The 72,089-nt window shown below is 42.0% G+C and overlaps 1 protein-coding gene across 1 annotated transcript; it reads left to right on the forward strand.

Annotated features, from left to right (window-relative positions):
• Window positions 1–9,662: 9,662 nt before the first annotated feature.
• Window positions 9,663–56,538, forward strand: HSPA4 (heat shock protein family A (Hsp70) member 4). Its single transcript, XM_058540350.1, has 19 exons — window positions 9,663–9,994; window positions 21,257–21,314; window positions 23,424–23,564; window positions 25,730–25,852; window positions 29,449–29,548; window positions 30,564–30,697; window positions 32,918–33,162; window positions 42,334–42,410; window positions 43,617–43,768; window positions 44,281–44,387; window positions 44,834–44,967; window positions 45,980–46,161; window positions 47,154–47,243; window positions 49,310–49,462; window positions 50,375–50,500; window positions 51,548–51,655; window positions 52,743–52,862; window positions 53,925–54,086; window positions 54,305–56,538. Exons 1-19 carry the CDS (start codon window positions 9,888–9,890, stop codon window positions 54,506–54,508), a joined length of 2,523 nt encoding a protein of 840 aa, XP_058396333.1. The 5' UTR covers window positions 9,663–9,887; the 3' UTR covers window positions 54,509–56,538.
• Window positions 56,539–72,089: the final 15,551 nt, after the last annotated feature.

The raw sequence follows: 72,089 nt of genomic DNA on the forward strand, positions 1-72,089 counted from the left end.
GGAAGACTGAACCGGGTCATAATTTCCCTTACACCTTTGCCAGTAATGGGCATTGTAATTTGCTATATTTTTTCCAATATGGTATGAAGAAATGGAATTTCATTATTGTCTTAATTAGCATTTTTAAAAATTCCAAATGAGGTTGCACATTACCTATTCACCATTTGTATTTATTCTTTAGTGAACTTTGTCTTCTAATCCTTAGTCCATTCTTTTTCTGATTGACTAATGACAACTATGTATATATCAAGAATATTATCTCTTTGATGTTATATATATTAAGAATATTTTTCCCAAGTTGTCAAAGAATAATTTTTTTTATTGTGGTAAAATATACGTAACATAAAACTTATCATTTTAAGCATTTTTAAGTGTACAATTGAATGGCATTAAGTATATTCACAGTGTTGTACAACCATCACCACTCTCCATTTCCAGAGCTTTTTCATAATCCCAAATAGAAACTCTGTACCCATTGAAAAATAACTCCAGATTCACCCCTCCCCATAGCTCCTGGTAACTTCTATTCTATGTTTTATGAATTTGTTTATTCTAGGTACCTAACATATGTGGAATCATATAGTATTTGTCCTTTTGTGTCTGCCTTATTTCACTTAGCATAATGTTTTCAAGGTTTATTTCATATGGTAGCATGTGTCAAAATTTCATGCCTTTTTTATGGCTGAATAATATTCCATTATATGTATATACCATATTTTGTTATCCATTCATCTGTTGATGGACACTTGGCTTGTTTCCACATTTTGGCTCTAGTGAATATGCTGCTATAACATTGATATACAAGTATCTATTTGAATCTTTGCTTTCAATTCCTTTATGTGTGTACCTAGGAGTGGAATTGCTGGATCATATGGTAATTCTGTATTTAACTTTTACAGGACAAAGTATAATTTTTTAAAAGTTAAAAACTTACAGGGGCTGGCCCGGTGGCATAGTGGTTAAATGCGCGTGCTCTGCTCTGGTGGCCTGGGGTTTGCAGGTTCAGATCTCGGGGGCGCACTGACGCACTGCTTGTCAAGCCGTGCTGTGGCGGCACCCCATATAAAGTAGAGGAAGATGGGCACGGATGTTAGCCCAGGGCCAATCTTCCTCAGCAAAAAGAGGAGGATTGGCATTGGATGTTAGCTCAGGGCTAATCTTCCTTACACACACACACACACACACACACACACACACACAAAGTTAAAAACATACAAATATATATAATGAGGAGATGTTAGTGACTTATTTAACTCATTAATGAGGGGACCAGCAGGATAGTAAAGCTTATTCAATGGAGAACTCAAGAGACTGAAGTGAAAGAAATTATGCTGAAATTAGATTGCTAAATTAAATACAAAACTTGTTATTGTTCTACAGAGTGATAAAAGCATAATCTTTAGGAATATGTTTTCTACCAGACAGAAATTATTTTCATCTCTCCTATACAAAAACCATCTGCAACTTGTCAATCTTCTATAAGTTAACATCTAATTTTACAGAATCTAGGCCCTAATCAATAGAAAATGGCAAGTCAAACAAAGTTACATTTTCCTAAAGAATCATAATGGCCCTTAGGTGGGCTTGTTAGACTATGTTTTAGTATGACATTGAAAGAGTAAGCAGTAACCTTTTTGTCTTATCTCCAAATTTTGGGTAATTTTTCTTAACTTTGTATTTATTGCCCTTCATTTTGGTTATGATCCTTTTTGCATTCATTTTTCTATCTTTGCTTTTACAATCTTTGTCCTTTGGTGTTATGTTTACAAAGTTCACTATGTGTGTGTGTTTGTATAAATAAATATGTATATGTATAGATTCACCTTTATTTTCTGGTAATTATATGGTTTTATTTTTGTAATTTTGTAAAAGGTTTATTTGTAAACTTTTAAATATTTGATTTATCAGGAATAGATTCTAGGGGACGGCCCGTGGCTTAGCGGTTCAGGGCGTGTGCTCCGCTGCTGGTGGCCCGGGTTCAGATTCCAGGCGTGCACTGATGCACCGCTTCTCCGGCCATGCTGAGGCCACGTCCCGCATGCGGCGACTGGAGGGATGTGCAGCTATGACATACAACTATCTAGTGGGGCTTTGGGAAAAAATAAATAAATAAATAAAATTATATATTAAAAAAAAAGGAATATATTCTTGCACGTGGTTTGAGGTAGGGATTTTAAATTTTTTCCCATGGGCCGGCCCTGTGGCATAGTGGTTAAGTTTGCGCGCTCTGCTTTGGCGGCCCAGGGCTCGTAGATTCAGATCCCAGGCGTGGACATACGCATTGCTTATCAAGCCATGCTGTGGCGGCATCCCACATACAAAATAGAGGAAAATGGGGCCGGCCCCGTGGCTTGGCGGTTAAGTGCGCGTGCTCCGCTGCTGGCGGCCGGGGTTTGGATCCCGGGCGCCCACCGACGCACTGCTTCTCCAGCCATGCTGAGGCCGCGTCCCACATGCAGCAACTAGAAGGATGTGTAGCTATGCCATACAACTATCTACTGGGGCTTTGGGGGAAAAATAAATAAATAAAATTATAAAAAAAAATAGAGGAAGATGGGCACAGATGTTAGCTCAGGGCCAATCTTCCCCACCAAAAATAAATAAATAAATAAAATAAAATTTCTTTTTCCCCAAATGGTTAGCTTATGTCCCAACATCACCTCCTCCCCCACTAGTTTGAAATGTCTGGTATCATATACTAAATTCTCATAATTGGGTTTGTTTCTGGACTTTTATTTCTATTTGTCTTTGTCTTTTCTGGTACCAGTATCACAGTTGTAATTATTACTGCTTCATTACACTGTGTTTCCTCTTGCAGTTCTGACAGGATGGCTCTGCTACTAGCAGCCACACTTTTAGTTAAGAGAGCTGCTCCTCACATAGGAGGGGCAAGTGGCTAGCTTTGCTTCACAAGTAGAAGCAACTCTCAAATGTTGCAGTGAAAATGTGTTGTATGCTTTAGGATATTCCATTGAAAATCCTAGAGAAAGACACTCACCTAAGGAACCTGAAAGTAAATGTGGTGTGTGTGAGGGGGTGGGGGTGGGGCTCATTTATGAACTTCTCAATCATGTGATTATACTTTTTTTTTTTTTATTTTTTGCTGAGGAAGACCGGCTCTGAGCTAACATCTATTGCCAATCCTCCTCTTTTCCCCCAAAGCCCCCAAAGCCCCAGTAGATAGTTGTGTGTCATAATTGCACATCCTTCTAGTTGCTGCATGTGGGACGCGGCCTCATCATGGCAGGAGAAGCGGTGCCTCGGTGCGAGCCCGGGATCTGAAGCCGGGCCGCCAGCAGCGGAGTGCGCGCACTTAACTGCTAAGCCACGGGGCCAGCCCTGATTATACTTTCTGCTCATTTACATGGAGATGCCAGATGGTATCTGTGTTCCCCTCACTTTGGAAGGGGGTTTTACTTTTTAGAGAAGCCCTAAGAAAGAACATGAGAGAGAAGTTCTAATGGAGACATTTTAGGCACTCTGCTGGCATTCTTTTTTTTTTCTGCATTTTATTTTTTATGTTTTTATTTTTTGTGAGGAGGACTAGCCCTGAGCTAACATCCGATGCCAATCCTCCCCTTTTTTCTTGAGGAAGAATGGCCCTGAGCTAACATCCATGCCCATCTTCCTCTACTATATATATGGGACATCCATGCCCATCTTCCTCTACTGTATATGGGACGCCACCACAGCATGGTTTACCAAGCGGTGCTTCAGTGCACACCAGGGATCCGAACCTGTGAACTCCAGTCCTCCGAAGCAGAGCGTGTGCACTTAACCGCTTGCGCCACCTGGCCCTCTGCTGGCATTCTAAAGGACTGGTAGAGATCCTTTAGTGCAGGTAGGGCCTTCTTGGGCCCCTGGATCTTATCTCATTTAGGGGTAAGATAGACATGCCAAAGATGAATGTGTGACTCCTTCCTGACTACTCACAATATGTGCTAATACTGTTGGAATAAAAAAAGACACCCCAGTCTCTGCTTACTGGTGTTGGCTGCTAAACCAGTGAGGATATTCAGCTAGAATCTAGGGTCACTTCTCTTTCTTCAAAAATAAACTTTTGCCTTTAGTGGAAATGGCACAAAATATATCCATATCTAATAGACTACATAGTATTCTTAAAGGGCCAGTCATCCAGTCTTGAAAAATGACCTATTAACCACATTTCTACTCTCTGCTAAGTATTTCATTCTTTTAAGGCATTTCAAGAGTATAAAGTTCTTGTCATGCTTTTTGTTTCGTAATATCTCCATAGTGGAAGCTTCTTTTGGTCACCATTTACAGGCTTGTCTTTGTCTTGTCTGGAAGAGAAACACTGATGCTTCCTGTAAGCTCAAATCTCTTGTTTCAGCCTGCTGTTGCTGCTGCTGCCGCCTTTGGCCATAGGGATGGATTCCTGTGCTATTGCCAGGAAAATATGTTAGTCACTCTCCTCTGAGTTAGGGCTTGCACTGTTGGCATTCAAGTGTCAAACTGTAATCGTCTGTGATATATTTAGATTTTGAACTCACATTGCACTTGAACATTAACTACAAGTCAGCAAGAAAATAAATGGTCCTCCTTTGGTTGTGAAGTGATGTATGGGCAGAATGCCACATAAACTTGTTCATAGTAACACTGTTCCTAGTAACACTGATTCTTTATCAAATTACAAATATTCACACTCCAGATTCCTCTTTAATCAGGAAACCTGAAAAGTGAATTATTATCAGAGGCTACAGGGCCTTTTAAAGTCACTCTTTTTGAGTCATAGAGCATAGAGCAAAGAGCATTCTGTCCTGAGACAAATGAGCTGTATTCAACTGAAGGGAAACTCAGCACAGAATAGAATGAATCCTGATGAATTTGATAGTTAAAACAAAAGATGGTAAAGAAAATTTTGTAATTTGTAGAAACGCGACAGCAGCTGCTACGGCAGCAGGATAGCTCCCCGGGGGGGGGGGGTCCCTCTATACTCAGGAACAGGACAAGCTAGAGCAGAGCTGGGCTGAGCAGGTCAGAGCCACATTTCTGATCTCAGCAGACCAGACCAACAGGCAGGACTTCGGGGTGGAGTTGGAATGCCAGCTGCTAGAGGTGGAAGAAGGCTGAGCCTGGGGCTGGTTGAGGAGAGGGTGGAGCCGATGGATAAGGCGGTTGTGAGTCAGGCCAGGAAAATTATTGGTGATCAAGGGACCTAGATGAAGGGGTTAAATTTTCAGGATCATGTCCGCTTGTGTGGCCTGGATAAATCTGTGCAAAGTTCACGCAGCATTTTAAGACTATAAAGAGAGAAAAGGCTGGGACTGATAACGATACTGCAAACCATATGTATAAGTGCAATCAGCCCGAATAAGGGCAAAAAAGTGGGGCTTTGGGGAAGGACCTCAGAATGAGATCATAGTGCTACTATGTAAGCAGTTTGATAGAATGAGGAAGGACTCTAGGATTTCAGCCAATTTTGAGTTAGAAGTGAACTGTAATGGTAGTTTTTATATCAGAAAAGCATTATGATTAGAAAAATGCTTGAGGGAAAAAAGCAGGAGACTAAATTGTGCTCTACTACTCCTTAACCAATACTTTTTTTTTTTTCGTGAGGAAGATTAGCCCTGAGCTAACATCTGTTGCCAATGCTCCTCTTTTTGCTGAGGAAGACTGGCGCTGGACTAACATCTGTGCCCATCTTCCTCCACTTTATGTGGGACGCCGCCACAGCATGGCTTGACAAGTGGTGCGTTGGTGCATGCCCGGGATCAGAACCCCGGGGCCGCCACAGTGGAGCACGCGCACTTAACCGCCACGCTACCGGGCTGGCCCCTAACCGGTCCTGCTCATATTTATACTTGTATTTATGATTGAACAAAGTTAAACAAATTTTCTATAGGACTACTCAGAGCCTTTAAAATGGCAATACTAACCTATTAATATCTCACGGCACAGTGTCCTGTTGAATACAGTTTGGGAAACGCTGGTTTGACCCAATGTTAAAAAAGGCACAACCAAATTCAACCCAACAGATATAAGAGAAATATTGAAAGGAAGGAAAGTGTTCCAAAATGTCAACAGTGAATGACTCTAGGTGAATTATTTCTCTTACTCTTTTGTGTTTCCCATATTTTCTTTAATGAGCCTTCCTAAGGAACATGAGCTTAAAGAAACTAGTGGTATAGCTGTAGATGAGTGCTGTAGTTGGAGTTGTAAAAGCTGTGTGAGGGCTGGCCCCGTGGCTTAGCGGTTAAGTGCGTGCGCTCGGCTACTGGCGGCCCAGGTTCGGATCCCGGGAGAGCACCGATGCACCGCTTCTCCGGCCATGCTGAGGCCGCGTCCCACATACAGCAACTAGAAGGATGTGCAGCTATGACATACAACTATCTACTGGGGCTTTGGGGGGAAAATAAAAAAAAAAAAAGCTGTGTGATCTTGAACAATTTCCTTAACCTCATCAGGTCCCAGTTTTCTCATCTATAAACGTGGAAAATAACACCTACCTAATGAGTGTGCTATGAAGATTAAATGGATTATGATATCCAAATCACTCAGCACAACATCTGGCACATACTGTAGGAGTCAGTCATGAGGTAACTACCATTGTTATTGAGTTATTAGAGTTTTTGAGTTTAAGAGTGCAGGTTTGACTAAGGGCACTGGTCCACTCACTGAGATATCAGGGAGGCCAGAAAACACATTATCTGATCTTGTATCTTCCGCGTGAAGCAAAGAATTGCAGATGATGCTCCAGAGTACAGCACAGGATTCCACGGGATACCTGGCAGGGAAGACTACGAATTCCCAACAGACTGAGAACATTTTGTCTTGTGGTGGGTAGTCTTTGAACACTGTATAGTTAAAACAAACACACAAAAACTTTCCTGATTGCTTAGAACTAAATTTAATCATTGTACCAGAGAAAGGCATTCAACAACTTCCTTCTAAAATACTCAAGATGCTCTGCTGAATGAAAAGAATTTGTACTCAAACCACAGTGCCTCCAATATTAAATATTCTGGCAACTTTATTGCTTCACAATTATGATTCTTGGAAACTTGTCACTCTAGATTCTTCGGAATTCTTAAATAACTTTTTCTGACTTCATTTATTTAAATATCCCGAATAGCCTCTTGAGCTATAAGTTTGATGATCCAGGAAACTATTTATAGCAGCATGAGTACTCTCTGTGACTGATGTTAGTTATGCTTTATTTTGAGAAGGACAAATCGTTAAAAAGATTGATATGGTCGATGGTATTTTAAACAGCAGTGCCAAAGCAAATAAGGCAGGTGGGTATGAAGCTGGAATGTGAAAAGATATGGATGTGCTTTTTGTCAGTTTAGCTAAAGGCTGAGGAGGCCTCTCACAAGAAGGAAGGCAGAGACAGACTCTGTAACCCAGACATAGTGATCTTTTAGGTAGATTAAACACTTCAGCCTAGGGCTGCCCTAGGCTGTTTAAACAGCCTCTGTTTGCACACTGCTTAAGAACCCAGAGCAGACAGATGGAGGCAGGACTCTGTCATAATTAAGGCCAACACTGTCCTTGGTATTAGTGATATCCCCCTAGGTAGGAGAAAAATAGGAGACAGAGGAAGGTCAAGGTCAAGATAACTATTTTTTTTAACTTTTCTTACTGTGGAAAATATACATAACATAAAATTTATCATTTTAACCATTTTTAAGTGTACAAATCAGTGGCATTAAGAACATTCACATTGTTATGCAACCATCACCACTATCCATCTTCAGAACTTTTTCATCATCCCAAACTAAAACTTTGTACCCATTAAACAGTAACTCTCCATTCCTCCCTACCCGAAAGCCCTTGGTAACCACTATTCTACTTTCTGGCTCTATGAATGTACCTATTCCAGGTGCCTCACATAAATGGAATCATACAAAATTTGTCCTTTAGTGTCCGGCTTCTTTCACTTAACGTTTTCAAGATTCATCCACGTCGTAGCATGTGTTGGAATTTTGTTCCTTTTTAAGGCTGCATAACATTCCATTGCATGTATATATCACATACTAAAAATCCATTCATGCACCAAGGGACATTTGGGTTGTTTCCACCATTTGGCTGTGGTGAATATGCTGGGATGAACGTGGGTGCACAAGTATCTGTTCTTCCCCGCTCTATTTTCTCAAAGGCTTTTTCTTGCTGCCTCCATCCCCCACCCCCCACTTGTTTTTGAAGACAAAAACAGCTTTGATCTAGCCAGTGTGAGAACTGTGAGGTAATTTGCAAGTTTAAAGGAAAATAATCTGGGCTTTAGGTATTGTTCCTGGAGACTGAGGTGCCTCCTTAGGCAGCAGAAAATGCAGAGATTTGGGAAAACGTATTCTTCTTTGCTCACTCACTGTATAAAATGGTCCAATTTAATTCTTCTGGCTCTGAGATTGAGATCTGCAACTCAGTCTACACTACAGCAATATAGAACTTCTTGTAGTTCTCCTCAACCCAAACTAGCTCTCTATTGCTGTTTTTTCCAACTTGAAAGCAGCCTCTCGCTTTTCTAGGAAGTCCGCCCAGTCTCCACAATTCTGTTCCTATAACACTACCCAGCCTGTACTAGGATCTTTCTTACTTGTTTAGCTACTCTCGTGACCGGTCGGATTCAGGTTTTGTGGGGTTAAAGCTTATAGTTGGGGGCCCTTAAAAAAAGTATCACAAAGTAAACAGCACAAGAAATCACAACAAATTACTGGAGATTCAGATTCCCCTTCTTCTGAGATTTCTTTAAGCAATTTATCAGAAATGCTTATTATAGGAATTGCTTCCTGATCGCAAAGTGGCTTCCCCACTGCAACTCCCAGCAACTCCCTGCTCTCCCAGGTGCCCGTGCAAGCGAGGGGCGGTGAAGTTTACGATCCATTAGCTTCTCGTAAGCCAGCCACTTACCGGCTTGCCTGAACCCACCTAGGTAGCATGTTATCTGTCTCTGTCCCTTGCATCCAGCTCAGGGCAGGTGCTTGGAATGTGCTGGGGATTAAAAGGCTTAAGTCCTGTAAGCCTCTCAGTCTGATCTAAGGACACAAGTGGGTTAGAGAACGGTGCGACAGGCTGAACGAAAAAAACAAGGCGGTGGGACTGAGAGTGGATTCCTCCCCTCCGCCGGAGAGGGCGCTTTGACTTTGACAGTGCCCAACCTAAGGCCCTGCTCAGGGCCGCGTTCCAAGAGCGGCCTTCTCTACTGGCCAACCTTCGCCGAGGGGACCAAAGGAGAGGGCCCCCTGGACTTAGAAAATTAGCTCGCGCTCCCATTTTGGGGGCCCAAAACAAGGTGAGGCGGCCGAGGTCCCACCACCGGAAGTTTCTTTGCCGTAAAAGAAAACGGCGGAAGTACGGCACCGGAGCTTCCCCAGTATTTTGCCTCCAGCCGGCTCTCCTGCTTTCTTCTGGCCGGGGAGGTGCTCCGTTGCTCTCTGCCGCCGTGGGGAGCCGCTGCGGAGGGCTCTGTGCGCAGGCTCAAGCGGCCAACCCCCGCCTCGCAACCATCTTACAGCCGCCCTCTCTCTTCCCAGGTTCTCGTGCCTGGACGTGACGTACGCTTGTACGTAACTGGGGGCGGGACCTCAAAAGCACAGGCATCTGACCCGGGGTCTCGCGATAACATTCCTTTCCTTCGCAGTTCTCGCGCTGCAGGTTTACTCTCGTCGCAACGAGATCTTTCGAGATCTTCTCCGCCCCCGCTACCGGCTACCCTTCTGCGGCCGCTGAGCCGGCGCCGGCCTGAGCAGCGCCCTTGGCTGCGGCCCCTTCCAAGGACCTACGCGCTTGCGTGGACCCCCACACATCCCCCACTAGCCCCGGTTCCCCGGCCCACGCGGCCCGCTCTCTGCGCACCAGCCCCGCCGGGGTCCGTGTCCTGTGTCGCCGGCCGGACCCGGGCTCGAGCCCGAGCTGTAGCCGGCGCCATGTCGGTGGTGGGCATAGACCTGGGCTTCCAAAGCTGCTACGTCGCTGTGGCCCGCGCCGGCGGCATCGAGACGATTGCTAATGAGTACAGCGACCGCTGCACGCCGTGAGTGGGGGCCAGGCCGGCCGCGTGCACGGGGGGGTGGGGAGGTAGCGCTTGCTCCCGTCAGCGACCCTCGCGGCTTGGGGAACGCGGTCTGGGGTGTTACTTCCGTCCCGAGCCGAGGGCCGGGTGGGTAGGAGACCCCCACTGGGTGCCAGGTCACTAGTGGCCGAGACCCGCCGGGGGGTTCTGCGCCAGGCGCGAGGCCTTTTCATGGTGGCCAGCTGGCTGAGCGAAGGCTGTGAGCAGGTACTCGCACCAGCGGAGGGCAGGGGTAGGAGCTGGAGGAAAGGCAGACCTGGGAGGTAGGATGGCTGAGATCCCCTTTTCGAGAGCAGAGACCAGGCTCGTGGCGTACCGACATTTCTTGAGCCCAACATAGAGTTCGGAGCTTTGCACACAGCAGGCGCTTAATAAAAGTTGAGTTGAATGGGTTCTGGCTTCTGCCGGCGGCCAGACGGTGGAGCGGCCAGAGTCCCACGTGAGTGGGGGCGGGGCGGCGCCCGGAAGAGAGGAAGACCGAGCACCGGAGGCCTCGAGATTGGGTTGGCACGGGCAGATATTAGAAAAAGGTTTAATAAAATCGATGCCTTCTTGATACCTTTGCGTTCACTTTGGTTTTTCACATTGTTTCAGTATATTGAACGATGAGGGGGTCGTTCTCTACTATCATTCTGTGCGCATCCAACCCCTAGCAGCGTTCCACTTACCCAGTGATACATTCCAACCAGGGTGTTGGCCGCAATTGTTAATGAATGACTCAGGGGCTCACTTTGACTTTTAGAACCTATAGTAAGTTATGGGACCAGTATAGACACAGTTCTAAAATTCATCACTGAGCCTGGTCTTGCCTTGGTTAGAGTAAAAGAGACTGCTCTTTGAGTACATAGAGATACCTTTCAATCCACTGTCGTCTTCTTGGACAAAATCTGTTAAGAAGCTTCCTACTGTTTGCTCCTTTCTCAGTGTGGCCGTTCAAGGGCCTCTGTTCTAAGGCCTGTTTTTTACCCTAATTTTTGTCTCACTTCTTCAGCAGATTGCTAGCCAAACTAGATTGCTCCGTCTACTAGACGGATCTTTGCTGCCCAGAGCGCTCACAACGTTTCCCTTCCACTTGTCAAATTTCTGTCCCTTATTTTAGACTTAACCCAGGTACTTCCGGATAACCCATTCCAGATCCCCAAACCATGGTTTGATGTCCTTTTCTCGATTTTGTTTATAGTTTTTAATAGCTTCATTGAGATATAATTCACATACCATACAATTAACCCATTTAAAGTGTACAGTTTGATTGTTATTAGTGTAGTCACAAAATTGTGCAACCATTACCACAATTTTAAAACATTTTCATTACCCCAACAAGAAACCACTGTACTCATTAGCAGTTACACTCTATTCCCCCTCCTGTTTTTATAGTTTTTAACAGTGGGTATTATGTTCTAATTTGTATTTCCAGAGAAGTGAGTTGTACACTGAAGTTTTTTAAAGCATTAAAGTTTGTTTTCAAGTATTAATTTCCTATTTGATATTGTCTTCCTCTCTGAATTCTAGTTTCCTTTATCTGTAAGGAAGGTCTTCCCCAAGGAATTGAAAAGGCTAGAGCACTGAGTTAGGCATGCAACTTCTTAGTCTTTTCTTGCCTAGAATTGAACACACTTTAGTTCCAAAGGGAAGAGAATTCCAAATATTGGAATGAACGGTGTTCCTGTCTTTTGTTTTAGACTATTATCTTACGCTCTTATTTTTATTTTAGGTAGACTGCAGTTACAACAGTTTTACCATGAATTCCATTAGTTGGAACTGACAGAGTTGTTTCAGAAGAAAAGAATTTTAATCTTCCTAGATTGCAATTAAATTTACCTCAAAGACTAAGTGATGGATGGCCAGATACACCATGTAATTGTGATAAGAAAATACTGTTTAAATTAAATGATTTTTCTTACATGTTTTTCCTTTGTTTTCTTTTATATTCCCCAGGAACTTATAGGGATGCCATACATTCAAGTAATTTTTTTTTTTTTTTTTTTTGTATGAGGCAGATTAGCCCTGAGCTAATATCTGTTGTGAATCCTCCTCTTTTTTGCTGAGCAGTATTGGCCCTGGGCTAACATCTATGCCCATCTTCCTCTACCTTATGTGGGACGCCTGCCACAGCATGGCTTGATGAGCGGTGCATAGGTCCGTGCCCGGGATCTGAGCTGGTGAACCCCCAGGCTGCTGAAGCGGAGCGCGTGAACTTAACCGCTAAGCCACCAGGCCAACCCCTCAAGTAATTTCTGAACTGTGATTTTTTTTTTTTTTTTTTTTTGAAAAGCAGCTCTTTTTTTTTTTAAAGATTTTATTTATTTATCTTTTCCCCCCAAAGCCCCAGCAGATTGTTGTATGTCATAGTTGCACATCCCTCTAGTCGCTGCACGTGGGACGTGGCCTCAGCGTGGCCGGAGAAGCGGTGCATCGGTGCGCGCCCGGGATCCGAACCCGGGCCGCCAGCAGCGGAGCGCACGCGCTTAACCGCTAAGCCACGGGGCCGGCCCTGAACTGTGATTTTGATTGGCTTAGATTTCTGTGTTGGAGTCTCTGGCTAAGTAGAACATGGGATCAGAAAGTTTGATTTTTGTCGTGGTTATGGAAGAATGGATTTATATCTCAGAGGTACACAGAGACTGTGATAAAGGTTTGTTTTAGTGTGAGAGTGGAAAATGAGGTGCAGGTTCTAGAGGGTTGGCTATGGTAGAAGTACCTCATTTCAAATTGTGGGTATAACGATTTGAATTCAGTTTTTTTTTTTTTTTTTTTTTTTTTTTTGTGAGGAGATCAGCCCTGAGCTAACATCCGCCAATCCTCCTCTTTTGTTGCTGAGGAAGACGGCCCTGGGCTAACATCGGTGCCCATCTTCCTCCACTTTATATGGGACGCCGCCACAGCATGGCTCACCAAGCAGTACTTCGGTGCGCGCCTGGGATCCGAACCAGCGAACCCCGGGCCGCCGCAGCGGAGCGCGCGCACTTAACCGCTTGCGCCACCGGACCGGCCCTGAATTCAGTTTTTGAGGAGCTGGTTGTGTGTTACCCAGGAGAGACCCTTGCTTTTCTACCAAATTTAGACTTCCTTCATTTTAGCAAATATTGAGTGCCTCCTTTATGCCAGCCATTGTGCTAAGCGCTAGAGGTACTCTGATGAACAAACAAACAAGATCTTGGCATCATGGACATGGCCAGTGGAAAAAGCCAGATGCTAAACAAATATATAATTACTGACTGTGGTAAAGGCCCAGATGGGGAAGTACAAAATAGGATGACAGGGGGACCTAATTTAAATTGGATATGGGGTGGAGGTTGAAGGTGCCTTAAAGAAGTGCCATTTAAGTTGAGACCTGGAGAATGACTAGGAATTTACCACGGAGGTTGTGGTGGGTCTGAGGAAGAGCTGTCCCAGGCAGAAGGGACAGCAAGTGAGGAAGACCTGACGCAAGAAGAGCTTGACGCAGTTGACACTGAGAGGATCATAGCTACTCTTGAGCCGATTGAGAGAAGGGTGTGAGATGAATCTGGAGAGCAGTTAAGCAGGGCAGACTAGGTTGTTGCAGGGCTTTATAAATCATGTTAAGGGTTTTTATCTAGGTGCAGTGGGAGGTGATACAACTTAGACTTTAAAAACGTGATTGGCTTTTTTGTGGAGAATGGATTTATTTGAGAAGGGCAGGAGAAGAAGCAAGGTGATATTTAGGAGGCTATTGCAATACTTAGTCTATGTGGGAGTTGATGTTACTTTCCACTAGTGTGGTAGCATGGGAGAGAAGTGTGGGGGGCTTTGAGATAAACTTTGGAGTTTTAAATTATAAGTATCTGGGTTGACATTTTTTGACGACAGGCTTTGAAATGAGAGGAAAGCGTACTTTTATATTTAGTTGGATTATTACAGTAGGAGGGGTACAACCTTAAAGCTTCTTTGGAATAAAAATGTTATTGGACTGTCAAACATTACGGAAGTTACTTGGGCCATACTTTGCAAAATGAACAATTTATAGGGTAGAAATCAGTTGCTTTTGGAAAATAATTCTGTGTATGAATTGCTTATATTATCCTTTTCATGGACTTAGTTCCTAATAAAACAACGTATTAGGAATTTGAAGAGATGAAATTGTCTATTAATAACTGCCCTTGAGAGAGCAAAAGCTGAAGTATGTATGGTTTCTGGTTAACTGGCAGATGAACGTCTGATTTATTTGTGCAAGAAAATTATTCCTCTATGAAGTGAATATCTTTACATGTTGGGTAGATCTAGGTAGAGCAGCAAGATGACTTGAATCTTTTGGATTCAAAAAAAAGGAAAGTTGATTTGTTAACCAAAGCTTAGAGCACTTCCCTTCTTATGTGTAATTGCAGAGGTTATGAAAGTAGTTTCTTCGAATCATTTAAGAACTAAAATACAACCTTGTATACAAAATTGGTGGAAGTAATCTACAAGAACTTTGTCATTAGGATCTAAATTGAGTTTCCTAAATTAAACCTTTTTTTTCCCGAACTGACTTAACAAAATACTTGTTTGCTGTAACAATAAAAACACTCAAGTGCTAAAGTAAAGTTGTTTCCTCTCCGTCTAATTATTTGCTGTTTGCTATGTATCCTTGCATACCTTTTTCTAGACTTCTGCACATATACATAGGGTATATGTGTGTGTTTAAACAAATAGGATCATACTATATTTTGTAACTGTTTTCTTTCACTTATATTTTAGACATCTTTCAGAGTCGATAAATATGAATCTGCCTCCTTAAATATATAATATTCCATATTATGGCTGTAATAAATTTTCTTCAAACAGGTTATCTCTAATTTTTTTTGCTATTATGAGTAACTCTTCAACAAGTAGTCTTTTATATTTATGTTTACATGTTAATACTTTTATTTTTGTTGGATAGATTTCCAGACGTGTAATTGCTTGGGCAAAGGATATATATGCTTAGAGTTTCAGAACATATTGCCAGGATACTTTACAAAAATTTAAGGGATTAATTTATACCAGGAACGTAAGTGATTTCTCTACCTTACTGGGGGTTGTGAGGATTATAAAGAATTAAAATTATAGAAAGTGTTTAGAATAATGCCTGACACATAGTAAATACTGCCTAAGTATTTGCTAGTATTGCTATTCTTACTTGCCTTTTTTGTATTTTTTATTAATGGATTATATATTGGGACAGTAAAATGAAATCTATACAAATTTGCCTTTAGGGTTCATGAAATATGTAGCTTTTAACGTGTGAATCTTATTGACTCAAGAATTTGCTCTGCTTTAGGAACTGCAGATCTCATAAGTATGAGTTGTCTGGTCTGTTTGGTATCAACTTTTTGGGGTACTTTTTAGTTCAGGGCTAAGGCGGTAACCTGAGGATACTCTGATAAATGTAATAACCATTTCCATGCCAGTTTTGCTTACATTTCTTATTTGATAGTCTAAATACTACTGTGGGTTCTTTGAAGAACTCATTTTCTTAGGTTGTTTAAGAAAGTGAATTAGAGAAACAAGCTATCCTAATATCCTGAGAGCAGTTCTATATACACTTATAAACATGAAACTCCACCTTTTAAGGATCTGTGCCGATTGCAACTGTTTATAATATCCCATTGGAATGTGCTTAAATATTTGGTTAGTAGTCTCTCTTACCTAGGAGAGGGAGAACAATTCTGTTCTCTGGCTTAAAAAGCTAGTTATTTCTAGGACTTAAAGATTAGAACAGAAGAGTCTTGAATTTGATTTGAATTAACTTCTTGTAATGTCAGCCAGTAATTTAGAATGGAGGAAAGGTAATGCCAGTCAAGCAGCAGGTGTCTGAGTACTTAAGTTTTTAGCAGCATTGACTTGGTGTTGTGTGGAGTATAGAGGAGGTGTAAGATAAAGATTCCTGCTGTCTAGAGATGTATCCATTCTAGTTGGAAATATGAATGACTTAAAGCAACAGTAAACAGAGTAAGAGTACAGTTATGGACAAGGTTATTAAGTACCGACTTAAAATATTGATTTCAGAGGAGAGGTTACATCAGTGGGGGATAGAGTGCTGAGGAAAGGAAGGAGTGGGACTTGAGCAAATAAGATTAGACCACATGGAGGAAAGGATTGAGACAGTCTGAGTGAAGGTATAGAAGTAGGAATAAACCTCTATTGGGTTTGCTGGCAGGACAAAAGTATGTATGTATGGGATTTGAAGTTCGCTAGTCCTCATTTTGAATCCTGGACTGTAATAATTACCGGTTATGTTTCTGGACACGTTAACTTGACTTGAGTCAGTTCCTCATTTATAAAATTGGGTCACTAATAGTTGTTTTCTCAAAGTGTTTGAGAGAAGCAAGTGTAGAATGCTTAGCACACTGCCTGGCCTATGAAGGCACAGTAATGAAGGTTGTGGGAGCTTGACCTGCTTGGATGGAAGAGAGGCTTCCTGCCATTGATAGGGATTGGATGCAGGCTGTGTGCAAATTTTGGAAGTTACTGATGAGTGGGAAGTAGGAGATATGTTTCCTTCAAATATCTTGTTCCATGTCAAAATCCCGAGGGAATAATTCAGCCACTGAAGATTTTTCAGAGCATATGTTGAGGAGAAAAAAACTGAATGAGAGTATTTAGCTTTATTAGGATTGCATAGGAATATTTACCTACATGCTAATTGTGGCCATCTATGGTGGGAGGATGATGGTTGTGGAATTACAGGTAGTCTTTATTTTCTTCTTTATACTTTTTTCTAATTTTCTACAATGAGCTTGCATTAGAAAGCACTGAACTAGATTCTAGTGCTGGCCCTAATCAACGTAATCTTTTTGAGCTTTAAATATTAGGTTTCTTTGTGTAAGTTTTTAGTTTTAAAAACCCTTCAATTTATGCCGTTTGACATACTGACCCTCATTCAATTGTCCTTTTTAAATAGAAGTAGTAGGACTTTTATTCCTCATGGGTAGATGATTTTAAAGATAGCTGACTGGATTTTAGTGGATAGTTTGAAAAAGTGAAGCAGAACTTGCATTGCAAACTAGTTGGTATATTTTTTGTATGAAACTCAGGCCTGGGCTTTTTTTGAACTGTAATAGCAGCTAATATTTTATTTATGATGTGCCAGTCTCTGATGCAAGCCCTGTAAAAGTGGATCAACAAATTTAATCTTTATAACAACCATATGAGATAGATGCTGTGATTTCCCCCATTTTAGAGATGAGCAGATTGAATTTCAGAGAGGTTAAGCAACAGAGAGGTCACACAGCTAGAAAGACAGAGAAGGGATTTGGACAAATCCATATTGTCTGATTCTAGAGCCTGAGCTCATTTTACTGCACATGTCTTCATATTAGTCAAGTTGATGGCAAAGTGGAAAAGCTAAGGATTTCTTTTTTTAGAGCAATAGTTGTCTTATTTATTTATTTATTTTGGTTGAGGAAGATTCACCTTGAGCTAACATCTGCTGCCAATCCTCCTTGTATGTGAGCTGCCACAGCATGGCTACTGACAGATGAGTGGTGTAGGTCCGTGACTGGAAGCCGAACCTGGGCCGCTGAAGTGGAGCATATCAAACTTAACCACTAGGCCTCTGGGTGCTGGCCCTGGCTTATTGTTAAATAACCTTTGTAGACTGTAAGAATTATGTAGTGATATTATATTGATGATTTTCTATGATGTGATAAGAAAAGTTAACTTTCCCCATACTTTGCAAGAGTTATGCCTTGTTTGAGATGTAGCTGCTATATTATGTGGTAAAAATTGATGTTCCATTAGTGACATTTGATTGCTTTGTAAGAAGTTGGAAACTGTAGTATGACTATGTATAGACCAAAAAAGGATGAGTAATTTGAACTGAGACAGACTTATTTAGCTTTTCAAGGTGTATGAAACACTTCCTATTAGAAGACAAATGTGGATTTTAAAAGTAAGTAAAAATGTTAATTGACTTCAAGGAGAATATTACCTAGAGCAGATCTGTACAGCAGAGCTTTCTGCGTTGATGGAAATGTTTTATATCTGCATTGCCCAAAGTCCAGAAAGTTTTAAGCCAAGTCTAATAAGTTTTAGGAGGTAGAAATGATTAATTTTTACTTGAAGAGGATTGGGAAGGCCTCACAAAGTAGGTGATATTTCTGGAGAATGAGTGAGATTTAGAAGGACCAGGGCATTTCAGGTGGCAAAAGTAGTATGAGCACAGCAGGAAGATTGGAAGGCTGTTTAACTTGTGTTGGGTCACTGTGTGCATGAGGTGCAGCAGGAAAATGGGGGTGAGGGTGGGGGTGGGGATGGTGAAAAGCCTTAGGTTCCACAATAAGGAATCTGGGCTTTATTTGTTGGTAATTGGTTTTGTTTGGAAGGTAAGTAGAAGCAAGACAGATTCAGAGTTACCTAGGTAGAATAGGAAATTAACCCTTCAACAGGACTTAAAGTTGGGAACATTAATGTTTTTTGTTCCTAGAGCTAGTAATTGTTTTGAGGAGATAAAGTTTTGAAAAAAGGGCTGCAGGAACATAAATAACGTTGCCTTTTAGTTATGTTGGGATTGAGATATTGGTGAGATACACCTTAGAAATTCAGATCTGGTGGCTTTTAGAAAGATGTAGGGGGCCGGCCCTGTGGCTTAGTGGTTAAGTGCGTGCACTCTGCTACTGGCGGCCCCGGGTTCGGATCCTGGGCGCGCACCGACACATCGCTTCTCCAGCCATGCTGAGGCCGCGTCCCACATACAGCAACTAGAAGGATGTGCAGCTATGATATACAACTATCTACTGGGGCTTTGGGGGAAGAAAAAGGAGGAAGATTGGCAATAGATGTTAGCTCAGAGCCGCTCTTCCTCAGCAAAAAAAGAGGAGGATTAGCATGGATGTTAGCTCAGGGCTGATCTTCCTCACAAAAAAAAGAAAGATGTAGGTTTAGCATTTGTTAGGCTTAGGCTACAAGGCCTTTTTGGAGTGGGGAGAGTGAATGGAGTAGGTAAGATTGCCTTGGGCAATTTCCTAAAGAGCAATATGGTCTGTGTTAGAGACATTTAGGTGGTACTCAGGAATTTTTCTTTTGGTTTTAGTGATTGGTGGTATATTTGCAGAAAGGCTGAGCTTGGCACCTGTGCTTCTTGAGAGGCTACTTCCAGCACATTCTAGGCTCACAGAGCTTAGGGTTCAAAGGAAATATGAGGAGATTCAGGCTATGCCATATTAATATAGGGCATAGCTGCCTGCAACTGCTCTGGGATATTGGCTCACAGGGGTTCTTAACACATTGGTTGGAAAGGGCCTCTGAGGCACAGAGAGGCCCAGCATTCTGCCAGTTTATACAGGGCTAATAGATTTAAGTAAAACAATTCTACTTGATTAATAAGTCATCTAATGTAGTGAGATTTGGACCAAGGCTGTATGGCTCCAGAGCCCTTATTCTTACTCACTCTGCTAAATTGGAAGAGCTAGGGATCCAGGGAGGATAGAGAGGGTCAGAGCTAGAGTGTGAAATATGGAGAAATGATCTACAGTCCTGACTCCATTGCTTTCAGATTACATGACCCTGGATAAATTTACCTTTTTGGACTCAGTTCCTCTCCTATAAAGTGGGGATAAGATAGAGTGCTTATGAGGATTAAATGAGATAGTACACATAAGCAATTTATGCAGTTATTATTATTAAAGTAGGAGGAAGAGAGACTTAACTAACTTGAGAGGAAAATGGATGCTGGGAAGAGCTTTGTCTTTTAGGATTTTTGGGTGGTGTGGGTGAATTTGATCTTGTTTTAGTTTGAGAGAAAGCAGCTACTGGAAACGGAGGTGATAAATACATGAGAGTAAAGGGAACATGGGGCAAGGTTCCAGAGGGATCAATTAGAGTGAAAAACAAGGGGAAGCAAAGGGGCTATAATAGGAAAAGCATTAACTCCAGTATAACTGACTTTTTAAGTTTAAACACAGTGATTTATTTATGTATGTATGTATGTATGTGAGGAAGATCAGCCCTGAGCTAACATCTGCCAATCCTCCTCTTTTTGCTGAGGAAGACTGGCCCTGGGCTAACATCTGTGCCTAACTTCCTCCACTTTATATGGGACGCTGGCACAGTATGGCTTGACAAGTGGTGCGTAGGTGCGCACCAGGATCTGAACCAGTGAACCCCGGGCTGCCGCAGTGGAGCGCGCACAATTAACCGCTTGTGCCACTGGGCTGGCCCCAATTTTTTTGAAAAGATATTTATTAAACTATTTCATGTGTGACTGAGTTTGTGTGTGTGTGGGGGCATCTGGAACTCTGAACTAAGTTCTATGTAGAGTACAACATTTATTAAAGGGTAAGGAATACAAATGTACTCATTCGAAGCTTACGTACATATTATTAATATTATTATTATTATTATTTTTGAGGAAGATTAGCCCTGAGCTAACATCTGTTGCCAAGCCTCCTCTTTTTTTTTTTTTTTCTTTTGCTGAGGAAGATTGGCCCTGGGCTAACATCTGTGCCCATCTTCCTGTACTTTATATGGGACGCCATCACATGGCTTGATCAGCAGTGCGTAGGTCTGCGCCCAGGATCTGAACCCGTGAACCCTGGGCCACCGAAGCGGAGCGTGTGGACTTAACAGCTATGCCACTGGGCTGGCCCCCAAACACGGTGTTTTAAAGTAGTTATAGTTTTAAGCAGGTTTCAGTTCTGCTTTCTAAAATAAACAGCAAATAGATCAAACCAGCAGGTACTGTATGAGTTGGTGATTTGGAAGAATGTGTTCAGAAGTGGGAATGAAGTTCCTTTTCAGAAATTTGGAGTCCTTGGAAGCTAGTTCTAGAAAAATTACTTTTTACTTACATACGATAAGACAAGAGTTGTTTTTAGGGTTTATAGGATATTCTCTTGGTGAAGTTATGAGCTATTTTTAAAAACAAAGAACATTTAGTTGGTGTGCTCACATAAGGGTGCATTATTTTATATTGGGATTCTGAACACCAGACTTGAAGAATTAGAGGATAATGGAGTGTACCTCTCTGTAGTATTCTAAACAGATAGTCATCACGTCAAACTTGTGCTTCAACATCTAAAGGACAGGACTCCCGTTATTCCAAGAGGCAGCCTATTCCATGGACAGTTTTACTCAATGGAAAGGTCAAAATCATAGACTTATTGTGGGTTGTTAATACATATGGCTTTTCAGCCTAAGACTCAGAAATCTCACCTGCTATGGTTTTGGATATAATGTTGCAATAAGTTTTTTTTTTTTTAATATTGCAGTAAGTTTTGATGCTTGAATGTTTGTTTTATCTTCTAGGGCTTGCATTTCTTTTGGTCCTAAGAATCGTTCAATTGGAGCAGCAGCTAAAAGCCAGGTAGAGTTTTGTTTCTTCCTAAAATAACTTCTTTATTTAGTTTGTCCATTCTTCCATTCAGCACCTGTTTGAGTGCCCATTAGGTGCCTAGCACTGGGAGGCCCTAGGCATACAACTGAGAGAGACAGACCTGACCCCTGTTCTCATGTGCTTGAGTGAGAAGCAAATAGCTTTTTAAGCCATGAGCTTCTTTTTTTTAATTTTATTTATTTATTTATTTTTCCCCCCAAAGCCCCAGTAGATAGTTGTATGTCATAGCTGCACATCCTTCTAGTTACTGTATGTGGGACGCGGCCTCAGCATGGCCAGAGAAGCGGTGCATCGGTGCGCGCCTGGGATCCGAACCCGGGCCGCCAGCAGCGGAGCGCGCGCACTTAACCGCTAAGCCATGGGTCCGGCCTGCAAATAGCTTTTTAAAACAGCATGAAGAGTATAATCTATTTAATGCAAACTACTAGGATGTATTTTGCTCAGATCTTGTTTAAGCAAGGCTTGCTTGTTCGTGGATATTTTAAATGTTCCTTAAAGTCTGTCATTTTGGGTTTTCATCTTACTCATATTTAGGATCAGTGTTGTCTTTAAATTTGATCTTGTTAATCAAGGTTCTCAAGGAAGGAAAGCAAACTTGTAAAAGCACACTTGTCATTAGTTTACTTTGTAAACCAAGAATTGACATATTTGCTGGTTTCAGAGCAACAGAACCCCCGAGAGTTCTGTTATCCTGAGTGTTTGAGGGTGCTGTAAAATCAAGGAGTTGCATGTTTGACCTTTTTATGATTCCATGTGGAGCAACGTTTAGAATAAATAACTGTCTGTCTTTCTGGAACTGGCAGGGCCTAAAATTTTTAAGCCTAAGAAAATGGTGCTTGGCCAATTGATTTTTTAATTAAATTGGGTATTTAGAATCTCATTTTCAGAAGATTCAATATACTTTAGGAGGCAGTAGATAGCAAGTACGGAGCTATTTTGAAATGTCTTTCCTTGTAAAATTCCAGGGAATTTTTCCTGTTTTTAAACTTACTTTCATTATTGAGAATAGTTATTGCACTAAATAGCTGCCTGGTTTTAGATTGACGTAGTTATTGTAATATTGAGTTTCTCCTTGACAGCTTACTGAAGCAGGACCTGATTTTGGAGGCCTCATATTGTTTTACAAAAGGACTTCTGTGTGCCTCTTGATGTAGCCAATGCAGAGGAGCTCTGCATTTTTTTCTTGGGGCTTGTTACACTTATGCATTGGGAAGAGAAGCTTGTAAATCTTAAGCACAAGTTCATTCTTGAGTTTTTTGAATGTGTTTGCCAGCATTTTTTTCCATAAATTCTAATAGTTTATTCTAGAGAAATTAGAAAATATAGATATAGAAGTATAAGGAATTTGGAAGTTACTTGTACTACCGTTATCCAGAAATCACTGTTGGTATCTTAGCATATAACCTTTTCTACTCTTTATAAGCGTATAAATGCACCCTCACCCCCAAGAAAGTGAGATCATACCATATAGATACTTGTCTTCCAACCTTCTAAAGTAATCTTACCCACTGTATGGCTATACCATAATATATTTACCCATTCCCCTGTTATAGACCATCCAGGCTATTACCAGTCTTCTGCTATTATAAATAATACTCTTCTAATATCTTTTTGCATTTATTTTGTGTACTTATTGTCATCTTTTTTTCCTTTATGGTAAATTTCTTTCACTGGAATTTCTGAATTGATACATATTGCCAAATTGACTCCTGGAAAGTTTGAAACACAAACTGGGTAATTTTTAAAAGCTAAAAATAATTTTATGTAAATGTTTATTAGAAGTTTAACAATAGAAAATACTTTTATTAGTGTAATGACCTGTCTTTGTGGAGAAGTAGGACCAGCTGAGCTCTGGTCCCAGCCCTGCCACTGTGTGACCTGTTAAGTCCCTTACCCCTCACCTCACATGCTAGGAGGCACCATTAAGAAAGGTTAAGTGCTGAAGAAAACTGACACTCGGAAGGAAACTTTGTGGAGTTAAAATGATGCTAATTTAATCTGAAGTTCTTGATTTTTTTCCCCCCTTAATTTAATTGCTGTTAGTCTTCCACTTTTTGATTCCGATATTCTTTCTCTTAGGTAATTTCCAATGCAAAGAACACAGTCCAAGGATTTAAAAGATTCCATGGCCGAGCATTCTCTGATCCGTTTGTGGAGGCAGAAAAACCTAACCTTGCATATGATATTGTGCAGTTGCCCACTGGATTAACAGGTATAAAGGTAAGGTTTTCAAGATAATGCCTTATAATTAAAATAGACAGTATTTTATTTTATCCAGGTCAATGTATATCAGTACCATTCTGATTTCAAGTTGTAGTGAAAATGCTTACAAATCCTTAGGAAAAGCTTTTGTTAGTAAATACCATTTGGCATTTTTTTGAATGATCTGGATTTTGGTTGGGAGCTGTAGGTGGAACTATTAATAAATGTGTTGGACAGGTGGGTAGTGATGGTTTAAAGTTTATACTGCTATTGCTGCTCATCTTGTTTACTGATGCAGCAGTCTTTCTGGTGTGATTTTAGTGAACAAATTCTGGAAGATCAGGCAAAGAAATCAACATTTTAAGGTCACTAGCCAGATACATGGCCGTACTCTTGACACTAGGGTTTAGGTTGAAAAGAGGTGTTGTTCTTTTGGGGAGAAGGGGGTTTAGTCTTGGCTATCTCTGGGACATCTGGAAGAGTCTCTTTGTGAAGCATGCAGTGAACTGATCATATGAAAGAAGTGAGAGGCTGGCAGGTGGGCAGGGTGGACACATCTGCCTCTTTTGCTCTCAGAGGTGGTAAGAGGAAACCAGAAAAGGGTGGTTGAGCTTTCTGGGCAACTGAATGTAGAGGGGAGATTTGGTGTTTGAGACACTCCAGTTGGAGAAATAATGATCATGGAAACAGGCTTAGAATCCAAGAGATGATGATAATTGTGAGAAAAAGATAGTCAATTGTGCTATTGTAGCTGAGAATTCAGTTGAACTTAGAAGTGAAGAATTCGGATAACTGAAGAATGATCATTGGGTTTACTTAGGGTATCTGTGGCAGTTATCTCAGAACAGTTTGAATGACCTAGTAATGGATAAATCAGGAATGCAGGGGAGGGAAAAATGAAAAAAAAAGGGAGGTGAGGAAATGGGGGATACTTAACAGTTAAGAAATAAATAGGATGGCTATTTTTTTATTTTTACTTTTTGTGAGGAAGATCAGCCCTGAGCTAACAACCATGCTAATCCTCCTCTTTTTGCTGAGGAAGACTGGCTCTGAGCTAACATCTATTGCCAATCTTCCTCCTTTTTTTTTTTTTCCCCAAAGCCCTAGTAGATAGTTGTATGTCATAGTTGCACATCCGTCTAGTTGCTGTATGTGGGATGCGGCCTCAGCATGGCTGGACGAGCGGTGCGTCGGTGTGTGCCCGGGATCCGAACCCGGGCCGCCAGTAGCGGAGCACGTGCACTTAACCACTAAGCCATGGGGCCGGCCCAGGATGGGTATTGGCAGATTTAGTCATAAGCGTTGCAGGAGCCAAAGGAGAAAGAGGGTAGGGAGAAGACGTGGGGAACAAGTGGATCCAAATACAAGAAATTGACTCAGAATTAAGCAAATATCACGGTAGCTTAGATAGAGGCTCACCAGGAGATTTTCCCATCTTTATCGTGCAATGAAGTGAGACACTGTTAGATTCTAAACCAGAATAAATTATGTTTGGGCTGGGGATGAGACGTGAGGAGAAGGTGGTGTTCAAGCTGAGCTGGAGCAGCAGCTAAAAAAAGAGAATGATGTTTTCTGGTCTGGATTCTAGTTTGGGATGGGGCTGATCCTAGGCATTCTTTCAACATTTAAAGTTTGCAATTCTTGTCAGAGTTGCAGACTTTTATCCAAGGTAGGATATCTTGAAGCTGTGTTCATCATTTATTCTTTAATTCAGCAACTATTTATTGTGTCAGGTCTGTCCTAAGGGCTGAGGCTATGACAGTGAACAAACTGGACAAAAACCGTGTCCTCAGGTTAGATTGGATCCTAATTAGGGAGATGATAATCAAGTCAACACAGTAAATAAAGTAAAACATACATAGTATGTCAGATGGTACAATAGTTTCCACCACCAGACCCCTCTCTGGAGGGGCACTGTGGGTCACGGTGAGCTATACCAGTTTGCTCCTGCACAGGTAATTGTCTCAAGTTTTGTTGGTGGTCACAGTGTATTGTTTACCCATTGGTCCTCATCTCCAGGTTTCATGTTTGATCAGCTAGAAGTGACCTTCTAGTTATTTTGTTTCCAAAACTAACTTTCTTCAATTTCCTCTTGAGGTAATGGTCCATTGATAATGTCACTTTAGGCTTTTAGTTTATGAAGAAAAATATTAAGTCTAGATCCTTTTATTGTTTTATTGCAGGTGAGATATATGGAGGAAGAGCGAAATTTTACCATGGAGCAAGTGACTGCCATGCTTTTGTCCAAACTGAAGGAGACGGCAGAAAGTGCTCTTAAGAAGCCTGTCGTGGACTGTGTTGTTTCGGTGAGTTTGATCTCTACACATTATTGGGAACTTGCATAAAGAAGCAGAGAGAAGAAAGCTGTTAACTGCAAATAAAATTGCTTTTTGCCTTAGGTTGTAATGGTTATTTTAAGAATTTATCAAACTAGTCTTCATTTTCTTAAATATTTTCTGCCCACTAGTTTTTGCTCAGCCCTCCTCTGTTATTCTACCTATTTAGAGGCTTATTTCAAATATCATTTCTTCCTGGATTTCTTCTAGCACCTAGCATAGTGCCTGGCACACGGTAGCCACTCGTATGTTGAATACTCTCCCTTAGAAACAGTCTTTTTAGCCATTTCTATCTCTGTATCTTTGCTTTCTCTAATGTATCTAGCACTAGAGGTAAGTCAGCAGTAGTGTCTTTTCCGTATTCCTATTTAGATGGAAGCCTGGCTCTTTGTAGCTTTATGCTTATAGTATGGTGGAGTCCTTAGGGACAGTTGAAATTTGAGTAGTTGGATTGGCTTTGCCACTGAATCTCCTCATTCTGCAGTTTTAGTTCTGTGGCTTCTTTTGTCTTTTTTTTTTTTAAATTTTTATTTATTTATTTTTCCCCCAAAGCCCCAGCAGATAGCCGCATGTCACAGCTGCACATCCTTCTAGTTGCTGTATGTGGGATACGGGCTCAGCATGGCCGGAGAAGCGGTGCGTCGGTGCATGCCCGGGATCCGAACCTGGGTCACCAGTGGCGGAGCGCGCGCACTTAACTGCTAAGCCATGGGGCCGGCCCTCTTTGGTCTTAATGTTGGTGCATTGATTGGCAAAGCAAGGACTGTTAGGTGGCTTTTTCACCACACAGTCTGTTGTCTGGTGGATTCCTTGGTTCTTGGTTTTCTAGTGAAGTAGAACTCAAGTTTGTCAGGAAGAATTGGATTATGGCTATGTGCTGCATTTTGGGGATTCTAAGAATAGAAATGTTATTTCTCTTAAAAGAGCTCAGATTCAATACAGGCACTGTATTTCTTAGATGGTTTCTGCTTTTTCCCAACTCTCTATTGGTCTCTTATATTTGTCCTTGTTTCCCCCATCTAGTGCCCTAACTTTGATCCTGCATTATGCTTAGTGTAGAAGTAAAATTTATGTTAAATGGCAGAATGCCTGAGTGGCTTTTCCAGCTTTTGGAATCAAGTTAAAAGGTGATGTATTAAGTCATTTGTTGAGGGTTCTCAGGACAACACTGAGTTTTGGTGATTTTCTAGGAGAATTCACAGGACTTAGCTTATAGCTATACTCATGGCTAAGATTCATTACATTGAAAAGATGCAAAGCAGAATCAACAAAAGGGAGAAGGTGATGGGCAATGTCTGGAGGAAACTTGGCACAAACTTCCAAGAGTCCCCTTCCAAGAGTGACTTCCAGAGTCAGACCAGATGTGCTTAATTCCTCCAGCAACAAGTTGTGACAACACGTGTGAAATGTCATACTCCAGGGAAGTTCTGCCTGAGCCTAGGAATCCAGAGTTTCTATTGGTGGTCAGTCGTATAGGCACCCTATGCCTAGCATGTACCGGAATTCCAGACTCCCAGAAGGAAAGTAGGTATTCAGCATAACTGTGTTGTACAGTTTAGGCACAGTGAGCTACTCTTATCATTTAGGGAAATTTTTCTATCACTTTAGGGAACTGTTTATCATTTAAGTTCCTATATGCCAGGAAAGGGCCAAGCTTGCCATTGGGCCTTTCTGATAGCAGTCTCTGGCCTCAATGTGAACTCTACTCTGCACAGTCACTGCTCTAGCTCTTGGTACTATGGTATATCTGATTGCTATGTAAATGGAACCTGGATGTATTTTGCTGTATTTATAAATTGATTATTGTGAAAACAGACTTTATTTTTTGGGGAAGGTAGTGATAGCCCCAGTGTTCAAAAATCAAATGTGTAAAAAAGTGTATAGGAAGCTTTAGCACCTTCTGCTACTCGTAAGTAGTTTTTCCTTCCCAGAGGTTACCAGTTTTACCACTTTGTTACAGATCTTTCCAGAGGTTGTTAAGTACCCAAGCAAATATGTATAGATCTTTTTTTTTTTTTTTGATGAGGAAGATTGGCCCTGAGCTAACATCCGTGCCAGTCTTCCTCTACTTTATATGTGGGTTGCTGCCACAGCATGGCTTGATGAGTGGTGTAGGTCTGCACCCAGGATCTGAACCTGAAAACCCGGGCCACCAAAGTGGAGTGTGCCGGACTTAACCACTACGCTACTGGGCCGGCCCCTGTATAGGTCTTTTTTTTACTTTCATTTTTATTTTAACAAATTTTGGACAATTTATCTTGTATTTGTTCCATAGCAGTGAAGACGTACTTCATTCCTTATAGTGTCTGCAGAGTATTCTAGTTACGCTTGTACAGTAATCTGTTTAACCAGTCTCTTTTTGTTGGACATTCAGGTTGTTTCCCATTTCTTTGTTTTTTTTAAATTGTAAATAATGCTGCAATAAGTAAACTTGAACAAATATCGTTTTGCTCTTATGTGATGTTTGTAGGATTTATAGGCTGAATTTCTAGAAATGTAATTGCTGGGACAAAGGATATGTGTATTTGTAATTTTTTTTGTGTGTGTGTGAGGAGATCAGCCATAAGCTAACATCTGTTGCCAATCTTCCCCTTTTATGCTGAGAAAGATGGGCCCTGGGCTAACATCTGTGCCCATCTTCCTCTATGTTATATGGGACGCCGCCACAGCATGGCTTGACAAGCGGTGCGTTGGTGTGCCTGGGATCCGAACCGGCGAACGCTGGGCCGCAGCAGCGGAGCGCATGCGCTTAACCGCTACGCCACCGGGCCGGCCCCTGTATTTGTAATTTTAACAGCTGTTAATTGCCTTTTAAAAAATTTGTACTAATTTACACTTCCACCAGCAATGTATGAGAGGGCTTGTTTGACCACAGCCTCAGCAGCCCAGCATGTTGGTGTATTAGCTAATTCTAATTGGTGAATTATGCTATCAAAGTGTGTGTGATTTTAATATTTTACTCTAGGTGAAGTTGAACAGTTTTTCATTTAAGACCCATTTTGTATTTCCCTTTCTGTAAAAGCTTCCTGTCCTTTGCTTGTTTTATTTTGAGTCTGTGGTCTTCATTTTGATTTATAGTTGTTAATATATTAGAGAGATTAGCTCTTGGCCGTTTTATGACGTGAGTTGCAAATATTTTTCCCCATTTGGTCATTAGAAATTTTTTATGAGTCAAATTTGTTAATCCTCCTCCTGCCCTTTTTTTCTACTGAGTTTTGTGTTATATTTAGAAATCCCGTCCTACTCTGATACTAAAAATTCCCTTTCATTCTGGTACTCATGATTTTTTTTTTAACATTTAAATCTTTGATTTGAAATACATTTTGGTATGGGGGTGCAGTAGGGATTCAACTGTATTTTCTTTCTCTATGGCTGTCCATTTGTCCCACCACTACTTATTGAGTATTCTAACTTTTCCCTCCTGGTTTGGAATACTTCCTTGATCATACACAGAATAAACTGTTGTAGGTATTTGAGGGCGTCTCTGGATTATACTGACTTTTTTGGCAGGTGCATTTTAAATGAGGAATCTCCATAATATGGTAAACTTTCAAATTTTTTTGTAGGTTCCTTGCTTCTATACTGATGCAGAAAGACGATCAGTGATGGATGCAACACAGATTGCTGGTCTCAATTGCCTGCGATTAATGAATGAAACTACTGCAGGTAAAGAGGGACTACTAACTGAAATTTCTGCTTAGACTTGAAACTTGTGAAGTCTTAAAACGCTAGAGTTTCTTCTTTATTTTGCTTAGCATGCTTACTACCTATATGTCATAGTATTTTTGGATGCTCTGTCACATGTGAAGAATTCATCTGACCAGTACTTTTTCTGTATCCTCATAGCACCTATTTTGGTATTTAATCACATGCTTTTTTAGAAAGGAACACATGTATTGTCTGTTTGGAGCAGTGCTTTAGTTTAAAGATTGGCCTTTTCTTTGACTTATGGAGGTGCAGTCAGAGGAATGGGATGTAAAGCAACATCTCAGGGGCAGGATATGTGGGAATGTTTGAGATGGCACAAGGTAGAACAAATTTGGGAAAATGTGTTTGGAAAAATTGAGAAAGTGGTTTGGGAAAAATTGCCAAAATCATTGGAACTGGAATTGGAAATTGGAAGCATAAAGGAAGCCAAAGTGAATGTCACCATTTAACTCTTTGGAGTTAATGTTCTTCATGAACGAATTATGCAAAGAGTAAAGTTCTTTATAAAGAATTTATAAAGTTCTTTTTTTTTTTGGTGAGGAAGATCAGCTCTGAGCTAAAATCCATGCTAACCCTCCTCTTTTTGCTGAGGAAGACCGGCTCTGAGCTAGCATCTATAGCCAATCCTCCTCCTTTTCTTCCCCCAAAGGCCCAGTAGATAGTTGTATGTCATAGCTGCACATCCTTCTAGTTGCTGTATGTGGGACGTGGCCTCAGCATGGCTGGAGAAGTGGTGCATTGGTGTGCACCTGGGATCCGAACCTGGGCCGCCAGCAGCGGAGCGCGCACACTTAACCGCTAAGCCATGGGGCCAGCCCTATAAAGTTCTTATCAAGTATTTAATTTTTTCTAAAACATAGTGTGTATGTGGCTCCATTCACTATATACAAAATCTGTTTTTTCCTATTTAAATGAATTTTAAGTTTACTACTTAAATGATAATATGGTGAATTTAATTTTTTTTCTTGTGTAGTTGCTCTTGCGTATGGAATCTATAAGCAAGATCTTCCTGCCTTAGAAGAGAAACCAAGAAATGTAGTTTTTGTAGACATGGGGCATTCTTCTTATCAAGTTTCTGTATGTGCATTTAATAGAGGAAAACTTAAAGTAAGTATATTTTTTCTGGAAGACTGTATTATAAGTGTATGGTAATTAGAAATTTATGACAGACAATTGAAAGAATTGCTTAAACAATTTTGTTTCACTGATGGAAACTTGCCATTTGAACTATAAACTAGATATGTAGGGTTGGGGTGGAAGTTGTAAAGTCCCTAATAATTTATCCAAGAGTTGACATGGTGTGAAGCAAAGAGCATGGATCTTGAGGAAAAAGCTCTTAAAATTCTTGAGCCTTATTTTTCTTATTTATAATGTGGGGAAAATAATGCTTACCTTGCAGGCTTATTAGGATTCTTTAACATGTAGTCCCTTGGTATATTGTACACTGAGAATTGAGGAAATGATAAAGGTATTCTCTTCTTGCTCTGAAGGTTTTGATTATTCTGGTAAAAGAGTGGAGGGATTAGAAACTTGAACGTCCAAACGAAACCAGACTAGGAGTGATATTCTAGATTTCTGGAAAGCTTAGAGCTTTGGAGAAAGCAGTTTTCTACACAGAGAAGTCGAGTGGTGTTAAAGGCAAGGAGAGGCCAGAAGGGTGATCATGGTCACAGTTGAATTTGCTGGTATATGCTAGTTCCAAAATGGGATATAAAATCAATCCTGTAGCTAGGCGATTTTATCTAGGATTTGCTTAAGAACCAAGGATTTTTTTGAGTACTTGCTTTAAGTATTCGGGTTCTATATCAGGGTTCTTGGTGCCAAGGTCTAAATTGGCTTTCTCTCTCCAATTTGGGGGTTGGTGGGGAGGGACTGTCTGTCCCAAAACAAGTATTTGTTAGGTTTGGAGGGCATTTTGAGACTGTTTGTTACAGTCCTGTTTCTTTGAAAACTAGACTTGGTTCCACTTTATATTCTGGTTTCTATTGTTTCTAGTTTTTTTTTTTTTTTAAATAAGAAAGCAAATCTTTGGGATGGTTGTGAAATGAGAGGTTTGTGATCTTTACAGATATAAATGATGGACCAAGTGTAGTTCTCAGTGTTGAAACTTTACTTTAATCACTAACAGAATTATTTCGAAAACCCATTCTATACTTGGACCTTTTTAAACAGAAGATACTGGCCATACCTTGGCTTTGGATCAAAGTGATGTGTATTAGTGATCATCTGCTTTTTTTCTTTTTCCCAAATTGTCCTTCACTGTCAGCTGTCACCTGTTAGTTTTCCAATTATAATTAAAGTTTAATTATAAAAATACTCATAAAAATATCCCCAAACTTGGAAAATGTTTATGTGTAAAGGAAAAACATAATCTTACTATTCTTAACAGGTGGGTGTATTTCATTTTAGTCTTTTAAGAAAACAAAATTGGAATTATGCTGTGTTCAGTTCAGTGTCCTGTTTTTCTTCAGTTAACCTATTAAGAAAATTTCCTCATGATATTTAGCATTCTTTGAGGTGATTGTGGTTTTTTTTTTTTTTTTTTTTTTGGTGAGGAAGATCAGCCTTGAGCTAACATCCGTGCTAATCCTCCTCTTTTTGCTGAGAAAGACCGGCTCTGAGCTAACATCTATTGCCAATCCTCCTCTATTTTTTTTTTTCCCCCCAAAGCCCCAGTAGATAGTTGCATGTCATAGTTGCACATTCTTCTAGTTGCTGTATGTGGGACGCGGCCTCAGCATGGCGGGAGAAGCGGTGCGTCGGTGTGCGCCCGGGATCCGAACCCGGGCCACCCGTAGCAGAGCTGGAGATTTGGAAAATGGATAACCCAAGCTAATTAGACTTCTGTGTTAAATAAAAACAAATTGGTGTGAGTTAAGGCCTTAGCGTCTTTCCTGGTAGTAAACTGCATAGAGCTGGGCCTTTGGTGTTATTCACAGTTTTGTGATAGTAATGAGACTAGAATTGTGTACGTGACATGTTAGTGTATTTGGCCTTGGGTGTGTAATTGCTGTTTGGAGTCAGATTGGTATAATGGAGAGGACATGGATTTGGAATTGAGAAGATATATTCCACTTTTACCACTTAGTAGCTTTGTGACCTGCAGATTATCTGATCTGTCTAGGCCTGTAGCATCATCTATAAATCAGGGATTATAATGTCTCTTTTCACAGTGATTGTAACAATGGTTAAATGACACATGCACCTTGCCTTGTTTCAACCTTAATGTCTTCCTCTCTTTTTATTACAGTTTACCAGTTAAGTATGTATCATGATAAAATTTTAAATTGATTGGTTAATTTTTGAATTAATTATCTTTTTTCTAAGGTTCTGGCCACTGCATTTGACACAACACTGGGAGGCAGAAAATTTGATGAGGTGTTAGTAAATCACTTCTGTGAAGAATTTGGGAAGAAATACAAGCTAGATATAAAGTCCAAAATCCGTGCATTATTACGACTGTCTCAGGAGTGTGAGAAACTCAAGAAATTGATGAGTGCAAATGGTTCAGACCTCCCTTTGAGCATCGAATGCTTTATGAATGATGTTGATGTATCTGGAACTATGAATAGGTAACCATATTAATAATTTGATGTTAAACTGAACCGTGATTTAAGCTGAACTGTGCTTTTTCTTCACTTATATTAGCTTTAACCAGCTAATTTTTGAAGTCATCATGGTTGTTATATGATAACTTCAGTTATATAGGTAAAAATTAGAGGCCCTTCAGGATCCTGCTTCTTTTTTTTCTGTGAGGAAGACTGGCCCTGAGCTAACATCTGTGCCAGTCCTCCTCTATTTTGTTTGTGGGTTGTCGCCACAGCATGGCTTGAGGAGTGGTGTAGGTCCGTGCCTGGGATCCAAACGTGGGAACCCCAGGCTGCCGAAGTGCAGGACGCAGAACTTAACCACTATGCCACTGGGCGGCCCCAGGATCTTGCTTTTTATGTAAAGGTTGGGTTTGGTTATTCTAATAATGTAGAGTAATATTTTTGTTCTGATTAATTGAATATTCCGGAAAGTTGGTATTTCTTTACATGTGCATGTATTATATGTGAGTTGTCAGTTTTCATAAAATCAGGGCAAAGTGCTTTAATGGAGAACTATATTGAATTTGATTTAGTCATTGATTCAGAAATTGGTGTTTTTGAGTAGTTTAGGGTCACTTGAGGACAGCAGCTCTTTTTGTACAGTGCTACAAGAATTCTGGGTAATTGACGTTTCAGGGCTATTCTCAGAAACAACCAGAATATTACTGTTGTGTGGTTGGGTTGCCTGGATGATGAAAGTGAGATTTTCTTTTTCTTTTTTTTTTTTTTGTGAGGAAGATCAGCTCTGAGCTAACATTCATGCTAATCCTCCTCTTTTTGCTGAGGAAGACTGGCTCTGAGCTAACATCTATTGCCAGTCCTCCTCCTTTTTTTCCCAAAAGCCCCAGTAGATAGTCGTATGTCATAGTTGCACATCCTTCTAGTTGCTGTATGTGGGACACGGCCTCAGCATGGCCGGACAAGCAGTGTGTCAGTATGCGCCCGGGATCCGAACCCCGGGCCGCCAGTAGCGGAGCGCGTGCACTTAACCGCTAAGCCACGGGGCTGGCCCGAGATTTTCTTTAGGATCTGAACTCTGCTGGTGAAATTTAGGCAAGACTGATGGCTTGTTTAGGGAAGTGTGGCCGTGTGGCCTGAGGTATCCTCAAAAAATTGAGATGAAATTGGAATTGCTTCTAATCTGCTACGATTAGAGTATTGTGCCTAGTAACTAAATTTGTAGTCACCTTTCCCTCTACTTGAAAGTGATGGTTTTCATTTTTATTAAGCAGTTTTGTGTGTGTGTGTGTTAGGACAATGGGGAGGACTGTGATAGGAGCATACCAGTCAGTATGTATTTCGGCAATTCTTAGTGGAATGTTGTGTGATTATAAGAGCCAAATAGAAGTAGTTTACAGCAGTCCCCTCTTATCCGTAGGGTGATACATTCCAAGACCCCCACTGGGTGCCTGAAGCCGCGGATAGAACCGAACTCTATATTATGCTGTGTTTTTTCCTATATATACATGTTTGAGGTGCAACAGCAAAACTAGCATGACTTTCTTTTTCTTTCATGATTTCATGGATAGACGATTCATTCTTACTGTAGATCTTAGCAGCCTCAGCATACGATTTTTTTCTTTCCTTATTAAGTTGAGAACTTTGCACTTGAAGGAAGCACCTTACGGCTTCTCTTTGGCATATCTGAATTGCCGGCATCACTACTGTAACTCTTTGGGCCCATTATTAAGTGAAGTAAGGGTTACTTGAACACAAATACTGTGACACTTCTACAGTCGATCTGATAACCCAGAATGGCTACTAAATGACTGACAGGTGGGTAGCTGATACAGCATGGATATGCTGGACAAAGGGATGATTCACATCTTGGGCAGGACAGAGTGGGACGGCACAAGATTTCATCATGCTACTCAGAACAGCGTGCAATTTAAAACTTATGAATTATTTATTTATTTTTTTTGTGAGGAAGGTCAGCCCTGAGCTAACATCCGTGCCAATCCTCCTCTTTTTGCTGAGGAAGACTGGCCCTAAGCTAACATCCGTGCCTGTCCAATTTGTGTGGGGTACCGCCACAGCATGGCCTGACAAGCGGTGCATCGGTGCACGCCCGGATCCGAACCCAGGTCGCCAGCGGCGGAGCACACGCACTTAACCGCTACGCCATGGGGCTGGCCCCTATGAATTGTTTATTTCTGGAATTTTCCATTTAATATTTTCAGACCCTGGGTAACTAAAACTGTGGATAAGGGGTACTGCTGAATACTTATTAGAAACTGAAAACAGTTAAATTTTTTTTTTTTTTTTGGTGAGGAAGACTAGCCCTGAACTAACATCCCATGCTAATCCTCTTTTTTTTTTTTTGCTGAGGAAGACTGGTCCTGGGCTAACATCTGTGCCTATCTTCCTCTACTTTATATTGGTCGCTGCCACAGCATGGCTTGACAAGTGGTGTGTTGGTGTGTGCCTGGGATCTGAACCTGCGAACCCTGGGCTGCCAAAGTGGAGCACACACTTAACTGCTGCGCCACTGGGCCGGCCCCTGCTTTTTTTTTTAAAAAACAGTTGTACTGTATCTATATTGTCAGAGCATATAGCTCTTATATTCTCTATTCTATAGTCTTCATTTAGTCTTTAATGCTCACTAGCAGTCTTTTTTTAGGCTAACGAAACCAGATTATTTCTGACATTATAGCATTTCTTCTAATGAGCTTTTTTCTTTTTTTGAGATAAAATTCACATATATACCATTTTAAAGTGAACAACTGTGTGGCATTTAGTACATTCACAGTGTTGTGCAGTGACTTTCTCTATCTAGTGACAAAACATTTTCATCACCCCAAAATAAAACCTCATACCCATTAAGCAGTTACTTCCCATTTTCCTTTACTTCTGGCCCTGGCAACCACCAATCTACTTTTTATCTCTATAGATTTTCCTATTCTGGATATTTTATATAAATGAATCATACATTATGTGTTTGGCTTCTTTTGTGTCTGGCATCTTTCACTTAACAATGTTTTCAAGGTTCGTCCATGTTGTAGCATGTACTAGTACTTCATTGCATTGTATGGCAAATCATATTCCATTTGGATTTAGCACATATTATTTATTCGTTTATCAGTTGATGGGACATTTGGGTTGTTTCCACCTTTTAGCTATTGTGAATAGTGCTTCTATGAACATTCATGAACAAGTATTTGTTTATCTTGTTTTCACTTCTTTTAGGTATATATCTAGGAGTGGAATTGCTGGGTCATATGCTGATTCTATGTTTAGCTTTTTGAGGAGTCGCCAAACTATTTTCCTCAGCACTTGCACCATTTTATATTCTCACCAGCAATGTACAAGGATTTCAACTTCTCCACCTCCTTGCTAACACTTATTTTCAAATTTTTTGATTATTGCTATCCTGGTGGGTATAAAGTGGTATCTCATTGTGTTACTGCTAATTTTGTGTTAATGTCTCTTCATCATTTTGGTTGTTGGAAGGACGTTCTTCTATAGATTCCTAAAGAGTGGCATGTGTGAATAGTGTTCCTTAAGTTCTTGAATGTTGATGAGTTTCCCACATTTATACTTAAAAGTCGCTTTAGCTGACTATAACGTCCTTAGCTTGTATTCTTTTTTTGAGTATCTTAAATGGAGTAATGCTCTGTTTTCTTTTGTTACATAGCATTACCGTCAAATTGTGACAATCTACTTTTCAGGACCCTATGAATAGCTGCAGAGCATTGTCTGAGATAGCACTGGAAGGTGAGAGGTGACGCAAAAAGACTGGACAGGTTCCGCTCTGCTGTACACAGGGTCATTAGGAGTTGGAATTGGCTTGATGGCACTAACAGCAACAGACTTTTCAGTTATATGTTACTTGTTCTTTTTTGCTAGATACCCCAATTTTTTTTCTTGAAAGTCTAATAATTTTACTAGAATATGTTGTGGTGTTGGTTGTTTTGGATCAGTTTTTCCCAGGTATGCAGTGTGCCTTTTCAGTATATAGTTTCACAGCTTTTGAAATTTCAATTAAGTTTTCTTGAATTACGTTGGTCAGAATTTGTTCTGTTCTTGTGCTTTGATTTTCTTCTTTAGAAACTCCTGCATAACTATGTTGGATCTTCTTTGTCTATGTTCTGTATTTGCCGTTCTATGTCCAGTCATTCCTTTAAGCCATTGTTTGCTGTGTTTGTTGGCTCCTGTGTCCTTTCTAGGTTAGTTTTCATTTCTGACATTTGTTCTTTTATTTCTAATTCTTTTCTTTTTTTTTTTTTTAATAATTATTTATTTATTTATTTATATATTTCCCCCAAAGCCCCAGTAGATAGTTGTATGTCATAGTTGCACATTCTTCTAGTTGCTGTATGTGGGACGCGGCCTCAACATGGCCGGAGAAGTGGTGCGTCGGTGGGAACCCGGGATCCGAACCCGGGCCGCCAGCAGTGGATCGCGTGCACTTAACCGTTAAGCCGCGGGGCCGCCCTCTAATTCTTTTCTGAGTTTTTCTAATTCTGATTTGTTGCTCTTTCATTTTCTGTATTGTTTTTTCCTCTGAGACGTAATTCGTATACCGTAAAATTTGTCTGATTTATTTATTTTTTTATTGCTGAGGAAGATTTGCCCTGAGCTAACATCTGTGCCAGTCTTCCTCTATTTTGTATGTGGGTCGCCGCCACAGCATTGCTGACAGATGGTGTAGGTCTGTGCACAGTATCCGAACCCATGAACCCAGGCTGCCGAAGCGGAGCGCATGAACTTAACCACTACACCACAGGGCTGGCCCTGTAAAATTTGTCTTTTTATTTATTTATTTATTTATTTCCCCCCCCCAAAGCCCCAGTAGATAGTTTGTATGTCATAGTTGCACATCCTTCTAGTTGCTGTATGTGGGATGTGGCCTCAGCATGGCCAGACAAGCGGTGTGTCGGTGCGCGCCCGGGATCCGAACCCGGGCCGCCATTAGCGGAGCGTGCGCACTTAACCACTAAGCCACAGGGCCGGCCCCAAAATTTGTCTTTTTAAAGTGTACAATCCATTGGCGTTTTTTTAAGTATATATTTACAAGGTTGTGCAACAGTGAACACAATCTGATTTTAGAATGTGTTCATCACCTGAGAAAGAAACCCCTTATCCATTAGCAGTCATCTCCATTTCTCCCTGATCCCTACGCCATAACCAGTATACTTCCTGTCTCTGTGGATTTGCCTATTCTTTTACTTGTTTTTATGTGAATTAAGTATTCCTGAACTTTTAGAAGGAAAATGTGATTGAAGAGGTTTTCTAATTTCCATGTTCCAGAGTGCCTTCTTTAGTTTTTATGAAATATTTAAAAAATGTGGCTTCTTAACTTTGATTTGTTTCCCTCCATCCTGTTTTCTTTTGTTTCTACTGTTGTTATTCTCTTCAATTTGCATTTTCTTAGCAGTTTTTCCTCATTGTGGCCCTTTTTCCTTGAAGGGAACTTTAAGTTAGTTATTGTAGAGAGTTTATTGGGCCCCATTTGCCATGGTTCTTTTTTTTTTTTTTTTTATAATTTTATTTATTTATTTTTTTCCCCAAAGCTCCAGTAGATAGTTGTATGTCATAGCTGCACATCCTTCTAGTTGCTGTATGTGGGACACAGCCTCAACATGCCATGGTTCTTATACACGGTATTGAAGACCTTTTATACTCTTTTGTTTTGGAGTTTGCCAGCCCCTCCTAGTTTCAGCTGCTGTTTTCAAATTGGCCTGTTGAGATTTGGTTATTCTGGAGTTTTCAAGTCTATTTTATGTCCTGTTGTTTCCTTCTGCTTTGTTTTGCACAGATGCTGATACTGTGCAGGAATTGTAACTATTGGTGGTTGGTTTCTACCCATTTGTGTTTTGGGGTTTGTGGGGGACACTGTTTTTGTTGTAGATGTTAATGGGCTTTTGGTTTACCTATCGTAGTTGCTCTGTATATTTATTTGATGGGATATGAAGATTAAAAAACTATACCGTTTGTATCTAGAATATATAAAGAACTATTACAATTTAATAATAAAATGACAAATAACCAAATTAAAAAAAATTGTCTATCTGAATAGACAGTTCTCCAAAGTAGATATACAAATGGCCAATAGGGACATGAGAAGCTCAACATCATTAGCTGTTGGGGAAATGCAAATCAAAACCTCGATGAGATACCACTTCACACCCACCAGAATTACTATAGTCAAAAAAAGACAGATGTTGGAGAGGATGTGGAGAAATCCTCATACACTGCTTGGTGGCAATCTAGAATGATGCAGCTATTTTGAAAACAGTCTGACAGTTCCTCAAAAGGTAACACATAGAGTTACCATATGATTCAGCAATTCCACTCCTAGCTATATAACCAAGAGAAATGAAAACACATGTCTACACAAAAATTCATACACGAATGTTCATAGCAGCATTGCTTATAATAGGCAAAAAATGGAAACAACCCAAATGCCCATCAACTGATAAAAGGGATAAACAAAATATGGTATGTCCATACAATGGAAAATTATTTGGCAATTAAAAAAATGTAGTACAGATACATGCTATAACGTGGATGAACCTTGAAAACTTTATGCTAGATGAAAGAAATCAGTTGCAAAGGACTACATTTTGTATAATTCTAAGTATATGAAATGTCTAGAATGAGTGGTTGCCGTAGGCTAGGGGAAACAGTGGGGATTGGGGGAATAATGGTTAATGGTGATGAAAATATTCTTTTTTAGGGTGATGTTTTAAAATTTTTTAAATGTTTAAAAGTTGATTGTGGTGATGGTTGCACAATTAATTATGAATATACTAAAAGCCTTTAAATTGTACACTTTAAATGGGTGAATTCTGTGGTATGTGAATTATATTTCAGTAAAACTTTTTAAAAAGAAAAAAAGCTGTACTGCTGCTGCCATTTTTCTAGAGTCCTCTTGGCACCTTTGCTTTTCATGTTTTTATTATGGATATTTTCAAATATGCAGCAAAAGTGAAAGAATTTTACAGTGAACATTTTTATCCTGCTACTTCGGTTCTACTGATAACATTAACTATACTTGTTTTATGACATATCTATTCATCTATCCATCCTTCTATCTACCCATCAATTTTATTTTTTGATGCATCTCAAAAAATTGCAGCCATTTATCTGTACACTTCTCCCAGAATACTAAAGTGTGCATATTAACCAGAGTTCAGTGTTTTATGGTTTTTCTTTTTGACATATATATATTTTTTAGGAAAATTGGCCCTGAGCTAACATCTGTTGCCAGTCTTCCTCTTTTTCTTTTTTCTCCCCAAAGCCTCAGTACATAGGGGTATATTCTAGTTGTAGGTTCTTCTAGTTCTTCTATGTGGGACGCTGCCTCAGCATGGCTTGATGAGCAGTGAGTAGGTCTGTGCCCAGGATCCGAACTGGCGAACCCTGGGCCGCCAAAGTGGAACGTGTGAACTTAACCACTGTGCCACCAGGCTGGCCCCTGATATATTTTTTACATAAGGACATACTCAAGTTTTAAGTTTTTGTTTGCTGAGTTTTGACAAATGCATACATTGTTATAACTGGTACCCTTATCGTGAAATAGACCATCATCTTGGAAAAGTTTCCTCAGGCTTCCATCCCCAGGGTCAGCCACTGAATGTGATTTTTCATTTTTTGGGGCCATAGATTAAAATTACCTGTTCTAGAACTTCTTATAAGTGGAGTCATACAGTACGTAATCTTTCGTGTAAGGCTTCTTTTACTCAGCATAAAACTTGAGATTCATATAGTTGTTGCGTATATCATTTGTTCCTTCTTGTGTATTGCTGACTGGTGTGCCATTGTAGGTTTATTGTTTTTCTCTATTGATCGACACTGGCTCTTTCCAGTTTTTTGCTATTGGGAGTAAAACTGTCATCTTAAACTCCTACCAACATGTAAGAGTTTCATTTGCTACATATCCTCACCAATATTGGTGTTAGCAGTCTTGAATTTTCACCATTCTGGTGAGTATATTCTATACCTCTACTATTTTTCTTTTTATTGAGATGTAATTCATAAAAGTCACACTTTTAAAGTGTATAATTCAGGGGTTTTTAGTATATTCACAGAATTGTGCAGCTGTCACCCCAACCCAGTTTTAGAATATTTTCATCGCCTCATAAAGAAACTGTCAAGCTGTGAGAAGATGTGGAGGAACCTTAAATGCATTATTCTAAGCAAAAGAAGCCAATCTGAAAAGACTACTTACCGTATGATTCCAACTATATGATACCCAAAAAAGGCAAAACTATGGAGACAGTAAAAAGATCAGTGGTTGGCAGGGGTTCAGAGGGAGGGAGGGATTGATTAGGTGGAGCACAGGATTTTTAGGGCAGTGAAACTATTCTGTATGATACTATAATGGTGGATACTTATTATGTATTTGTCAAAAGCTGTAAAACCATAATTTGTACTATCGTATGTATCAATGTTGGCTCATCAGTTGGCAGCAGTGTACCACACTGATGCAAGATGTTAATAGGGGAACTGGGGAGGTGGTGAGGGGTGTAAGGGAATTCTCTGTAGTTTGCATTTATTTCTCTGTAAACCTAAAACTGACCTAAAAAATAAAGTGTATTAATTAAAAAAAAAAAGAAACTGTACCCATTAGCTGTCTTTCCCATTTCTTCTTCCTCCCCTAGCCCTAGGCAGCCATTAGTCTACTTTCTGTCTCTCTGGATATATCTCTTCTGAACATTTTGTATAAATGGAGTCATATAATATGTGTTCTTTTTCGATTGGCTTCTTTCACGTAGCATAATGTTTTCCGAGTTCAACCATGTTCTAATGTGTATCATTTCTTTTTGTATTTTATTGTATTCATTCCTTTTTATTGCTGAATACGCTTGATGGACATTAGGGTTTTTTCTACTTTTTTGGCTGTTCTGAATAACGCTGCTGTGAACATTCATGTGCAAGTTTTTGTGTGATCATATTTTCATTTCTCTTGGATATATACCTAGAGTGGAATTGCTGGCTTATATGGTAACGCTACATTTAACATTTTGAGGAGTTGCCAAACTCTTTTCCAGAGTGGCTACACCATTTTACATTCCCACCAGGAATGTATGAGGGATCCAGTTTCTCTACAGCCTTGGCAATACTTGTTACTGTCTGTCTTTTTGATTATAGCCATTTATTTCACATAAAAGTGGAATATGATTTAACCTATTGTTGCTTTTTTCATAGAGGCAAATTTCTGGAGATGTGCGATGATCTCTTAGCTAGAGTGGAGCCACCACTTCGTAGTGTTTTGGAACAAGCCAGTAAGTGTTTTTGTGTTTGAATTGTTTATGTATCTCAGGCTCTTTGGAAAATGTTGTTGATAACTTTTTTCAGTTATACAAATTTTCATCATATGAATTACTTCAGTGCTATATTAAGCTTCTTTTTATCTGTGTCTTCCCCCTGGAGTACCAACCCGCACCCCAAGTAATCTTTTTATAATATGTGCAGTGAAATCTAATAGGTTTTCCCAAGAAACCTAATTCAGACTCAAAGATGGATATTAACTCACTTATTACATGATGGTAGAAATTGTCTTTTGCAATGCTGCTGTAGTCTTTCAGGCTTTCTTTCTGTCGGTGAATCCTTTACTGAATGAGAAATAGAGCAAAGGGAGGATGTGATAACCACATACTTTAATAGGATGCTTTAATTTTTATCTCGGGCTAAAAGGTGGAAGTTTGATTTAGGAATACATTACTAATTTTCCCCAAACCTTCAACAGACGTTTACGTAGGGTCTACTGTTGTGTTAGTTCCTGACTGTTTCAGACTGTTGAGATGTATTGTCACCTTGACACAGGCTCAGGTCTTAAATAAGAACGATTATGGCAAACTAGCATGTTCTTTCCATACTTAGATAGCCCATTTCTTTAAATAGCCCTTTTCAACAAATTGTGTTTGTTGCATAAAATGTGACCAGAAAACAAGGTATTAAATTAAGAGGTGTTTTATGAGTGACAGCAGAGCCTTGGTGTGTAACTTCTTTCCTTCTGATGTGAGGATACTATACCTGTGTTATAATGTGGAGTGCTGGAGTGGCTAGATGTGCGTCTGAATACCTCTTTTTCATGCTATGGTGGGGATAACCTATTATTTTGAGGCCCTCTTGTTTTCCTTATGGCTAGCTTAGCTATTCATGTTTTAACAGTTCTTTGAGTGGGACTATTTCAGAGATTGCAAACTGCAGGACATTCTTGTCCCTCACCTCTTAAGTCCCAATATTTTTGTGCCTCCTTGCTCCCATTATTTTGAGCATCAAAACATACCTACTTGTTTCCACATGCTGCACACCTGTGCACACATGTGCATGTTGTGGAGGGGGTGAAAGGAGTTGGTGGGGTTTTGTTATACATCTGTGAGTTATTTTGTTGTGATAAGATGTTATATTGCTGTTTTATTTCATTGTAAAATACTAATTTAAAGATTATTTTACTCTAAATGTCTATATTAATCATTTTAAAATAGAGTTAAAGAAAGAAGATATTCACGCAGTGGAGATAGTTGGTGGTGCGACACGAATCCCTGCAGTGAAAGAGAAGATCAGCAAATTTTTTGGTAAAGAACTTAGTACGACGCTAAATGCCGATGAAGCTGTCACTCGAGGCTGTGCACTGCAGGTGAGTTTTCTTTCTTTCACAGGTAGCCATTTAAAGGTCATTGTAATAAGACGGCAGTGGTTTTATGTATCTAACTAATAATCTAAAGTTACCTCAGGTAATCTCAAGGGTCACATTTTGAAACTTTTGTTTTAAAATGGTTATCAGAGGTGGGCTTCATAAATGGAATTATACTCCATAACATGTAATAAGATGAATTAATTTACTAGAAACATAGGTAAGCCTGAAATACTACTAAAGTTTGGCATATTATCTATTGTCTACATTTGAAGTAGTGTTGTGCCTCAATTAAATAAAGATTGGGGTTAATAAAAAAATGATAAAGAATAGCTAGATTATATAGGTAATTTGACAAATGGTAGAAGTTTGTAAAACCGCTCATTCAGACACCATTAAGTTATTAATGTAAATATTTAAAAACCATTGATGATGGTCTTCTGAAGTCATTATTTATAGATCTCATGATATCACTTCATATTGTCAAATGGAATTTTTAAAAATTACTATTCTAGTGTGCAATCTTATCGCCTGCTTTCAAAGTCAGAGAATTTTCTATCACTGATGTAGTACCATATCCAATATCTCTGAGATGGAATTCTCCAGCTGAAGAAGGGTCAAGGTAATAACATTTATTAATCATTTTTACACTTCAAGTTAACTCAGTGTTAAGTCTGAGTAAAATACTATGCTCCATTTCAACTTAACAGAAATCTGTAACATTTTGTTATAGTGCATGAAGCAAAGTGATTACTTATGATTACTTAGTCGTAAGAATAAATTTGTGTCCCTATTTAGTTTCCTCAACTTGATCCTAATGAAATAATTGGTGCCTTTTATGTACTGATTGCTTTTTTAAAAACTGACTTTATATATATGTATATGAATGTGTATTTATATATATTTATATATGTATATATTTTCTTTTCTCAGTCACTCTTAGAATCTGGAAATGATGCCAGTTGAGAGGAGTAACTAGAGCTGTATGATAATGACAAACCTAGAACATGAGTAAAAATGTTGGGAATATCCTAAATTTGTGTGTTTTTGTCTTCTTCCTCCATTCAGTGACTGTGAAGTCTTTTCCAAAAATCATGCTGCTCCTTTCTCTAGAGTACTCACATTTTATAGAAAGGAACCTTTCACTCTTGAGGCCTATTATTGCTCTCCTCCAGATTTGCCCTATCCAGATCCTGCTATAGGTAAGTAAAGAGCTGGAATTAAAAAAAAATTATGTGCACGTGGAAGAACTGAGATAGTAGAGCAAGTACAGTATTCTGAAATTTGGGTATTTTAGATCACAGAAAAATACCTCTTCCAGTCTTGTTAACAGATTTTGAACTACAGCAGGATGGTCATTATTTAATTGGATCTCCTATTGTGTGGGCAGTATTTCTTGGTTAATGCACATTGTGAGTATACCTTGTGCATAATGTGGTGCTAGATACTGAAAGGAGTTAAAAAAATTCAATTCTGACCCTATCATAGAGTTATAAGATGCACTCAGAAAATCGTTAGGAAATTGTGATATCAGTCTCATAGGTTAAGGAGCCGTGTCTTCACAGACTCTGAGAAAATCTTATAATTTGGAAATAATACCAGTTGAGAGAGAAACTAGAGTTACACGATAATTACAGACCTGGAATACATGGCTAAAGTATTAGGAATATCCTGAATGGCACTTAGAAGCTGTGGAAAGTTAACCTACTCTGTTTTCCTCCTTTGTAAAACAGGAATGAAGATAATTTATACTTTGCAGAGTTTTGTGAATTAAAAAATTTTAGTAAAATCCTGGTATAGTAACTGAATTTAGAAATGGCAGTTTCTTATAAATTATAGAAGCATTATGGGATCATTGGGGGTTTTTTTTCAGTAGAGGAGAATGTGACAAATCTGTTTTAGGAATTTATCTGGCAGTAGCATATAAAGTTGAATTGGAATAAGGGGCTGGAGGGAAGGAAACATTTGGAGGGTTAGGAGGTGTTTGAGTCCTTAGTTGGGATAAGATAATAACAATTTAACTATATGTGAAAGAGGAAGCAGAAATCTGATGATTTACTAAATTCTGAGAGTACCCACTTTGCTTATGTGAAGTATCGTGTTACTGACCTATCATTGAGAAATGGGCATAACCTGGCAATATGGACATATATTTAAGTTTGAATCTGTCCTCTCAGGTTATGTGTTCTTTTTTTGTTTCTTATATGTCCCTAGCTCAGTTTTCAGTTCAGAAAGTCACTCCTCAGTCTGATGGCTCCAGTTCAAAAGTGAAAGTCAAGGTTCGAGTAAATATCCATGGCATTTTCAGTGTGTCCAGTGCATCTCTAGTGGAAGTGCACAAGTTTGAGGAAAATGAGGAACCAATGGAAACAGATCAGAATGCGAAGGAGGAAGAGGTAATCTGGACATTTTATACCGTTTATGATGGCCCGGAAGTGACTTGTCTAGAAATTCTAACAAATTGACTGAGTGACCAGGGAGGAGGAACATTGTGACAGAGCTGCTGAGAGTGGTTTGCATTTATCTCCTTCCCCCAGCATGGATGAACTAGCAGCAAAGTCTTTACACAGAATTTATATAGAAAGGGAACGTAGTTGGCTTCCTCCTTCAGACCATGTACTTCTTAACTTGAGTTATCCTTGTTTCTTTCTGATTACTGAAGAAGGCTATGAGTCTCAGTTGATTATTTTCACAAGAATAATAGATTTTACACTCATTTGTTAGAATCACGCACTGGATCTCGTCCTTATTGTACATCAAAATCGAGGCTTTGTGAAACTACAGATGTTTGGGTCTCATCCTCAGATCTTGTTAGAAGTTGGTCTGGGCTAGGGCCCAGATATCAGTAGTTTTACAAGCCACCTTGGAGACCCAAGGTGATCCAGGGTCTCCACAGACTTCTCCCTTCTTTATCATTATTGTTAGGCTTTGGTGTTTCAACAGAGTTCTCAAGGTGTTCACCTCTCCTTTTGAGGATGAAAAGGCTGACTTAAAAACTGCTTGAAAAAGTTAAGACTTTGGAGAGAGATTTACTCATGAGGGAGCTTGGAGAAACTCAAGCTTTCTTCAGATTATATTGTGTTAAATATTGCCACACTGTTGCACTCTGAGTACTACTTTGGTTTACAGAGCAGTTCCACAGCCACTGCTATTTATATAAGGGTAGGGCAGGACAAGTGTTAACTCCATGGTACAGATGTATTAGCTGAGACCCAGAGAGGAAAATGTCCATGTTCTAAGTAATATGTCTCATAGCTGGAATTTGAGTCTAGGTCTTCTGATTACTGGTAATTGAGCAGGAATTCCATGGCATGGAATTTTGTCAGTGTGTCATGAAGATTTGCTGAGTATTGCCTAGTTTCAGAATTTGATGTGACTTGTTTTTCAGAAGATGCAAGTGGACCAGGAGGAACCACATGTTGAAGAGCAACAACAGCAGACGCCAGCAGAAAATAAGGCAGAGTCTGAAGAAATGGAGGTATAAGTTGTGTTTTAGAGTATGATTTGCAGTCTCTTCACATACATGGTTTTGGCTGAGATACCATGTCTTGGAAGGTAGTTATATCAGGAATTCTTCATTTTTTTGAACAGCTTTTAAGCAAGATTTTGTAGTGTTCTTGGAAGGTACATTTGGCAGGATGGTCTTTGAACTGTAGTCTAGTTGGTATATGGGAAGAAAGCACTCAGAAGCCCTAGTTTTACTAGGCTAGTGATTGATTCATGCTAGTTTCTGAATGGCTGTTACTAATAGTCATCCTACTCATAATTTATTCTCTATCGGTAAACAATGAGATAAAATTTTTTCAGATTTTGTCAACTCTCTGAAACTTGTCTTTTTGTCAAAAGGTATTGTTTTAAATAATAATGTTTTGAAATATATTTTGTAAATAATATATTTATCCCAAGCATTTATTTAAATGAATACATAACATTTTTGAATCCTTTATAACCTGTTCTTTAATTCTTAACTTTCGAGTTTTCATGTTTAAATTTGTCAGCATTGAAAACGCCTTTTCTTTCAAATTATTTATGATATTGCAATATATAATCTCACCTTCTAAGGTGAGATTTCTGATTGTGGCATTTAAAAAAGTTTGGCAGAGCCTTTAGGGGGCTTTTGAGTCTGTTATCCATTTTCATATCAGTTAACAAACTTTAATTACTTTCCTTTAGCTGTGCAAGTAATTGTAAAAAACAAAATAATGAACAGAGGAAATCATGCTTACAGATGCTTTAGTCTACTACAGTCCTTTTCCAAGGTGGAAAACCCTTTATGTTCTTGGCTGGGTTGGTGGCAGCAGTGGGAGAGAGAAGTTCTTATTCTATGTGTTTGGAAGATGGTCAAGGAGAAAAAGGAGGAAGGAGAGGTGCCCCCCTCCCCTTTCCCCCCATGCCGTGGAGCTATGGGAAGTTTCAGGGGGGTTGTTACTTAGGCTTCTTCCATCAGGTGGCTTGAGAACACGTGCCTTTCATAGTATTGTTTGTAAGGGAAATGAAATAGAAAAGATACATAAATTTCAGCAACTGACATAAGTTACTTGGATAGGATGTAGGGAAATGACTAAGAAATCTTGCCTCATGTCGTAGAGCAAATTGAATTCCAGAAGAATTCGAAAGTTAAAAGGAAAAAACAGACAACTGGAGTGAATATTTTTCTAATGTGTGTCAGAGAAAGGCTTTTAAAGCATAAAAACATAATCACAAAGGAAAAGATGGATGTATTCAACAATAAAAACTTGTATGGACAAATAATTTAGAATTAGAAAAAACTAGAGAATCCATCACTTGGGGAAACAATCACTAAAGTCCTAAGAGAACAGTGGATGAAACATGACTAGGCAATTTGAAGAAATAAGTATGGTTTATAAGTGTGCAAAAAAAAGGTTATTGACCCAAAGAAAATAATCGTGAGATAACGGTAAATGAATTCCTGTTTGTGGCCAGGGTGCAGTGGAATGGATTCTCTCACTCCTTGTGAGAATGTAAATAGGTACAGACATTTTGGAAATCATATTGATAATAAATTTCTCATCCATCAAAATTTCGTATCCTCTCGCCACTAATTTAATATGCACACCTGTATGTTTAGATGAGTGGAAGAAAATTAAAGATTTAATAGTGATTATATGTTGATTGTGGGATTATGGGAAGTTGTTTTATATATGTGTGTGTGTGTATTTATAAATGTATATGTATATGTCTACAGTTCAGTAGTGTTAAGTGTATTCAGTGGTACAACCAAGCTCCAGGATTTTTTCATCTTGCTAAACCAAAACTCTGTACCCATTAAACAGCAACTCTCCATTCTCACATCTCGCCTCCCTCCAGCTTCTGGCAACCATCATTATTTTCTCTCTCTATGGATTTGACTACTCATATAGTTTAACTTTCCAGATACTAAAAGAAATAGTCCTAGGTTGTTTGGATCATCAGAAAACAAACTAAGTTAATACAAAAGCAAAAACAGCTTTTGAAATGTGACCCATTTGGAAGTTTAAGGTAGTCTCTATATGTGTTTGTTCTTGATGATTTCTGTTATTTTAGACCTCTCAAGCTGGATCAAAAGACAAAAAGATGGACCAACCACCTCAAGCCAAGAAGGCAAAAGTGAAGACCAGTACTGTGGACTTGCCAATCGAGAGTCAGCTATTATGGCAGATAGACAGAGAGATGCTCAACCTGTACATTGAAAATGAGGTTGTTATTTCAAGTCTCTTAGAACAACTAAGCTAACAAATTAATGTGACAGTGTGACCATAGTGTTCAAACCCTGTGTCTAGTGACCTTTATGCAGTTTTGGTTGTTTGGAGTTTGAGAAAATAATTTTAGATTTTTGGGTCCTGCAAGGGCAAATTTGATAGATCCCATGTAGTGTCAAAATACTTCTGTGGTGATATTATGTCTGTATTGCTAGAAGCTCTGTTATGAGATCTTTGACATTATGTCTTTGGTTTAGGGGAGGTATCGTTCATGTTTGTGTATGTTTGTTTACTAGAGATGGGGATGTTTGAGCTGGTGGGTTATGGAAGTTGATCGGCAGGAGAAATCACATAGCATTAATGATAGCACTATTTTGTCATTAGTTCCTTCCACTATTGCTAGTCAATATGTAACTCTTGTTATGGTGAGTCATGTGAGGTTTGGGACCCTGGAGCACAATTACTAAATTATCTGTGACATTTCTTATGTATCCATTGGATTTTAGAGTAGTTTTGTTTTATAGAACCTTTAGCATTTATAGTATATGAGTAATTTGATTTTTCTTGGTATTCTACAGTAATAATACAGCTGAGTATACTACCTTGTGACACTGAGCTAATAATGGTTTCTTAAAGTTCTCGTCTTAAATTATTTTCCTTGTTTTCGCTTTTGGTTTCTACTTCTTGATATTTCTTTTGCTCTTTTTCTTCTAAGCACACCCACAAAACTCTCACTTGATCTTCATAATTTACTGAGGACTAATGCTTCCAGCTCTCCTTTCTGGATGATTTGCAGAACTAAAAGGATTTGGGGAAGAAGGCTTCTCTACTTTTACGATTATATTACTTAATATTTAAGAGGAAATTGTCTCAGTTCTCCAAATGTCTAACTAATTTATACTGTTCTCAGGGTAAGATGATCATGCAGGATAAACTGGAGAAGGAGAGGAATGATGCTAAGAATGCAGTAGAAGAATATGTGTATGAAATGAGAGAGAAGCTCAGTGGTGAATATGAGAAGTTTGTGAGTGAAGATGTAAGTACGTGCCAGTTGCCTACCTATTATCTGTCTTCTGGGAGCATCCTTAAATGCATTAGAAGGGAAGTTTGCACCTGTAGGTATACAGTAAAATGATTACAAATGTACTTTTTTGGGGAAACGTTTTATATTGTTTTATTTTGTATTTCTTCATTAGTGGAGCATTTCCCAAAGGTTAGTCTTTGTGCATCACTTTTTTTTGGCGTCACTCGTTTGATAGTTTTGCATAATACTGTTTAGTTAGTATTTTTCTTTGAATCATCTCATTTTCCCCTGCTGTTTCCTTTATTTTAAATTTTTTTTATTGAGGTATAATTGACATATAACATTATATTAGTTTCACGTGTACAACATAATGATTCAATATTTGTATACATTGCAAAATGCTCACCACAATAAGTCTAGTTAAACATTCATCACCATACGTAGTTACAAAATTTTTTTTTTCTTGTGATGAGAACTTGCAAGATCTACTCTTAGCAACTTTCAAATATGCAATACAGTATTATTAACTATATAACTCACTTATTTTTATTTATTTATCTTTTTGTGAGCAAGGTCAGCCCTGAGCTAACATCCATGCCAATCCTCCTCTTTTTGCTGAGGAAGACTGGCCCTGGGCTAACATCTGTGCCCATCTTCCTCCACTTTATATGGGATGCCGCCACAGCGTGGCCTGACAAGCGGTGCATTGGTGCGCGCCCGGGATCCGAACCCGGGCCGCCAGCGGTGGAGCGCGCACACCTAACCACTACGCCACGGGGCCGGCCCCTATAACTCACTTATTTTTAAATGCAGTTTTTAATTCTGAAATTTCCAAGCATACCCAGACGTCCCCTACAGCAGAGAGAATAATAAAATAAAACCCCCTGTACCTATCAAGCAAAACAACATTTTGCCAGTCTTGTTTTCTGTATCTCCCGTCTCCCCACTCCCCCCATATTTTAAAGCAAATCCAGATATGTTGCAGTCTGTGACTGTGACTCCACTGGTAAATCAGTTGATTTTTGATTGACCTAATTACACTGTTTTCTTCATCTTTAGGATCGTAACAGTTTTACCTTGAAACTAGAAGATACTGAAAATTGGTTGTATGAGGATGGAGAAGACCAGCCAAAGCAAATTTATGTTGATAAATTGGCTGAATTAAAAGTAAGTGACTCCTGAAAGCAGAAGTGTCAACTCATGCTGTAGTTGCCCAGGAGAGTGTTTCAAAATAGAGAGGAATTCTCATGTCAAGTAACGAAGACAGGCTGAAAGTGATTGAAGAACTATATGCTTTATCACTTAGGTTCATTGTCTTTCTCATTTTTAGAACCTCAGAGTAACAAGAGAACTTTTCTGAAAATTGAGATTAGACTTAAAATGTTGCACTGAATGGGAGATTGAGTACATTCTCGATGTCAAGACATTCAAAGACTAGCAAGATGTGTCCCTGTCCTAAAGGCACCTGCAGTGCAGGGCTCTGTATATAGCTTTGATTCTCAATAAAGTAGAGCATCTGGTTTTGGATTTAAAGAATCTGATCGTTAAACCGTAGGGTTAGAAGTATGAGGTACTTGTCTAAAGTTGCGGCCTTTTGCTTGGAAAAAGATGCAAATACACGAGAAGAACTTGTCACATTTCTGGAGATTAGTTTCTTGTCAAATGGGCCATTGTGACTAACCTCTGGAGTGGGATTGCTCAGGGACAGTGCTTGCAATTTCCCCTCATTTGGGCAGAAATTACAGGAGTCTCCTGTGAGATCCTTCCCATTGAGTTTTTAGTTTTACTTTTTGTTATGGGAGATGTCAAACACATGAAAGTAGAGAGAGTAATAGTTTCAACTGTTGTCAACTTACGGCCAGTTTTATTTCATTACTCTCACTCCCAGTTACTTGAAGCAAATCCCTCATGTTATATTAAATCCAAAAATATTTCAGTATGTATTAAGAGGGTCCGACCCTGTGCACTATCAGGAGGCATCTCCTTTTTGGTTGTCTCCTCACTGTGTTTTGAGAATTAGGGCTCAAGTGACAGGTTGAAGTGGCTCCACATGGAGCAGTATTGAGGTATATTCTCATGTCTAGCCTGAGGATATATTTCAGTGGGCTAGGGAAGAATATTTAATTTCTTATATGTAGCACATGGAGGTTACATGTACTTTAGTTCATAATTAGTCTTAGTGATAGTAGAAACAGTACTCCTTTGATAGTTTAAGCTTCCCTATGAACAATTGTATATTCTCTCTCCTGTTAAGAATCTAGGTCAGCCTATTAAGATACGATTCCAGGAATCTGAAGAAAGACCAAAATTATTTGAAGAACTAGGGAAACAAATCCAACAGTATATGAAAGTAATCAGCTCTTTCAAAAACAAGGTATCTTATTCCTACCTCCTCCTCCCTACCCTTCCTTACTCTTGTTTTGGTAGAGTTAAGTTTTGAGGCGTTTATATATGTTTTTCTCTTCTTCTCTTTAACTATTGTTTAAGTATTGTTTTCTTTTTGGATGTTAATGTAATGTATAATATTTTATAGAATCTTATTAAGAGCCCTGGTATTTGCTGCTTCTCTTTAATAGGTGGAATCTGCAATTGAGCAGTATTGTTGCATTTCCTTTTCTTGGTGTGAAATGCTTCCTCAGTGACTTAACTTGCTCTATCCTTGTCTTTCTGAAAACACATTAGGTGGATAATTTGGTTTGTTATGCAGATGTAGGACTGTTTCAGCAGTAAACTTCTTACCAATTTTTGAATGTGATATTTACTCCATAAATATATTATCTCATTAAATCCACACAGTACCTTTATGAAGTAGGTGGTAATATCAACATTTATAGATAACTTCTAACTTTTTTAAGCCTCATTGTTCTTAAGCAACACCCAAGGATACTGTTTGGGGAGCTGGGATTCAGCCTGAGGTCTGACTCCAGAGTTTGGGTTCCTAACCGCTCCAGAATACTCCAGGTTCTTGATGTATTATCAGTGTAAGAAACTTTGAGTGATAAATTGAGCTTGTTTCTTTTAAAAAAATTTTTTTCTTCTGAAACGACTCCTTTAAAAAATTGTGTTCATTATTATTTTGGTTCCTAACTAGCAGTCCTAAACCTCAGCTCTCATATCTAATGACATGTAATTTTTTTGCATTGTGATATTATCTTCAAAAGATTTTATGTAAAGCATGTGCTATTTATACTCTTGAAGCCTTTTAATTTCCCTTTATGTATGTTTTTGGCCTTTAAATCTATTTCCTGAGTGTTTTAAAAATTGGAATTACTTCTTGAAGAATTTTTAAGGAATTGAATGTTTAGATTGTGAGGCTAAATGTGCTTCATTTTTGGAAAGATTGTAACTTTTTGAAAGACAGTGAAGAACTAGACACTATTTGAGTATATTTGAGTATGGTATTTTTGACACTTGTCTGGTTGATTACTGGTTGCAGGAGGACCAGTATGACCATTTGGATGCTGCTGATGTGGTGAAGGTGGAAAAAAGCACGAATGAAGCCATGGAGTGGATGAATAACAAGCTGAATCTGCAGAACAAGCAGAGTCTGACCATGGATCCAGTTGTCAAGGCAAAAGAGATTGAAGCTAAAATTAAGGTAATTTATGGCTTTAAATATTTAATAGTGTTTTTTTTTGGTCAGCTTTGTTATTTATTATTAATAGTCCTTAAAGTGACATTTAGGAGGGAACTTTGTTATTGCATTTTAGCTTCTGGCTTGGGGATTGAGTGAGAGACTGTGGACTTGGGTTTAGAATGACATATAAAATTGGTTATTTTTATAAGAAACTGCAGTTTTCTCTCTTACCATTCCAGGAGCTGATGAGTATCTGTAGCCCTATAATTTCAAAGCCCAAACCCAAAGTGGAACCTCCAAAAGAGGAACAAAAAAATGCAGAGCAGAATGGACCAGTGGATGGACAAGGAGACAACCCAGGCCCTCAGGCTGCCGAGCAGGGTACAGACACAGCTGTGCCTTCGGATTCAGACAAGAAGCTTCCTGAAATGGACATTGATTGATTCCAACAATTGTTTATATTAAAACAGACTATTATAAAGCTTTAAGTTGTCAACTTTGTTCTAAATATCAACTAGAGCAATCAAATACTGGAGATTTCTTAGTCAGTTTTTAGGGGATTTCGGGGGAGGGGATGTAGGTGATGTATGGAGCATTTTGACTTCTAAATAGTTCGGTACAGAAATTAAGTGCATTGTATCTTTTTCATAATGGTACTATTTAGAAGCCCAGTTAGAACTTACTGAGCTTATGCTTCACTCCTTTTGTGTTTAATCATGCTTATACAAAGTTAAGTTTGTTTTGGAAAGTTGAGCTATAGCAAAAGCTATAACTAGCTATCAAGCAGACTTTTCATTATAACATATATGGCAGGAACTCTAATTGTGTTTCAAAAAGCTGTTGTGGAGATTGCCACAAAGGCTCCCCACCTGGTGTGGGGATGGGGGTCGGGTCTCCCTCTGTTTCTGAGGGGTAGAGCCTGGCATGGCATGGGTTAACGTAGCAGAACAAGGAGGTGTGCTCTGAGCTTCTTCACACTTCACTCCCACTCGTCTTCCTCTCCCACCCTGTCTTCCCCCCTTCCCCCAGTAAAGGAGCTCCCAGTACAAATGCCATGTGCTACTCTTGAGAAAATAGACCTCTTCACCTGGAGCAAGTTGTTAACTGAGGATTTTAGACCTGGAAGCTCTTCCTGAGAAAGTATGTTCCTGAAAATGTGTTTGCTACCCCAGGCATCAAAATCTAAATAATTTTCTCTTCAGAAGGTTAGAATTGGGTAGGTGTGTTGTCGGATATAGGCGTGATAAATTTGAGAAATTGATTCTTGTTAATTATGGTGTAAAGATTTGTATCCTGGCCTGCTTATTCAGGTGAGAGATGCTCTGTGTAAATTTGAGGTATAGCTTGAAGTCCTAGGACAAGAGGACTTCTGGAAGTCCTCTAGGACAAGTTCTTTTTAGCTCATTCACAATCAGTTGTGTGTTAAGTGTTAATATCTGTCATGAATTTGCCAGTTTGTATGTGTTAAACAGCTGACAGATCATACAAAAAAACTAAGATACAATGGATTGTACTGGATGAGTCTGAAATTAGTGTTAAAGAAGTGTGGTGCCCGACTTCAGCAACACCTTATTCTTACTGTGCAGCCAGTGTCTGGAGCACCAAAGCATTCCCTGTGACTGCCCTTTGGGGCAGTGTTGATAGGAGTGAGGCGTTTTGGAATCTCCAAAGGGAAGCCTGTATTAGAGGCCAGAGCTGGTACCTGCCTTAGAAACTATTATAGCTTTGTTGGTTACATTTTGGATCTTTGTAATAATTGTTGTTCTGTATAACAGAGTGCCTCTCTGTTAATTTTGGCCTATGTTGTTAGAAATAAGATTATACCTTCCATGCCTAGAATAAGTTTCTGTCCATTTCTGCATTAAAAAATTTTGGGGTGTTACAAGCTCTAAAGTGCTACAGAGAAAAATTGCTTAGAGAGGAGGAAGGTGAAAGTATATTTATGTTGGTGTGTAAGCATGCATGGAAGCCTTGCAGCACCAGGACTTGGCCATGTTTTTAGAGCATCCTCTATCTGTTCTCTACCTGTCATGTTTCAAGAGTTCCAGCTGGCCTGCTGTGAGGCCAACAGCTACTTTGGAGTGCTGGTTGCAGGATTAAGCCAATTCTTATGCAACTGACTCAGTCCTTAATGGCCATTTCTTCTAAAATAAAATTTTTTTGTGTGTGGGGGAGGGTGTGGGTGTTGGGATCGGGGTGAGTTTCAAGTTTAAACTTTAAAATAGAAATAAGATGATGTGGTCTGCTTGCTCTCTGTTTAGACAGGCTTTAAGACCAATTGGATTTACATGGAGGCCAGGCCAGAGAGTGTGTGATAATTGATGACTTGTCTGCAGACAAGCATTTATCCAGGTTGTATTATCCAAATTGGTTTGTTAAAGCTCCAGGTCACGTTCTTTGACTAAGAAAAACACTCAGTAAACATGAGACAAGTTTAGGAAAAATTAATAAAAGAAACCTGTCTTACACTCAACGGAATGGTTTCCTTAATTTCTTAATGAAGGGTGTGTGTGTGTGTGCATGCGTGCGCACGCGTTTGTGTGTTTTCAATAAAAGCTTTTCTCCAGAGGTTAAGAGCCCTCTTAGCTAAATTCCAGTTGTTAACTTCTGTCGGAGACCTCCAGCCTGAAGAACAGTTGAGGCACAGCACACTGGGTGGCAAGCAGTTGCTCTCTTTCTGTACTTGTTCTCCCATGTTGAGTCTTGGCCCAGTTTTCTGATGTAGGAATCCTTACCTTGGGACTTACTTGGAGGGTTTTCAGAATAGCAGAAGGTGGGTTATGGCTCTCTAAAGGGCTAGTGCCAGGACTGATGCCAGCCCCTTTGTAGAACAGGGCATGGCCCAGAGTGTGCTAGTAACTGTTGCCACCATTGGATATGTGGTGTGAATGTGTGCGCCTAAGTGTGTTGCTGTATATGTAGAGTGGTGATGAGTGTTGGTGAAAGTGGACGAAGCCATCAGAAGAGACCTTAAGTGTACAAGATGTGGGGCCTAGATGGGGAGAGGTCTGGGGCCTTGCTCTGTGGGGTCCTGCCGTTTAACAGTCCTGGTGCTCTGGTTGTGTTAGGAGGAGCTGACCTGCCAGGGCCTACCAACAGAGCCTGTGCCAGCCACCTTCAAGAAACCTGTCTGTAGTAAGGTTGGTTTTCTTCGGGGACTGTCCTTGGGAGAGGAGTGGGTATCTGGTAAGGTGAGTGGGAAGCCTGGGACCGACTAGTTAGTTATCCAGAGCATAGCCATTTTACAAGGGTGTTGGGGTCACTGGGAAAGAGAGTTAACATCCGTATTTACCCAAGATAGGTACCAGAGTCCTTTCATGTCACTGAGAAGAGGGTGTTGGAGGCAAAGCCAGGGCTGGTGTGAAGGTTTTGCAATGGGACAGCTTCAGCTCAATGTGGATAACTTCCTTTCAGAGCTCCCATGAGGTTGTTGAGGATTCATGCAAAGACATTAGATCAGTGGCCTTGGAGATGCTTTTCAAGCATCTCAATTGGTTTTTGTAGGGGGCTTGCCAGAGGTGATAGGGCTGATAGATTTGGGTTCTGGTGTAGAGCACTGGGGGCTATTTAGATCTTTTAGCCTGAGAGTGATGATGTTTTAGGGGTGCTCATGTGATGTGCAGGATGAGTTGGGCCAGGAGGCAGTTGGAGGTAGTGAGACCTTTAAAATAACCCACGTTTGAGGAGATGAACCAAATGCAGGGGGAAATGGTAGATTTTGGTATCGAAGGAGGAAGAGGGGAGATTTTGACTTCAAGACAAAAACTATGCTGTTAGAAGTTGGGAAAGTAGTTAACCTTTGTGGGGTAATGACAACGCGAGGTTGGCTTCAGGGGCTTGATGTTTTATTGATCTGGGTTTTGATAATACACCTTTGTACACTTGATCTATTTCAGTCATATTTCTTTAAGTGGCTTTAACAGAAAGATTATATTTTTACATGAGAAACGTAGGTTATAAAACAATATGCACAGCTTCCCATATTCGGAAAGAACATGAAATGTGTTTGCGTAAAACCCAAAACCAGATGGATGTTTCAAAATGAAATGATTTCCTCCCAGGTGGCATTGTGGGTGATTTCTCTTTGTAAATTTTTGCTGGTTTGTATTTTCTAAGATGTCTATAATATACATTTTAGAATTTCATAGCGTTAAAAAAATTAGAAGTGTATTTTAAAAAGAATGACTCCCAAGTTTCAAACGTGGAATAAAAGACGTGACAGACACGTGGAGCTTCAAGTCTGCAGATGTCAGTGGAGATGGTGGGTGCCTGGATGAGATTAGGAAGTCATACAAGATGGAGTTGAGATCCTGGAGCCACAGCATTGGGGATGGGGTGTGTTCCTGGTATAGGGAGTGAAGGATTGTGTTTGGATATGTCAGAAAGAGGAAGTGGAAGCTTTGAAGGAAACAAGGAGCTGCCAGAGAAGAATGATAATGCATGGGGCATGTTAGGGAGGAGAGAAATTGAAGAAGTGAGAGGTGGCAGTGGCCAGCAAAGTTAGATGCTGTGGGGCCACTTTAGAAGGATGGGGGCTGGGTTTTGGGGGTGGGTGTGCGGTGAGGCCGCAGGTGGAAAGTACTTGGTCATGAAGCTTGGCCTAGTTGAGATGAGGGATCAGCTTGGGAAGGAAGGAGAGTGAGCAGCATCCTGGGCCATCTGTCCTGTGTGCAAATGTGCTTAGTCCCCACCAGTTATTTGGAGACCATGGCAGGCGTGGAGTTGCTAGTGCCTTCCTTCCCTGGGTGGTTCTCCGTTGCCTCTGGCTGGAGCAGCCCTGGGACATGACCCTCAATGCCCTTGTCCTCTGTGAGCTGGATGCGGCTATTTGAAGCAGGTGCCATAAGTGTAGAAATGAAGGAGGTGCTCTCTCAAGCAGCAGGCTAGGAGGCAAAATGGAAAAATGGCCATGTTGAGGTAGGAGCAACACTTGCAGGAGGATAAAGGAGGGAGTAAATTTCTGGGGGTCAGGGAAGGGAAGACCTCAGAAGATGTGAAAGAGAATACTTTCCAGATTTATCCAGTATCCATGGGCAGGTGCCTGGCTAATCCTGACCTCATCACGGCAGTTTTGGCACATGCTGTAAGGCCAGGGAGGGAAAATAGGGGGAATATTTACTTCTAACTCCTCAGTGGGATTTGCCAGGTTTAAGCACAACAAGCAGAAAAAAAGAATACAGAGAGCTGTGTTTGGGGCCTTTTTCATTAGCTGTGTCTGGGTTTACCTCCTTCGAAGGTCAGGTAGACTGTTAGGTTTGGCATACTGAATCAATGGAAGAGGAGAGAGCACTTAAAATGCTTTTCTTATCACGAGTTAGCAGGCCCTTTACCCACCACGTACGTTGTTTTTTCTACATGCACTTTAAAATTTAAAATATACCAGTCTACTATTCTGTTAAGACTCTGGGAATGCTTGGGGAAGAGAAAGCTGGAAACACTTGGAAAACCATCTCAATGGTTCAGCTTTCAAGGTGTAAATCCCAGCAAAGCATTTTTGACGAGCTGAATCAGTAGATGTTCCAGAAAAGGATGGCCCACATGACCAGGTACCTTTTCAGCAGTGCCATTGGGGAGGCTTCTAGGCCTCATGTGAGATTGCCATGAGGAGAGCTGTGTGAGATAGGACTCAGAATTGGGAGGGCTCATGCAGTCGTAAAGGAAGCCCTGGCTAGGTGAGGGGTCTTTCCTCTGTGCCTGGTCCTGTCCTGGTCTATTCTACATCCTACAACTGAAGGATAGACTCTGCCTAGTTCACAACTGCCCTTCTGCAGCCAGCGTGAAGCACAGAGTATAGAAGGTGCACAGTGAACACTTGAATACACAAGTGCAATATTTTCAATGAATGGAAAAATCCAGAACATCAGAACGACAGTACTTGAAATCAAATCCAACCCTCCACTTTCTGGATGAGGAAAGAGCCAAAGCAGGAGAAGCTGACAGAGCAGGTGGGCGACAGAGCCAGGAGTCCTGACTCCAGCTGTTTTGGAGAACGTTAATCTTCTGAAAAGTTGTGTGGCTAGAATATGGGGCTTTTGCCTTCCCAAAACATCACTCTGAATATAACATTATTTGGGTAGCTCTGGTTCCCTGAGAATCTGAGGGCCCTCCTCCATCCAGTTCTAACGAGGCCTTGTGTGAGCTGCAGTGTTGAAGCTGCCACGCGAGGGCGCCATCACTCTTTGCCTTGGGTCAGACCAGGACAGACTTCACTCCATGAGGAGTCCCAGGGTTTGGAGAATACAGATGGCCATCTCCTTTTCTTAGGAAAGCTAAAAGCAAAATAGATGTGGTTTAACAGAGGGCTCAAGCTAGAAAGCAGGGGTTCTTTTATGGGGTTTGCTAGTAACCCGCTAGGTCCTTATCACTCAAAGCATGGCATCGCTTGTTATAAAAGCATACTGGACTGACCCCAGATCTTGGGTAAGTACCCAGCCCAGTGCTTCTCAAACTCAGCTGGGGCTCTTGCTAAAAGGCAGATTCTGATTGGGTAGGTCAGAGTGGGGCTTGAGAGTCTACAGTTCTAAGATGCTCCCAGTGATGCTGATCATGGACTGTATTTTGACTTGGAAAGAACCTCTAAGGAGCCTCAGTTTCTTCATCTGTAAAATCAAGATCACACCAATCCTGTCCATCACATGAGGTGATGGACGTGGAAGCCATCCAAGACAGACAAGAAAGATAAAGGTATTGTGAACACCAGGCATATAACTCACTGTTTGAAGCCCCACCAGCAGTGCAAGGAGTAGCTGACCCAGATATAAGCAGTCCCAGGGCTGCAGAGGAACCTTCTTTCTTGTCCTTACCCTGCCAAGAACCCAGACTCCTGAGGAACAATGTTGATAGGCAACTCAAGGAGCAGAGAGACACTGCCCTCCTCTTGCGGGGTGTGGCCACTAGCCCCTGGGTGGAGGAGGGAGTGTTGCTTCCTGCCCCTGGATGGACACATGAATCCTGTTCTGCCTAGTGCCAGAGGTCCCACCATTGCTTTTGGCTTGAGCCACTCCTCTTGACTCTTGGCATGATCCCATTAGTAGCCCCAGAAGGGGGCTCACATGACCTCTGTAGAGGGTAGGGGTCTCTAGCTCTGGATAGAGATTCCCAGGAAGCAGCTGTATGACTCTGCATCCTGGGCTCTGCTGCAGAGGAGTGAAGACCAGCTTCAGAACTGTGGTAAATGGGAGCCTCCTGACACCCAGTTTAGTCTCCTCTCCTTGCCTTGTGGTAGAGATCCCAGTTCTAAGTGGTGTGAAAGACACCAGGTTCCCTAGTGTGTGAGGGTCCCCAGGCCTTCTCCTCCACCCCCATCCCTTGAAAGAGCATTATCTCTTGCCATTGCCCACCCTCTGTGAGTTCTCTCTTGGCCAGATTGTTCTCTTGATTTCTGTAATGCCAAATCGGGAGAATGGGTACACGAGTCTGAACTGAAGTGGCAGGGGAGAGAGGGGTGAGGAGGTCCCTGCTGTGGATCAGCTCCTGGGCTCTCCTTTGAGGTACAACAGTGGCTCAACTGTGCTTCTGAATCCCCTGGGGGCCTTGTTAAAACACGGGTTGCTGGCCCACCCTCAGGGTTTTTGATTCCTGAGGTCTGCTGTGGGGGTCCGAGGATTTGCATGTCTAACAAGTTCCCAGGTGATGCTGATACCTCTGTTCTGGGGATAGAGAAGCTGGGTAATGACTAAAGAGGAAGTAAATGAGGCCATTGATTGACATAATAAAACAGCTGAGGGTGAAGGTGGTTGTGGGCGGAGGTGGGAAGGGAGAGACAGTTGTGAGGAGTAGGAAGAGAGGAAAATTCAAAGTATTCCTCAAGACATGCCAAGTCAAGTTTGGAATTTCTTTGAAACTACTGAGGGCAGGACTATGTGTCTCTTTGGATCCTACATGCAGTTTACATCTTGGGGGTGATTTGGCGTATGTGAATTTGCCCTGACTTGCCTGTCACTAGTGTGTGGGGCTTCTCTTCTGTGGGGGACCGGCCTTTGGCTTATCTCCCTGGTGCGTCCAGCTCCCCAGGCCCTCCCAGGGAAGGTAAGTCTGTGGCTTCTTTCTCTGTGTGGGTCTTTCTCCTGGCTGTTTGCTGAGTTGAGTTCCCTTCTCTAATTGGGCCCACAGCCTCCAGAGCCCAGCTGCAGGTATGCACACCCCTGTCCACCCCCTCCTCAAACTGGAGGAGAGCTCTGTGGCTCTGAGGGATCCTCACAATTCAGGGGAAAGGCCTCAGTGTCTTGATATCCCCAGGTAAGACACAGTGTCACACAGTTTCCATTAAATCATACTCTGCTCTTCAGCCTGCTCTACACAGCTTTTAAGGACACTTTAAAAATAAGCCCTGAATTGGAACGAACTCATCAAGCAGCACTATCTGTTAATGAAATTGCTTCCTGTTAATTTGAGTTTACAAAATAAATAGTTCCCGACAATCTGGCATCGCTGTGATGGCGCCTACCTCCCAGGAATGCGCTGCGGGTAGTGGCCGCGGGAGGACGTCACCTGGGAGCCATGGCAACCGCCCGAAGGGACCCGGTGGTTGCAACAAATGCGGAGCCCTGCACAAACACTCTGAGCAGCCATGGGCTCTGCACTGGCCTGGGGACGCAGATGTCAACAGGGCCCACAGCTGTCTTCACCGAGCTCTTAGTCTAGTGGAGCCTGCAGATAAACAGATAATTAACAATCAACACGCAGGGTAGGATGGAGCTACAGAGCAGCCTGAGGGGGTGAGCCAGGAGCAGAGAAGTAAAGGATGAGGGGGTGGTGGCTGCACAAGCAAGTAGAGAGGGCTTGGTGAGGGCGCTCGAGATGGAGGGGACAGCTGGACCAAAGGTCTGCAGGGACCAACAAACGGCTCGGGGTGGAAAGCATGGTTCAGAGAGTGACCAGAGGTAAGGCCAGGGGCCAGTGGATAAATGCCCCCGATCCCCCCCTTTTTGCAGTGATTATTTTATATAGGGGTTCAGGGCCTTTAAAATTGAAAACGAGAAACCCATCAGAGATGGGGGTGGTCATGAGCAAGGTCAGATTATAGGAAAGGCCACAGGGCCCCCTGAGATGGTCTACAAAGCAAGTTGGAATCTGGCCTGGTGATACAGGACTGAGGAGGACCCTGCCCCCTGCAGCTCGAGGGCAACTGGGCGTGTGCTGGGAGACAGCTGGCCCCCAAGTCTGCAATGCCTCGGCCCCAGGCACCTTTGCTGAGGGGCACTGTTGACTGACTGTGGCGTTCTTAAACAGGCAGGACAAAGGGCCAGGCAGCTCAGGAGGTGTCCCAAGTCTTGGGGCTACCTGTGGCTACAAGCCTGGCCTCAGGGCTTGTGCTGACAACTGGCACTCCTTGCAGGATGAGGCAGGTAGTCACCCATGCAAACAGCATCCTGGGGGAGACCCAAAGTACTTGGGGAGTGAATTCCTGGGACTTGGGACCCTTAGTATCTTTCATACAGAGACAGAAGGGCCTTGATTTTCCCCTGAGAGTGTTGATGAGCCCAGCTAAGTTTTCAAGCTAGGGCACAGCGTGGTCTGATTTGCGTTGTACGGACATTTAGCGTTTGGCAGGGGGGCAGGGCGAGGCTCTCGCAGCAAGGCTGGTGAGGAGCTGTGGCAGGTGTGGGGCCGATTGGGTGGTGGCTGTGGGGTCAGAGCAGAGGGCATTTATCTCTGGACCATAGTGACTCTGGGGCTAGGTGGTTCACTGTGAAGAAGGAGGGTGGCACGAGATTCTGGCCAGGTTTCCGTGGTTAAATGGAGGATCACGTGCTATGAGTAGAATCAAGGAATCTGCTTTTTAGGAAAAACACAGTATCCTAGGTTAAGAAAGGCACGGCATATGTTCAGAATGGGGATCCTGTGAGCCTCAAGCAGAGTAATCCATTTGGGAAGTGTCTTCTCTCCATAGCCCGCACTTCCTGCAACTCCTGGCCCTCAGGGCAGGGGGAGTTGAGGGTAGTGGGATAAGGCCATCATGAGGATGTAGGTGGTTTGGTCTGATGAGTGGCTTAGGCCTCAGTGGTCTCTGTGAGCGCTCACCTGAAGACACGTTGGCCATTTGTTGCCCTTGTTCAACCAGTCTCCCTGATTTCCAGCATCCAGCTATAAATTGGGTTTGGCTGCGGTTTCTCTGGAAGGGCTGGCTCCCCCTCGTAATTGCAGCGATTAAGGTCATTCCCTGGCTCCCTGACAAGTGAATGACCTCATCTTTTCTCTAACGCAAGTGGAAAAGAGGAAAAAACTGCCCTGATCACGGGGAAAACGGTCCAGTGTGGTGGTGTCAGGGACCACAGGGTTGCCGTCCCTCGTCAGAGGACACAGGGACAGTCTTCTATCGGGCGGTCGTTTGTGTCTCTGCCTGGCCCTCTCTTGCTTTGTTCCTAGTGGACAGCTTCGCTGGCCGTGGCAGTTTTCTCCGTCTGGTGAAAGTGTGGATTGATTTCCCCACCTTCTTCTCACGCTGTGCTATTGGAGAACAAAATCCCTTCACGCTGTCTTGGGCCTTTTTCTTCTTACCTCATAGGCGAACTTGGTGGTGATTAAACGTTCCTTGCTTTTCAGCCCTATTTGTTTTAAAATGGCTCATTTACAACTTCACTAAACACGTGGGACCACATGAACACCTCGCTAGGGCCCTTCCGGCAGCCTGGATGAGGCTCATGTTAGGGTGGTCCGCCTCTGCCCTGGACATTTGATGGGCCAAGGGCAAAGCCATGCCCCCTAACAATGCCAAATGGCCTGTTTCTAGCTTCGTTGTTACTGTCTAGCACGGTGTCCCAGGGACAGCGGTGTGATTGTTTCCTGGGGCTGCTCTAACAAAGTACCACATGAGGGGACTCACAACTGAATTTATTGTCTCATGGTTCTGGAGGCCAGAAGTCCGAAATCAAGGTGTGGGCATGGTTGGTTCCTTCTGAGAGCGGGAGGGAGAGTCTGCTCCGTGCCTGTCTCCTGGCTTCTGGTAGCCTCAGGCGTTTCTTAGCTTGTGGATGGCATTCTTCGCGTGTCTTCACACCGTCTACCCTCTGTGAGGGTCTGTGTCCAAATTTTCCCTTTTATAAGGACACCAGTCATATTGGATTATGGCCCACCCTAATGAGCTCATTTTACCTTAATTCTGTAAAGGCTCTATTTTCAAATAAGTTCCTATTCTGAGGTACTAGGGGTTAGGACTTCAACATATCTTTTTTGGAGGGACACAGCTCAACCTGTCACCGGCTAGGTGCCTTGAGAAACTCAAAGGTGGGTTTGATAGCAATTAACTGTTTTTCCAAGTTGTTTCTTTTCCTTTTATGTGTTAAGGAGATGTAACTACCAACAATCCTGAAACTGACCAAGCCTCACCACAAGAGCTATGCCCATGACCTTTGCCTTATTATTTTTTTTTTTTGCGAGGAAGATCAGCCCTGAGCTAACATCCATGCAAATCCTCTTCTTTTTGCTGAGGAAGACTGGCCCTGGGCTAACATCCATGCCCATCTTCCTCAACTTTATATGGGACGCCGCCACAGCATGGCTTGACAAGTGGTGCATCAGTGCGCTCCCGATCCGAACCCTGGCTGCCAGCAGCAGAGCTCTCGCACTTAACCGCTATGCCATGGGGCGAGCCCCTCCTTTGCCTTATTTTTAATGCAAAGATCTCTCCACGAGGAGCTTAGCCCTCATTATGTAGAAGCATGTTTTCCAACTGAGCCTGTGCAAGCGAATACCCGCCTCTCCCTTTTGACTATTCATTCCCCAACCAAATAAAATTTCCTGCTTTCCTTTGTTCAGGAAATGATTCCTCATGGCCTCCTATTTGCTGCAAATACACTTTACTTTGTGAGACAACTTCCACTGGTGTGGAGTCTTATTTAATTCACCAGGAGGCAAACCCACTTGGTTTGGTATCAAACCCATAACAGGATCCTTTGTGTGTGGGTTTCTCAGGGACTTCCAGGGTACACGCGCTCAGGGATGGGGCTGGGTTGGCTGAGGGTTTTGGAATTGGCCTGTGAGCAGGCCCAGGGGCTGGTCTGTCCGGAAGGGCCTCTGGGCTTATGCAAAGATGCCAAGAAACTTGTTGAGAACTCTGAGCAGGGGAGCTCCATTGTCCCCGACTCCCTCTTCTGTGTCCCTCCTGCCTCTACACCTTCCACTTCCTCTATGGGCAGTTGTGCGAGGAGGCACGTGAGCAGAGGTCATTGCACAGCCGGCTTCCTGGAGTCCCTGCTGTGGGGGACCCAGGGAAATTCCAGAGAACCGGGTATAACCCTACATGCAAATCACACCCAAATGTTCAAGAACCCACCTTCCTACCTGGCTTGTATACATGTGCCAAGAGTCAGGCTGATTTGCGTTCTGGAAGGGTGGGAGGGGCTCAGTCTGCTGGTCCAGGTTTGAGTCACCTAAAATATAAACTCCAGAGGGCAGAGGCTGGTAACCCCTTTTACCCGTCCTCCAGGACCAGGGCCTTGGGGGATGAGCCATGGGTGGCCTGTCCTCTGCTGCACTTTGTGCCAGGAGACAATGAATTTGGTTCTTTTCTGCATATTGTTCCTGGAGCTGTAGAGTAATTACCAGGACACCACCAAATGTAGCCTTGGCTTCAGAAACATGGGACAAAATGGCAACCAGTAAATTGTAGATGTAGATCTCGCTGCATTTAACATTTATGAGTGGCAATAAAAGGGAAGGTTGGAATTGTATCTGCAGTTTCCAACCACAAGCCATAATTTTACACACTCAAACATCTGCTTTAAGATCATAGCAGAGAGTGTCGGGTAATTGGCTCCCTTTTGTCCTGGGCCCATCAGTTAGGCCCCAACAACCTTATTATAAATTCTCAGGGATTTATTAGTAAACAACACTTGGGGAGACCGACACTGCCACACTGCAGCCAGGGAGCTTGAAATCTCTGAGCTTGGGCCTCTCCATCCATGCTCTCCTGGGCAGCCCCAGAGTTTATAATCCAGGGAGTGGCTGTTCTGCAAGGAACCCAGGGGCGGGCGGTGGGGAAGAGAAGCTCGAAGGTGCAGCTCCCTGGGAAGGAGGCAGTGAGGAGTGATTCCCGCCCCGTGAGGCATCCTGGGGTCTGGTGCTCGGGAGGTTTGGGTGCAGAGATGTCAGTGGAGCCTGGAGACCGAGGGAAAAGGTGGAAAGGCTTTGGAATTGTGCAGGCCTTGCCGCAGTCCCAGCTCCACCACACACAAGCTGGGTAACTATGGGCAAGGCATTTAAGTTTTCTGTGCCTCAGTTTCCTCATCTGTAAAATGGAGATGATAATAGTCCTATCTGCTGGGGTGATTGTGAGGAGTAACAAGAATGTGTGTGAGGGCTTAGCACCATTCTGGACACACAGGCCCCACAAGTGAGATATTAGTACTAGGGAAGTGAAGTGGGAGGGCTGAACCAAACAGCTGGGGAGCAGATGGCTCTCACAGCAGTGCCCGAGGGCACTGGGATTGGTGAGTAGAAAGAGCTGCTTCACCCTTGGTTCTATAGGGCTTCTTTCTTTGTGGCAGTGTGGGCCTGCACAGGAGAGGGAGGAGATGCTGATTGCACACTGTGGTCTGGGCTGGGAGAGTGGGCGGTGTCCTTGTGCTGCATGGCCCTCCTGGCTTGTTTGGGCCATTCCAGCCCTTGGGCTGTCATGTTGTACTTCTAGTCCTTTGGCCAAACCCCTCATCCACCTACTGGTCCACCTGCCTTGCCTCAACTCCAGCAGGAGCAGAGGTGCTCAGCAAGGCCCAGTGTGGTTGGGTGGAGGGGACCCGCAGGGGGTTGGTCCTCAATGTCCTTTGTCTGGGGGTTGGGTTCTGGCCGAGCTCCCTCTCTGTGTTCATATGGTGGGGCATTCCCAGGACACAGGGGCAATGGGGGGACCCAACAGGTCTGCAGGCCTGTGCTCCAGAGTTTGAGGTGCTTTGGGGGAAAGGGATTACCTGGCTTGGGGGCCTCTCTTTTGGGTCCATTGGCATTGGCACAATTCATCTGGCTGGCCTGCCTGGAAGAGCAGGAGCTGGAGCAAGTCCTCTGGGGAGTGCACCTCCCAGGACCGCTGCCCTTAGCCTCTGCCAGAGACAGGCTCAGCTCTCCTCATTGTGACCAAAGCTCCAGTCTGGCCTCCCTGGGAGGGGGATGAGGAGTCCCTGACTCCAGTCTGCCCCAGAGCCCCCCAGGGGAGCGGGTTCCCTGCAACAGACACACGACTGGTCAGGCAGTTCAGACAGCCCTGAGCCCACAGGCCCGCCCCGCCGTGACCCAGCCCTGGAGCCTGTATTTAGCTTCCTGACGTGGGCGATAGGGGTAATGATAGAATCTACCCTCGAGGATTAAACAGATAGTGTGTGTCAAGGGTTTAGCACCGTACCTGGCACCTAGTGAGTCCTGGGTGAATGTTAACTATTCTTGTTCATCAGGTTAACCGAGGCATATTGGCTTTCAGTGTGCGATAAACCAACCTTGGTCTCTGTTGTAAAACGATCCTCTTGGTGACGCATAAGTAGAACAGACTCTGGAGTCAGACAGGGCCCAGTTTAATCCTGTCTCTCTCACCTGTGTGACCTTGGGAACATTACTTATCCTCTCTGGGCTCCATCTCCTCGTCCCCACCATGAGCATAAGAACAGTGCCTACCTCAGAGGCTGGTTGTGAGGAGTAAATGAAACACGCTCAGTAGGTGTCCGGCTCAGGGAACGTAAGTTTTATTGTTATTCGTATGATTACTCACATTCAAGGCAACAAGTTTTTTCTGAACCTTGCTCCTCCAGGCTCCATCTCCCCGGTGGGCGCCGTGCTCTGGTGTATGTGGGGGGGTGAGGGAGGAGGCAAACCATGTTGGTGTGTGCACGGGCAGTAAGGATGAGCTGAGGGCAAAAAATTCACCCCTAACTTCCCGTGATTAGCATATATCCATATTTTTCTCACCGTAATTCTAAACTGCCAAAGAAAACCTTGGGTCTTGTGGCACAGAACTGTGGTGTAATTAGCTTTCAGGTACTTGCAGGTTTGGGAGGGAAGAGACTTTTTTTTTTGCCCCAAATGGGAAATTAGTGGCAGGAGAGGCCAGCTTGGCAGGGAACTTGTGCCAACTGGATTCAGAGGTGCCCTCGCTGGCAGCTGGGGCTCTGGCCTCCCTCAAGAAATGAGCCCACACTTCCCATCCTTCCCCCTGGTGCGGGCTCCATGCTACCCTCCAGTCGTCTGGCACCCCTGGGAGAAGCTGCCCTGGGAGGCTCCCCGTGTCTTGCTGTTGGACCCCAGGGGAGTGCAAGAGACCAAGAGACCTCTGTTTTCCATCAATCATAAGGCTTTATCTTATGTGATCTCCCCAAAGGCCCTAGAACTGCCAGGGCCCCATTGGCAGATGAGGAAATGGAGCCTCGGTGTCCAAGGTCCCACCCCTACCCATCTTCCACCAGAGTGAATCAGAGCACATCATTCCCGGCTCAGGGCATGCTCAGCACGGCTTTTCGTGTACTTTGAATCAAACTCTCCCTCTTTGCCAAGGAGATCTGCGTCTGGGCTCCTCTGCAGCCTCATCGCCTCCCCCTGCCCTCCTTCTGCCCTGGACTCCAGGCTCCCAGCCCTCCCTTCATTCCTTGATTGTGGCCACGCTTGGTTTGCAGGGGCCACAGGGGCTTCGTGTTGGAGTTTCTGCGGCCTGGAAGGCTGCTCCTCAGGTGCTCCATGGCTCCATGGCTTCCTTCCTTCAGGTCTCTGTCCCTTCTCAGAGAGGCCATCCTTGGTTTCCCTATGTAAAAATAGCTTCTGCCAGTTGTCCTTCCCCATCACTCTGTTTCCTTTGCAGGTCTTAACATAAGAGGTGCAGAGTGAGGGGCTTGAGAGAGAGGGCTTAGAACCAGACACAACTGTGTTTGTCGTTCTAGATCTCCCATTTACTGGCGGTGTGACCTTGGATGAGTTACTTAAGCCCTCTGTGCCTCTTGTGTAAAATGGAGATGATAACAGAACTTTCCTCATAGGATTAGAGGCGTTAATACATAGAAAATGCTGAGAATCATGCCTGCCATAGAGTCAGCCCTTGGGAAATATAAGCTGTTATGATTATTATCACAGTCTCTATTTATCTTGAACATAGACACTAGACTAGAAGCCCCAGGGGGGCAGGAACTGTGTCTAACCTGTCCATTGCTGTGCTCTGTCTCCTATGACACACCCAGGGAGTCAATGGTGGTCAATAAATGCTCGCTGAATAAAGCCACAGTAGCAAGGCTGTCACGGTGGGCGGCTGAGCTGGGCCTCAGATGAGAGAGGCCGTTCCAAGGCCTGAGCTTTGTTCAGTCCACACTGACATTCCTGGGCTAAAACGTTCCAAATTACTTTAACTCAATTATTCTGGTTCAATTTCATGCCTTCCCTCAGGGAAGTAATTTACAAAGTAAAATAAAAGGGTGTCTCTCCTTGCCGACTCAAGCTTGGCATCAGCAGGAGAGTGTCTTTGTCACCAATGTGGGAGGTGAAATAGGGGCAGGGGCAGAAGGCAGGCTGGTCCTCCCCTTCCCTTCCCTTCGTTCATCACAATGGTTATCTGTCCTAACGAGGAATCCACGATGATGCTGGGTGGGGAGCTCTGCCTCACTCGCCTTCACCCCTCTGGCACTAGGATACCCATGGGGTCTGAAAAGACCTGGCCTTTCCCTGGTGTCCGCTCCAGCCCAGCCTTATGCTTGGGGCCTGAAAGATGAGTGGGGTGGGGGACTTGGGCAAGGACCAAGGGACTCTGAGGAGTGGTCTCATGTCCAGTTCCCTCTGGGGAATGCCCTCAGGGTGTGCCTAGCCCATGTGGGGAAACATTTGGAGACGCTGGTGTCTGCCACCTAGGTAGGAAGTGAGGCAGGTGGCTGAGCTCACCCGGCTACCTCATCTTGGATAGTTCACATAACCTCTGAGAGCCTCCGTCTTATGCAGAAAATGGGTATAGGAATTCTGTCTTCTCCTCTGTCCTCACATGGCACTTCTGGGCCTGTGGTGGCACCAGGACCGGTGATTCCACAGCTCAGGAATCATCTAGGGGGGTGAGCTGAGGTCTCCCTTCTGGTGGCACCTCTGCCTCTCACCAGTGTACCCCGGAAGCTCCCACACAGACTTGGGGCAGAGCACCCTGTCTCCTCCTCCTCTGGGAGGGGATCTCCCAGTTCTCTTCCCCTTCTGAGAAGTCCCACTTTCTAACATCCCTGGCCTGCCTTCTCTGGGCAGGAGGGCTAACACAGTGAACAGGTGAAGGGCCTGCTTGGCCAAATTTGGTAAGCGGGCAAAGTTGTTCTCTTTGGAATGTGTGGGTCTTTCTTCAGTGTCCTGAGCTTTGGGGTTCAGCCCAAACTTCAAAAGAGGCAAATTCCATCTACCACCATTTACTCCCCTTCCCCTGGAGACTGGCCTGCTCCAAGACCACTCTTTTGGGGGCTTGATCCTCTCTCTTCTGTGGGCTTGGTCCTCTCTCTCCCTGCCTGGCTGGGTGCCTTTGTCAGAGTGTGCAACTCTAAGAACTGCCAATTGTGTCACATTCTTCATGCCACAACATTTACTCGGCACCTGCTGTGAACCAGACTCTGTTTCTGCCTTCCTGAGCCTAATATCCAAGGGCAGAGGGATCGCAGTGGGTCTAGTTGGGGTCGGGGGGGAGTGAAACTCAGGCCTTGACCTTTCCCTGTCTCCCGACCACTCCAAACCAAGTGTCCATGAGACTTCAGTGCTGCTGGCCTGTGTCCAAGTCTCCTCATTACTAATGGGGCCACAGCCTCATTTGTCTGATTTATGTCTAATATTCTCCTTGTTTTTTACCTTTTCTCAGCAGTTTAATAATGATCCATAAACCTGTCTCCCTGAACTTAGATTTGGAAGGTCTGAGTCTCTGGGGACCGTTTTCATTTTACGAATTTTGTAAAGTAACTGGGGGATTTAAACTCTATCCTGGCTGGCACATATTCACAAGTTTCTTTGCCTCTTGGCCCACCAGAACCAACTCCTGGCATGGTTTCCTCAGATATTTTCTGATTCCCCATTATGCCCATGACCAGGTTGAGTCAGGGACCATGG

This window comes from Diceros bicornis, chromosome 1, assembly GCF_020826845.1.
Source record: "Diceros bicornis minor isolate mBicDic1 chromosome 1, mDicBic1.mat.cur, whole genome shotgun sequence".
Lineage (NCBI taxonomy): Eukaryota > Metazoa > Chordata > Mammalia > Perissodactyla > Rhinocerotidae > Diceros > Diceros bicornis.

Coding starts and splice junctions, on each gene's coding strand:
- HSPA4 (XM_058540350.1), top strand. CDS start 9,888: ATGTCGGTGGTGGGCATAGACCTGGGCTTCCAAAGCTGCTACGTCGCT. Junction 23,565..25,729: donor CTGGATTAACAGGTATAAAG/GTAAGGTTTTCA, acceptor GTTTTATTGCAG/GTGAGATATATGGAGGAAGA. Junction 43,769..44,280: donor CTCGAGGCTGTGCACTGCAG/GTGAGTTTTCTT, acceptor TTACTATTCTAG/TGTGCAATCTTATCGCCTGC.